This window comes from Danio rerio, chromosome 7 (genome assembly GCF_049306965.1).
Source record: "Danio rerio strain Tuebingen ecotype United States chromosome 7, GRCz12tu, whole genome shotgun sequence".
Classification (NCBI taxonomy): domain Eukaryota; kingdom Metazoa; phylum Chordata; class Actinopteri; order Cypriniformes; family Danionidae; genus Danio; species Danio rerio.
This window is the reverse complement of record NC_133182.1, coordinates 56105989-56178077: the sequence shown is the minus strand read 5'-3', so window position 1 is coordinate 56178077 and position 72089 is coordinate 56105989. Positions and strand designations below refer to the sequence as shown.

The following is a 72089-nucleotide window of genomic DNA, read 5'->3' as shown; positions in this document are numbered from 1 at the left end:
ATTCTTATTTTAGCAAGGTAAAGCGTGTCACAATCATTGTCCAATCTGAAATGTAGTGGCCCGGAATGAAATGGGTTTGAGTTCTGCGTTGGTCTGCAGCATGAAAGTGACTCAAAATGACTTGAAAGAAAGGAACATTTATGAACTTGTGTAAATCCATAAATATCTTGCTGTCAGTTTCTAATCATTTAGAAAGTGTAATGTGTAATCACTTAGAGTGATCATTCCTGTATGGTTTTCTTAAAAGCCATAGATGATTTTGTACTGATTTCTTTAAGACTAACACTGTGTCCTAAAGGCATGATGAAATGTATGTCATCTGTGCAAATATTAACAGACTGGATTCTATTGGATTTTGGCGCATAGTCAGATACTGGCCATTTTCATGGTGCTAAAAAATATTTATGGAATAACGTACATCTTGCTGGTTCTTCACACAGATTAAAGCTCAACCAGCTCTGCAGCTGTTTTATAAGTCTGAAGGTCTTTATTTTGCTAAACACCAGCTGGATGTTTATTATCCTGTTCATTACATGGCTACTTACCCCCAAAACATTAGACAAAACATTAATTAGAGTATTCCGTAATGTTATACTGCATGTTTAATTAAACATAAAACTTGCAGTGAGATAAAACGGCTGAATTCAGCTTACACTAACCTTCTTATTATTCAGTCAAGAACATTGGCATGACAGATGTGTGCTTGAATATACCGACAGCCAAGATTATTTGTAGTAACCGGATGAACCAGTTTTTTTTAGATTTAGTGGTTGTTATCTGGGAATAACATAGCTTGGAACATTGTGATTGTATTTCGACCAATCTCAAAAGGAAATGCAGCTATTATACATATTGTCAGAAAGGTGGCTAATTCGTATAATTCATACAATTTAATTTGCATCTACACAGCCATCCATAACTTAGCTTTAATTTGTATGATCTAATTCATACGTTTTAGTACGTTTTGCCAACACAATCTTACACCAGTTTGTAACTTTTTAATTTAGTGGGCAATCCGAATTAATTTGTAGGATGTCATTCATACAATTTAGTACAATTTGCTTATCGTCCAATGACGATTGGGTTTAGGGGCGGGTTTGGGTGCCACACCTCTTTTTTAAAACCGTACATTTTTGTATGACTAAACATGGGTTAATGCTGCGTTCACACGAAACGCGGATGATTTATTGATGACGTGCCAGTGATTTACATATTATTTCACTGCGAAGACATGAATAGACATTCTGCGGCTCAAGGTGGAATGGCTGACATGATTGGCACGAATGAAATGGCGCAAGTTGATCGTTTTGCGTGCGTATTGTGCAAATCGGTCTAAACTAAACTTCAGCAGACATTCAGGCCGCATTAACCAATCGTGAGCTTGCTCTTGTAGGGGTGTGATTATGACATAGCGCCTGTTGTTGGTGTCCCGAGGGGAAATCCTTTTGCCAACACCAGACAACGGTTGATCAAACTGGGCGCACCTCTAAATATAGTGCACTCAGACACCACTCAGATCAAATCTGTGCTGTTTTTTAGCCTTTCTAATGCACATAAACACAGGTATTCTCAGTAAAATCAATGTTAGCCATTTAGCAACGAATCCAGAGTCACCAGGCAAACAAAAGCCCTAGCTATGATGTGAATCCACATCTATTGTGGAGTGAATTTGATACGCAAATGAAGCAAATTTGATGTAAACTCAATGTTCATGTGTCTATTTATGCGCAACTACTGCAATTTATTTGCATGTGCCAGTGTGAACACAGCTTTAGAGGTAGGTTTAAGGGTGGGGTTTGTTATGTTTACAAGATTGAAATATATGAACTTGTATGAAGTAGCCACTTTTCTCACTATACTAAAAATAGTTATGTTTTCTTGAGAGATTGAGCTTGTCAAACTGACATCAACAAAAAAGGACCGCCACTTCAAAACACAGAAGCAAACGGTCAGATTTTGATTGAAGTATACCAAAACAAACTTTTCTTTTCTAACTTGCACAGATTGTTTTTTCATCTTAAGTGTAACAATGTGTGCTAGCAAAATAAACATTATAAATTTTTATTTCACACAGACTTAAGCTCAACGGAGAGACAAATAAGATCGCATCTCATTAGGACACAGTGTTACATGTCTTTTGATGTGCATTTGTACTGAACATAGGCCGTTTATAATTGTCTACGGCCTTCTGGGTAATGTTGGAATGTCCTTGTTGCTATTTATTAAGAGGCCCATAAAGAGGCTTATACATTTATAGTATAAGTGATCATTTATCTTTTCTTTTTGTTAGATTGTACATAAAATGGCAACACTGCCACTTTTTCTGTGGCGTATGTTGAAATTTGGATTAAGGTGTGATCACCTTTTCTGCTAAGAAGCATGTTAAATCATTGCACTTTAACTCAAATGTCTTTTGATGATTGAGTAGGAATTTTGTTCCAGTTATTTAGTGTAACTGCCACAAGAGGCGGGTGAATTTGTCATGTCATTGTTGTGTGAAAAGAAAAAACAAATGGTAGGTCGAGTTCAGATATTAGTAATTTCAGTAATTGGTCATTTGCAAAAATAAACCTTACTGAACACAAAGCAGTGAGAATTTGTCAGTAGCTGCCCAACGAGAACTGCTTACTTAACATGTGTTGACTGTATTTTGGTGGCAAAGTGTTTTTCATTGGCTTCCCTTGGGGATTTACATGGTGTCAGTATTTAATGGGCTTGCTCTGAAAAAATAACATGAAATTGAGGACTAGACGGTAGAAAAAAGACAAGAGTTTCCTGGTTTATCCCAGTGTTTTTACTTGATGTTTTTTTTAAGTGTCTAAATATATTGCTCAACAAAATTCATGTGCACAGCTGTAGCATAGTATGTTTCTCTCTCTCTCTCTCTTTTTTTTTTAAGTGAAACTTTTGATATTGTACAACACAGCTCTCCAGTTCTGATACCTTTGAGAATGACCTTAAAGTGTATATTTTTCACTCTTTTTGTATTGTAACATAAATGCATACCGTCACAGATTAAACATACAGAACATACTCCTGCATTTGCTGTGTTGGTTGATGGCCATCCACCAGAACATCATGCGTGATGGACTGCTCTCCGTGTAAAGGAGAAAAGACTCAGTGGAATCCTTTGAGACCATAAGCATTGGACGCTTGAGTGAGAATCTCACTGGACTCGTTATGGACTTTTGGATTCACAAATCCACTCTGCAGCAGGAAAAAAACTGTCCTGAAAGCTGCAGACAGAGGGCGCCACTGTAGGACCTGCGTTTGTGTGTTTCCTAAGTGTGATGTAAGCATTCACAACTTTGAATAATAATGAGATAACAGTAATAATGCTGATGTTAATGATGGTGTGCATTTTTGAAGCTGTAATACTGACTGAGGTTTAATAAGATACTTACACAGTGTATTTGTAGCAGTTTCCCCCTTAATAAAAACTCAGATGCACCCATCTTTATTGGTTTCTTCCTTTGGCGAAAACCTTTTTACACAAATAATATGTAAATTAGGGCTGCAATATTTGTTTTTTCACAATATATATTGCCATATGAATATAATTTCACCAGATGAGATGATTTCAATAGCTTTATTTGAAAAGATTTTATTCATTTATATCACATGGGATGATCAAGTCTTTTTCTATGCAGTGCATCTGCATTGACTATAATAAACTACAAGCAAAAATAAATGAATAAAAAGTGCTTTAGGTTTTCTGGGGAGTCTAACAGTATTCAGGTACAGAAATTGAACGATCAAATGTAAAATATCATAATAATCGCATCAATAAAAAAAAAATAACTTTATGTTTTAGTCTTTAATAAATCTAATCCTGCCGTGTTGCAGATACACATATTGCAATATTGATGCTTTAACGATATATTGTTTGGCCCTAATGTTAATAAATAAAATTTGGGAGTCTTGTTTTAAAAAATCATCCTGAATAGATAATAACCAGGTTCTGGTTCAACCCCCCTAAAAGACATCAAAACAAGATGTCAACCCTTTTGTCGTGAGAAATAGTTTTCTCTCACCTGTTTGTAGAAAAATAATATGAATAACTTATATATTATATTAAATAAATATAATTAACAAATAATAGATCATATAAATATAAATTTGACCACTCCTTTATGTCATACCATTGTGAATACATAATTGAGCCTATCTGTCTATTTGAGAAAAAAATCCTTCAACAACCTAAAACCGGCAGATCTAGACCATAGATAGACCTTGTTTAAAGTAAAATAGAATTAGGCCCATTGACCTACACCAATTGTAAAAGCTATGTTGGTCACTAAATACACTAAATACAAATCCCAATTCTACCCCTTAGCTTTTACCCCTACCCCTTCTTTTGCGCGTTCCCCTGAAGGAGTAGGAGTGTCCCAATTTTCTTTAGCTTGAAGGCATCGGGCTAAGAGGAAGAGGTAGATAGCCCTTCAAACAAAGATTTTTCAGGACCACACCAGAAACCTAGGGCTAAGAAAATTTCTGAGAATAGACCTGCCAAAACGGCTGTATAGCTTCACCCAGAAGTCAGGAGATACCCAAATTAGTATTTTTGTCATTATTACGAATATTTAAAAAAAACACTAAAATAAAAGCCACAAAAAAATCGCTGTCTATAATCTATAATCATAACTCCTGTATAGCAGGAAAGTCTTGTCAGAAAAGTTTTGTGGCTGGGAATGAGCTTTTTACAGTATCAGGTATAATGTTAATGCTGTTTTTAGTGTGTTTACATAGATGAATATGGCCACTGTGTAAACACACATTACAGTTATGATCTTATTGCCACATTATATCGTTATGATAACATAATATATGCCTTCAGTGATTTCCTGAAGAAAAAATCCAAAAAATAACTAAACTGGAATAACTACAGTAGTCACCATCGTCTGATCTCATATAAAGCAAGAGATCGCGATGACGTGTGCAGGTGTTGTAGTGCTGCCCCAATTCTTAGGGGTAATGAAGTCCTTCCCCTTTACAATCTGTTTTAAGGGCCAAGAGGAAGGGGTAGGGGTATAAAAGAATCAGGATTGGGCCTTAAATATCCCTCAAAACACTTAACTTAATAATGTTTTATTAATGATAAGCGAGCACTTTAAAATGATCAGTGTCACTGTAGTTATTTAATGTTTACATTGGTAAATAATTATTGGTAAAATCTGTTTTATTCTACAAAGGTCTGGGAAAGTTTCTTCCAAATTTCAAACAAAAATATAATTTGTTTAATTTTTATTTATTTGTTAATTTATTTGAAAATGACAATTAGTTCACTTTTTCACCCTCTACAGCATGGTGTTTTTTGCCCTCTTTTAAATTTGAAAAGTAAAATATATATTAAAAAAAAGTCGAATAATAAGTTGGTGAGCAATGAAATTTGAGGTGGGTGTGGATTTGACCTTTCTTCGGGGGGCAAAAGTGTCATTTCCATAGTCTGCTTGAGCACACTGTTAGCAGAATGCAAAATAGATTTTACATTAAGTAACTTTATATTAAACATATGTGTCATGTGAATAATAAACATTGGTAGATAAGTACATTCAATTGATATCCCACAGGGACACACAATACTCATTTATGGGTAGTTTTTAATGAAGCATTACTTGTTACTCTTTTTGTTAAATTAAAACTTTTTCTAATGTATTTATGGCTTGTTTGTTCCTCATTTCACATAATGGACCCTTTTCACAAACCTTTTATGATGCATTAAATGGTCATCAGCATCTAAAATCCTTGAAAGTGTTTAATATTTAAATTTTTTTTTTCAAACATATGAACATTTATGTATGTATTATATCATATTTGCTTTAAATTACAAAAAAAAAAAAAAAAAAAAAATTCTGAGGCGTTTCTAATGGGACAGGAAAGTAAATTTGACGTTATTCTCACCTCTGGCTGCCGTCACCAGACTAACACAATTTTTTGCCTTTTTCTGAACTTCTTTATAACATTATCGTTGACTTTTTAGTTTATTAGTTGGGCAAATAAATTTTTAAAAAATATTATTTGTTGTACTCTCCCATTCATTGCGCTCTTAAGTTTTTACAATTATGACGACTTCCGCTACTGAGTAACCCAGAAATGTGAAAGGGTCTATATACAGAAAACCTTGGTGTTTTAGTACCCTAATATCTTTTATCTCTGAATCAACAAACTTAAATCCGGTGGGGGGACTATGGGGAATCTCATTTTATGATTGATTTATTATAAGTGAGCCCCAAGCACCCAAAAATTAGAGGGAAATATTTTTTTCCTCCTAAAACAAAAATGCCATAGAGGGTTAAAGTAAGTGTTTGCAAACAATTTAGATGGGCTGAATTTAAACAAATTAACTTTTGTTAAAAAAATGAATTAAAAACTTTTCTTTTCAGACCATATAAATTGATTGCAACCACTTACCTTAAAATATTAAGCAAAATCCAATGAATAAATTTTTTTTGTGCATTAGTGTTAATATGTTGATTTTTTTTACTTATATTTATTTATTTATCTTAACATGTCATTTTATGCTGTAAATGACATTTAAATTGTACATTTGGAAAGGAATTATCAGTAGTTTAGAGTAAAATGTAAATGTCACACAACTTTCAATAGTATCTGCAGAAAACTGAGAATTGTCAAGTGGTCTCTTAATTATTTCCAGTTGTTTAACTGTGTGTTTTAAATTATGTATATTATCCAGTGTCCCAGCCTAATTTACATTAATAATAATAATCATTCATTTCAAAATGATTGTAAAGTTTACTTTTGGCTTGTTTAGGTAGATTTTTGTCTTGCAGATCCAGAGTTATTTATCATTTATTATGTCAGCCTCTTCCGCATAGTTTTAAACTGATTTATTTATAGTTTGAATAAATAAGTAATTTTTTTGTCTTGCATAACATTACAAATAGTCTCACTCTGCCTTATTACAGATTACATAACTTATTGTGTTAATAAATCATTCAGCATCTTTTGAGGTTGAGCATTAAGCCAAAAAACAAAGAACAGCCTAAACTAGCAAATATATTATAGCATGTGTCTTAAATATTTTCCTAATTATGAATAAAATATTAAGTAAAATGAAAAACAGTAAAAAAATAAATAAAAAATCATCAACATTAAGAGACTATCAATGGCCAAAAAATAATGTATGACAAACCAAAACTGAAAATTAATTTAATTCTTTAACTAAAATAGTACTGCAACAAAATGGCTTTCATATATTGTAACCACTATTAACAGTACTTTTAACATTTACTGAAACATTTTTTGGTGGTTGGGTGGGTAGCGATGTCTTCTCACAGCAAGAAGATTGCAGAGCATTTTGGGTAAGTGAAAGCAGAAACTAGGCAACCTTTTTTTCTGTCATCCAGTCCTCCGCAGCGCCTCTTAAAAATGCATCTGGGAAAACTGCAAATACAAAATGTGTTTTATATCCTCAAACAAATGTTTATGTTTTTATATGACCAGGTAAAATTTACCTCAAAATGAATTTTAAATGTAGAGCTTTATTTGTGAATAGCTGCCAAGCGCAACAAAATATAGGCTATATGTTATTACTTGCTCTCATGTGCTGAAACTCAACACTTTACTTAAGATAAGCGAATAATATGCAAAATCCTTAAATTATTTTCCTAAATAAAGGGGAATTACCTATTAAGTGTCATATATATGGAAAAATGTCTATGTTTTAGGTCTTCCCGGAGCATTTGGGCCAAATGTTTGACAACGTCTATCGAGGATGTTATAAAATACATTTCATACCGAGTTATTACTGGAGAATTTCTGTGGCTTTATATTATGGATTGTGCGCTCACTGTACTGGGTCCCGCCGTTAGATGCCAACAGCATCAGTGAGTGGAGAAATATAATGAAGGGAAATACACAAGCCTGTGCGTATAGACATATAATGTAATGCTGTACAGTACCGTGCCATTTGTTTGTTTCGGTTGTCTTTATTTTAATGGTTTCGTTATGATGCGATGGTGTGCTTTATCTGCCTGAGTCCTGCTGAAGTGGGCAGGTTGTGTGATGTTTGATTCGGGAGACGTTAGGGGCGGGGTTTGTGTGACACGCTGCAAGCTACTAGCCCAACAGTAGAAACCGACATGATTTTGGCCTTACTACTCAACCCCCTGGGCTATTGGCCCGGCCCGGCCTGATAAAAGCCCTGGTTCACACTGGCCTGAAAGTGGAAATGTGGCTATTGTTCACAGGTTTCTTTCTTTTGTGTTCATCAGAATAAAAACACTCATAAACATTTGGAACAAGAAAAGGGTGTGTAAATTATGACATAATTGTCATTTTTGAGTAAATTATCCCTTCAATGACCATATTTGAAATCACTGAATTTATACAGTTTAATAATGTGATATAATTTGTTTAACCGTCTGGGGTCTGAGGGTGTTTTGGGGAACTGGAGAAGTTCTGATGTGCACTGCCATTTATGTTTTTTTTTTTTTCCAGATGCTTATTGTAACCAGGAAGTAGGGTGACAACAGCTCCATGTGCAGTCTTTTTTAACAGAGGATGGCAACAGTCAAATGGGTACAAACAGTATCATGGGGTAATCCAGATGCGTAGTCAAAGTCACAGCCGAAAAGGTCAAAACAGGTGGCAAGTGATATACACAAGAAAACAAGGCAAGGATCAAGCATGGAAAGACTTAGACAAAGAAAAACTTTGTGGTGTTACAGATAAACAGTGAACAAGACTCAGCCATGTGTGTGTTTGTGAGAGGTGAATATATAGTGCATGTAATCAGTCTATAGCCACTTTTCCACTATCGTGCTGAATCGTTCTTTATGTTGAACCATTCCATTCCATGCCAAACCGTGCCAGACAGCACTGATATGGTTTCATTCTCCAATGTCATGCTGCAACAAAGCTTTTTGAAACATTACACAAAACGCATCTGTAGTTGCCTCATCAACGAATTGTAAACGGCTCCCTTTGTTTAATTGAATTTAAATAAAAACAAAAGCAACTGTGTGACTAAGCACTGTCATGCCACTCTATCATATAGGAGTGCTAAATACAGGTACATGTTACAGCACCCTTATTTATTTAGAGGTATGTTGTGCGGCTCTGGCTAAATTTTATTTAGAGGGAAAATGACCAAAATGTAATGTGTGGATTGAAAATGATTGGAGGGGAAATATAATATAATAAAATATAATATAATATAATATAATATAATATATATAAAATCTCTTTACATAACAGAAAAATAAACAATCATTATGTAACAAAAATAGTGCATTTGTATTAAAGTGGCTGAAATTTATTTTTGGACAGGCCTTGTCAAATGTGAGCGTGCACTTTCATTAATTAAAAAATATCGCACTTCATTTATTAAATTTTTGACAATCAATTAAATTATGCAGCAGTTTTATATTAAAAGTTGATAATGATATAAAATATACTACTTTTTGATGGTAAAACAACCCTTTGAGTGATGGCGGTTATTTGTTTCAGTATTCAAATACATTAAATAACAAATGCAGCAAGTGAAATAAAAAACGAATATAAAACAACACATATAGGCTAGCAGGATATAAAGCATATAAAGGACTATTATATTTAACAAAATGCTGCTCTTTTATCTTTGTATTTTTATAGTTTTACTTTTGTTATTTTAATTATTTTTTTGTTTTCATCATTAACTAACAAGCTGTAGGCAAATTCTTGCTTGACGTTTTAGAAAATATTTGCATAGCTACCTAGTATATAGCCTATTAAAGATAAAAAAAAGAAAAAACACAGAAACATAAATGTCAAACTTATGTATGACATAATTATTTCATGGCCTATAGTTGAAATGATGAAAATTGCTCATTTTATTTTTATAAAACATTTATCAAAACGTATTGTTATTTTTTAGTAAAAGCAATACCGACATTTAAGAATCCATATGTATTTAATATATTCATTTATTTGACTTGTTTATTGGTGCATATATAGGAACAGACAGTGCCACTACGTAAAGCTTTCAAAGTTCATAAAAATTATAGAAAGAGTTGACTTTCTACCGTAGACTTATGGATGGTCGACATTACAACATAACCTTCCATTAGGTTGTCTCGTCAGTATTAAATTAACAAGCCGTCTGGGCTTTGAATTAAAAAGTGCAATTATTTCCTCGTTGTTAAAAGAGTCTGCAAGTTTGTGTTCCATGGATATTATGATGTTGTTGTGGACACCGATGATGTTAGCGTGTCTTTATCCGTTTATTCGATGTGCAGCAGGGGAAAAAAAGTCTTTCAGCAGTGCAAATAGTCATTGGTAAAGTTCTCTCCCTGATCAGCGCGAGTTTTTGTGCCACCAAATGCAGCGCTGCATGCAAACTCGCATTCAGTCAGGTGAATTAAAGATCTCATTGCCTAGGATTTCAATCAAATTAATCAAACTTTAGCTATGATTAAAACAATAGGCTATTTTATTATTTTAAGATTTTAGATGACGGATTAGTAATTATATCATACATGGTTAATTGTATTCATGTCAATAAAACAATAACTTTAATAAAATATCTTCGTAAGAATGTAATGACTTATTCATTTCTCTGCTAGAGACTGCGCTATGGGTATAAAACCCTTTTTAAACTGTACGGTTTAGACCTGGATAATTTTTTTATAATAAATATAGTGTAGGCTAGTTCACTTGTGGATGTCTGATGACTAGCGCACTTCCGCAGAGCCAGCTGTGGTAGCTTGGCAACAGAGCCACGACGTCAACACAAAATCTGTTGGCACAGTTCAGCACGGTTGTCTAACCGTGTCAAGAATTCCAGGCTGAGAACGGTTTGTAATCATGCCACGCCGTTCCAGGCTCAGTGGAGAAACAACCGGAACTGTACTGAAGTGTTCCTAGAATGATTCGGCACGATAGTGGAAAAGCGGCTTATGATTTGTTTCTAGTTGTGTGTGTAATCAGGGAGACAACTGGAACTGGTATGTGTGTGTGTGTGGAGTGCAAAATATTATTTGAAGTCTAGTTCCATGACAGATGTTTAGTTCTCCAGCAATCTGCAACTGCTAGGAAGCTGGAGATTGTGACACTTATAAACATATAAGTGGCTCAAGTCTAATACCACCGTTAACAGCACAAACTGGGCTACAATTATACGTTGGAAACATTTATGTACAATATTGAGTTTATGAGTAAGAAATATGTATGCGTAGTTAGTGAAAACTACAATTCTGAAGTCACTCCATAAAAAACAAAGAATATTTTGTTAAGACTTTTGAGAACTGGATCTTGTAGCCTAGAGTTTTTGCTTCAAAAAAAAAAAATCAAATTTTTGTGAAAATCATCTTGTTTACCTGCTTACAGAAAAAACATATTAATTAAAATATTATAGGACACTGAAAAGCTCAATGGCTCATAAGCAAGGAGGTGTAAGCTATGATTACTAATGAAATAAAATAGCCCAGGCTCATTCTGAAAATGTAGCCCTATATACATTTCTCGAGAGCGCCAAATACAACCCAAGAGCTATATATATATATTTTTTTTGCTGCTTTGTTTTCACAAATCCCCCAGAGATCGCTGTGTATGCTTTTTGAGATCTCAATTTCTTTTGCGAGTGCCATTCATGCCTGCTGTTCTAGTGTAAATCCACTAGAGGCCACTGTCAATGACTAACTGACTGACTGACTGTCCGATCGACTGACTCACCTCTTCCTTCTCTAAACCCAACCAACAGTGTTTTCAAAATGGTCAGAAAGGAAAGCCGTCCACACGGAGGTAAGCGGCCATCGTCATACTATCCCGTAGCATTCATGTTAAAGACAAATTGCAGCCATACATACTTCTGGTTACATAATTTGTGACCTCCAGAAATGTATATAGGGCTACATTTTCAGACTGAACCTATGTTGAAATAAAATGCTACAAAGTACAATTTGAAATTGCTATCAGCATTTAGTGTTAGGCTAGATGAGGCATCGTGTGCATGGTCAACACCAGAGAAATTATGTCACAACTTGACCTCAGAGGTTATAAAGTGAGTCAGTATAAACAAAGTGGTCAACATTCGCAACAAAACATCCAGATGGCAGAATGGCAGGAATAAGCCTTTAAATGTTACCATGCTGCACCTGTTCAGAGGAAGCGATTTTCCACAACTATAGCCAGAGCAGAAGAGCCATGCAAACAAGTGCAACACATTACTGTCTCACACTGTGTGTCAACTGACTAGAAACCTGATATTTATATACACCCAGGCCTCAGTGTGGAAAATATTCTGTAAATCTCAGCGGCTGTAAGGCTTCTCCGAGATCCCCTGTAAAAATATCTGCCTGGTATTTGGTTGACAGACTAAATATAGATGCATTTTGCCTTAACACTGGGCAAAATTAACTCCTGGAAATGTTATAGTGTGTCACTACATGAAGCTAAGCTGTTGTAAGCTAACTATTAAAAAAGATTTCCTCCTGTATATGCCAGAAGAGTTGGTGTACTGTAACGTGCTCATGACATCACACAATACTGCAAGTGCAACTGTAAAATCACAAAAGAAAATAAAATAAATATCCACACTATAACAAGTACCTTTAACTGCACTCAAGAGCTGCCACTGCAGTGGTACCTTTTCAAAAGACATACATTTGTACCTAAAGGGTCTATATTAATACATCAAGGGTACATATTAGTACCTAAAAAGAACAAAAGTGTTCCTTTAAAAAAAAAAATGTGACAGCTCTCGTATCTTTAGTGTATTGTAAATACATTTTTAAAAATACAATGCATTTATGTGTAATAACCAACTTAAAAGGATAGTACATTTAAAAAAAAAGAGATTCTGTCATTGTTAACTCAACCATTACTTTTTCAGACTTTTTTTGAGATCTTTTTTTTTCTGTTTAATGCTGTCTGATCTAAATCAAGTTCCTATTGTGACGCTCAATGTAAACTTAATTACTATGTCATTACTTTGCTATTACATTGTAATTACATCCATGATGATATTTATAAACATGTTTCTTTTTATGTTTCAAGTACAGTATTTGTGCATTTATATGTAACTATACACAGTATATATGTAATTACAAACTTTTATTTTGGATGTAACGACAATGTAATTACACTGTTATTACATTGTAATTACATATGAGATTTAATATCTAATTACAAACTTTTACCTTGTGTGCAGTTACAGTGTCATAACATTGTATTTGCATTGTAGTTACACCAAAAATAATATTTATAAATGTAAATCTTTCTTTGTATATTACATGTACAGTACTTGGCTATTTATAGTTGTATACGTAAATATACACAATACACATGTATTTACAAACTTAATTACTATATCAATACATTGTAATTAAATTCAATATAATATTTATATATGTAAACGTGTTTTTGTTTAATTCATGTACAGTATTTGTAAATTTTAGTTATATACATAAGTATACACAGTACACATTAATTAACTAATTCATTCATTCATTAATTTTCTTATCGGCTTAGTCCCTTTATTAATCTGGGGTCGCCACAGCGGAATGAACTGCCAACTTATCCAGCACAATTTTACGCAGCAGATGCCCTTCCAGCCGCAACCCATCTCTGGGAAACATCCACAAACACTCATTCACACACACACTCATACACTATGGACAATTAAGCCTACCCAATTTACCTGTACCGCATGTCTTTGGACTGTGGGAGAAACCAGAGCACCCGGAGCTAAGCAACTGAGCCGAGGATCGAACCAGCGACCCAGCGACCTTCTTGCTGTGAGGCAACAGCACTACCTACTGCGCCACTGCCTCGCACAGTTTTTATGTGATTACATTGTCTTTACATTATAATTACTATGTAATGACATTGTAATTACATTGTTTTAATTTTTGTGATGACATCTTTGACAGTTTTGTGAGTGTCTTTTTGTATATTTCATGTACAGTATTTGTGCTAGTTATATACATATACACAGTAGACATGTGATTACAAACTTTTATCTTGGATGTAATTACTATGTTGCTACATTGTGATTACATTTTAATTACATCCATGATTTACAAACGTGTTTGTATATTTCATGTACAGTGTGTATTTATAGTTATATATATGCACAATACACATGTATGTAATATGTAATTACAAACTTTTATCTTAGATGTAATTAATATGTCTTTACATTGTAATTACAATGTTATGGTATTTTTATATGTACATTTTTTATTTTTGTTTTATATATTACATTTTTATATGTCAATATACACAGAACATAAGCAATTACAAACTTTTATTTTGGATGTAGTGATATTGTAATTGCATTGTTATAATATTGTAATTACATCTATGATAGTTTTGTAAATGTCTTTTTGTATATTTTATGTACAGTATTTGTGTGTCATAGTTATATACCATTATACAACTTTTATCTTGGCTGTAATTACTATGTCTTTTTACAAGCATGTTAGTATATTTCATGTACAGTGTACATTTATAGTTATACACCCAAATATATACAGCACACATGCATGTAATATTTGTATATATATACATATATGCAGTGCTCATGAAGGCACACGCTATATATACTGATACTTACTACATTGTAATTACCTACAAGATAATATTTTTAAATGCAAATGTTTCTTTTCTACATTATTTGGTTATTTATAGTTGAATATGTAAATATACACAATACACATGTATTTACAAACCTAATTACTATGTCATACCATTGTAATTACATTATATAAACCAAGATAATCTTTAAAAACAAATGTTTCTGTTTATTTCATGTATAGTATTTGTGTAGTTATGCGTAAATATACACAGTACATATAAAATTACAAACTTTTATTTTTGAATGTAAATACATTGTCATTACATTATAATTACTATGTAACAATATTGTAATTACATTGTCACAACGTTATAATAATGAAAGTATTGTAAATGTCTTTCTGTACATTTTATGCACAGAACATTGTTTTATATTGTGTACTAAAGAGTACAATTGCAAAAAATATATAGAAATGACTAAAACTGGAGACTTTAGTAATTTTCCGAAATCGTGATTTTACGCTGAGTATTGACAATTTCAATTACAAATAATTTGAAATATAAGACTTTTAAGAGATGGTGGCAATTTTCACCATTAAGAAATATAGTATAATATTCCAACTCATTATCTGCATTCAAGGATGTTTACAGTGGTTAAAGGGATCATCTTTAAGACAATACTTTCTGTATGAAATGTGTACAAAATCTATACTAATATCAAAGAGAAACACGTGACATTTTTAATATTTAGTAGAAGTGAATGAGTTGACACAGAAGCTGACTTAAACTTGCTCAGAGAAACGCTGTTGCTGTCAAACATTGTTTACTTTCCTAAGCCAGTTTAATGGTAAAGGGATTGACCTGTGAGGGAATTACCAACCTACATCACACATGATGTCACATGGGTTCAACTGCGCATACCGATTGCAAAAGACAAACAGCAAACATGTTGTGTTGTGCCGTAGGATGCCAAAATAGAAAGTCCAAAAATAGACACTTAAATTTTACCGTACACCTAACTGCTTTTAATGCCAACCACAGACGTCATTGGCTAACAGCCATCATAAGAGCTGAATGGAGTGTGGACCTAATTAAAAATGCTTGACTCAGTTCTCATGTTATATCAGGTAAGTTCACGCTATGCTGAATCATACACATTACTTGTTTTTGATTGCAGTAATGATTTCAGCAAAAACAGTTAAATATGGTGAATTAAACTGCGGACACTATATGCTTAGAATGAAATGTAAAAAAGTAATTTCACATACCCTGCCTTACAGATGCAGTTCGCTGTCAGAATGCAATTGTTTTGCTTGTTGATGATTACCCAGGCCTTGAACAGTTCCGTCTTATTTCCTTGTCTTTGGCTTGTCTTTAGGAGAAGCAAAACTTAACAGTTCTCAAAGTTAAAACTCTATTCATTTTATTCCACTGGGAAATGAACTTTTAATTATAAAGATTATACAAACATTATAAAGACAGGCATAATAAAACACAGTCTGGCTTCAAATGTTGGGATTATGCTTAGTTGGTTGGCCTAATATATTTATCAAAATAGTAAAAACGTTTTTATTAAAAATCTCATGTGAAAAATGAATGGAATCAAATTGCTCCAGAAAAAAAAAAAAAAAAAAAAAGGTGGGTGGAAACTAATGCACTGTTTAGGGGCCAAGACCCTGTTGTATCCCTACTGTATTAACTTTTTTTCTTCTTTGTACTAAAGTAAGTAAAAGAAGAAAAGGAGAAATAAAGATATAAAAGCTGTCATTGAGTGTTACTTTATTCTAAAATGTAGTAGCTTTAAGCTACCAATAAGGACACTTTAGGTACATGTACACTTTTGTAAATACTGTCACTCCTATTTCTTGCACATGACCACACAGAACAAAATTGTAGGCATCTAAAGACTTGTTGGCATTTAACTTCTTATATATATACAATTGAAGTCCGAATAATTAGCCTGTGTTTTTTTTTCCCCACTTTCTATTCAATGGAGAGAAGATTATGGTAATCAGGCAAGTTATTGTATAACGATAGTTTGTTCTATGGACTATCACAAAAAAAAAAAAAAAAAAAAGCTTAAAGGGGCAAAAAATGTTAACCTTAAAATAGATTTTAAAAAAATTAAAACTGCTTTTATTCCTGCCAAAATAAACAAATATGACATTCTCCAGAAGGAAAAATATTATCAGACATATTTTGAAAATTTTAACACAATTTGGAAAATATTTAAAAAAGAAAAAAAAATCAAGAGGGGCTAATAATTCTGACTTTAACTGTATCTATATCAGTTCAGTACTCATGAAGGCACACATTATATATACTAATACTGTGAAGAAGAAACTGTTAAATAAAGTTGCCTAAACTGAATCTGAATTTGGTTCAGATTCTAATATTTATGTGGCAAAAACGTAAAATAAAATTCTGAGAACTTTTTATTTTTGTTTGTTATTCGCATCAGTTCAATCAATGAGATGTAAAAATATACAGCAGTAAAGTCTATAGCTTTATTATCTATTACAGTCTATAGGTTGGGCGACGTGGTGGCGCAGTGGGTAGCACGATCGCCTCACAACAAGAAGGTCACTGGTTAGAGCCCCGGCTGGGCCAGTTGGTATTTCCGTGTGGAGTTTGCATGTTCTCATCATTTTGGCATGGCTTTCAAAAACATGTGCTATAGGTGAATTGGATGAACTTGATTTGCTGTAGTGTATGAGTGTGTGAATGCGAGTGTGTATTGGGTTAGCACTGGGTTGTACTGGGTTGTGTCTGGAAGGGCATCCGCTGCATAAAACATAAGTTGGAATAGTTGGTGATATATTTCGCTGTGGCAAACCCTGATAAATAAAGGAATGTCGAAGGAAATGATTGAATAAATGAAAAAAAAATCCAGATGGTTTATATATATATATATATATACTGTAGCAATAAATATTATACTGTTTATTCCAGGGATGACATGTTTTAAAAAATCATTGTTTACACATTGCATTATTGCAATAAATCATATTACATTATGATGGATCATTTAATCATGATGAAGAAAGAAATATCCTAGAAATAAATGTACAAAACTGGTTATTGGCAGCACGGTGGTGCAGTGGGTAACACAATCGCCTCACAGCAAGAAGATCGCTGTTTCAGGTCAGTTGGCATTTCTGTGTGGAGTTTGCATGTTCTCCCTTTATTGGCATTCTACCGGTGCTCCGGTTTCCCCTACAGTCAAGACGTGGTATAAGGTGAATTGAATAGGCTAAATTGGCTGTAGTGTATGTTAGTGTGTGTAAGTATTTCGCAATGTTGGGTTGCAGCTGGAAGGGCATCCGCTGCGTAAAACGTGCTGGATAAGTTTGCAGTTCATTACACTGTGGAGACCCTTGATTAATAAAGGGACTAAGCAAAAAGAAAATGAAATGAAAAAAGTGGGTGTCAGTATTTACAAAAGTGTACTTGTACCTAAAGTGTCCTTATTGGTAGCTTAAAGCTACTACATTTTAGAATAAAGTACCACTCAATGACAGCTTTTATATCTTTATTTCTCCTTTCCTCCTTCTACTTACTTTAAAACAAAAAGACAAAAGTTAATACCATAGGGATACATTGGGGTCTTGGCCCCTAAACAGTGCATTAGTTTCCACCCACATTTTCCTCTTTTTCTGGAGAAATTTGATTCCATTCATTTTTCACATGAGATTTTTAATAAAAACGTGTTTACTATTTTGATAAATATATATTAGGCCAACCAACTAAGCATAATCACAACATCTGAAGCCAGACTGTGTTTTATTATGCTTGTCTTTATAATGTTTGTATGAAAAAATTCATTTCCCAGTGGAATAAAATGAAAAGAGTTTTAACTTCCAGAACTGTTAAGTTTTGCTTCTCCTGAAATTAAATTTAGGTCCAAGAGAGGGCTGCTGTCGTAAGACAACAAACCCTGAATAAAAAAATGTAAACAACAACAATTTTTAAAAATTAACACCGTGTATTAAAGTGAATGTAAAGTTGAGTAAACAGTGTTGTTATTCCCTTTAGTTCTTTATGCATCACTAGAATATCAAAGGTCTGCTAATATTTAAATATATTTTCATTATATATAATATTTTGATCAGTTGAACCTATAGCAAAACACACTTGCAGCCAATCAGTATAATTGGATGTGTCTCTATAATTAATAAACAGAATGTACTTAGGACACACCCACGCCAAGTGTTGGGGGGAGTTCAGCCCACTTCATTGACCTCTATTGCAGGAAACTGCATCCCTGTCATTCCTGACTTGTGATGTTTCATAAACAAATTTGGGGAGGAGCACGATCAGTCCTTGACGAGGCTAATTAATCACAGACAATCATTCTATTATCCAATGAGCTCTAGACCAAACTCCTATAAATAGTTAAACAAGTCAAACCCTCATTTCTCTTGACTTTAGCATCCCTCCACCACCCGAACTCCACACCATTAAAATCGATGCTAACTCAAATCTGAGGGAGAGCATTCTGGAGCCGGGCTAGACACTGCATGTGGACCCTATATTTCTCTAACCTGACAAGGGGAATAACACATGTTAGGGTGTCTTTCCGAGCTCAGAGCCCTCTCCCTGGACAGCATGCCAAATATGCATATTCTATTCAGTCAAATATCTGTGAGTGAGAACTCTTAAAAAAAAAAAAAAAAAAAAAAAACAGAACGATGAATTGATGTAAAACAGTGTTTCTCAACCATGTTCCTGTAGGGCCACCAACTCAGCACATTTTCCATTCCCCCCCAACTAAATACACCTGATTAAGATCATCAACTCATTAGCTGAGACTGAATGACCTGTGTGACAGACAAAAGGGACATCCAGATCATGCAGTGCTGGTGGTCCTTCAGGAACATGGTTGAGAAACAGTGAATAAGAAATAAAATCAGAAAATAATGTGAATGAAGCAGAAAGCTGTGCAGTAATGTTATTTGTTACATTATATACACATCGAGCTCTTCAGGTGAATCATTTCTAGAACAAAAAACCCAAGTAAAGAAAAGGGCTGATATAGACCAATACAGTTTAGTTTCTTCTTGTATCAGGTTCACATGTGGTGAAATAATTCTTATTCCATTGTTAAAAATAATGTGTCCTGTTGTCAATTACGTTTCATTTCAGCTGGTGTAACGGTAGTTCTCTTACTTTTCAAGCTGCACCCTATTTTAGTGTCCTGCTCATTATTTGGCAGATTGTCAGCTTATAAAAACATAGTTCTAGGTTTTTTTTTAGCTTGTTTTCTGTTTATCTTATCGCACAGCATTTTTCAGACATTGTTATGTTCAGTCATTCATTGGAATATGACAAGGAAGCAGCTTCTTGCAAAAGTCAATAGAGTGGGTTGTTTTTCCCCAGTGGGCGTGGCCATCAGATTTAGATTTGTTGGGTGTGTATTGGGACATATGTTTGTTTTGGTGCTTTCAAATTTGGCAAAATTCCTTTTTAAAGGGGATCTATTATGCAAAAATCACCTTTTTAAAAGTGGTTGAAACTCAATTGTGTGGTAACAGTTAAGCTATTATCATTATTATTTTAAAATAATTTATTAATGCCATTATTTTTTAAAATCACATTTGATAAAGACTGCAGAAACACTTTTAATTGACATTCTCCCTTTGTATGTGTCATCAGAAAGGGAAAGCCCCGTCCATTAGTGATGATCTCTCCCTCATTAGCATATACAGTCCTGCGTGAGAAGCAGCCATTGGCCTTTAGAGTTTTCATCAAACCTGCTGAAGATAATTTTAGTGACTGATGCTGCGTTCACAAGACGCAGATGAAGTGTCAAAGCTAGGTGCATCTCTGAAATGATCTAGTGCACTTGGACATGGCGCCAAACGAATTTATGCTATTTCTTAGCATACCTAAACCACATAAACACAGCTATTCTTTCAATGAAATCCATGTTAGCCATTTAGCAATGAAGCTAGAGTCATCGGGCAGATAGAAGCCCAGCTCATGATGCAAATCCGCATCTATTGTGAAGTGAATTTGATACGGGATTGAAGCGAGTAAACAAAATGTTGACGTGCCTATTTATGTAAGAATAGCATTTATTGGTGCATTCTGTGTCTGGTGTGAACACAGCATAAAAGGTATTATAAATGTTGTGTTTTCGGATGCACAAATGAACACTGTAGTCTCCACTAACTGCCTTTTCTAAGTCACTTCTTTTGACAATTTCAGTTTTTCACAGAGAAAACATTAGTTCTGTTTTGAATCTGCCCCTATGCTGACATACAGGCATTTGTAGCTCCACCCTCATTTGCAAAGAATAACAATCTCATTTGAATTTAAAGCAACTATCACTAAAATAGCACAGTTTGGACCAAAACCTAAAAGTTGCCGTTTCAAGTTATACAATTATTTGTTTGGTATTTTGAGCTTCATATACTCTTGGGACATCATAGGCTTATTTTACATTTGTAAAAAGGGGCATAATAGGTCCCCTCTAAGTAAAAATGTATATAAAATTGTCACATATTTGGGACTTGTAAACATCCTCAATGCCTTTGAACACTGTATGTTATTGACACTAGGCTGCTGACATTCTCTGAGTTGAAACCCTCAGAGCATTACAGAAAGACTTGATGTTGTGTTTAAAGCAGGATTTACATTTTGAATTGAATTGAATTTAATTGAATTGAACATTTAATCCTCTTCTCTTCCATACAAATCTGCCAGCTTCTTGAAGCGTGGGCCCCACTCATTGAGGAAGTCATAGTCTTGGTCATTTTCTGAGCTGGAAGAGTTGAGGGAGCTGAGTGAACCTGCATCTGAACCTACTCCTTCATAGTCAAACACCAGCAGAGAGTCGTAGGGAGGAGCTGTGGGGTCATTATCTGCAGTCTTCAGGTTCTACAGTGCAAACAATCACATGGTCATTTATGAAGAAGGCAATCAAAGTATTTTATGTAATTGTGATAAATGGGGGTGCCAATTGACTGCTATCAAAGGTGCATCACATTTTTCTAGTGATGGAAGCGTTTATGGATATGCTCAATTGAACTGATTATAATTGTTGATGCACAGGGGTCTTTTATTTGCTATGGACCCCCAAAATATTACCTTTAAAAAAAAAGTCTTATACCATAGATACTTTGTTAATCTAAATCTAAATTAAGTATATTTTAGTTTATTTTTACTGTAAGAGTGTATTACTTACATGATCAACAAATGTGCTGATGTCCTCAGAACTGGCTGGTCGAGGTCTATACTGAGGTGCTGACAAAAAAATAGGACAAATGTCGTTCCTGTACACATTTGGTCTGTTGTCCAGGCCTCGATGCAGCACACTCAAATCAAAGTCCTGTGCAGAAAGTGCATTTGATATGAAACATAAGATATATTTAAAGAATTACTCTCTTGTTTCTATTGTATTATCAGAAAAATTAATACGCACCCTAGATGGTGATGCGTCTATGACCTTGAGTGTGCATTAGAGTCAAATAATTTAACTGTGGCCGACGTGTGTTCAGGGACGGTGCGTGCATGGAGGCGACCTAGGAGGCTGCCTTGGGCAGCAGAATAGTGAGCGAACCCACCGGTCCTAACTTTCATCTGTGAACCAGTCACTTTCGGGTTGAGGGCGGTGTGATTGCTGTTTGCCTAGAGCACCAGTTCAGCTTGCTCTGGTCCTGCGTATGTTTAACATGCAAATAAATATGGATAAGACCAAGGACGCGCTTTTAGAAGGAAAGTTTCAGTTTAAAACAATTAATGTCGCATCACCAGGTTATCTTGGGTTTCCTCCAGAGTTTCATGCCAATTCTGGGTGTTTCATTTTTAATGTTTAGACTTTAACTGCAGTTCAGCAGTTCACGCTCATTCAGCATTTTTCATTTAGGATGTTTAATGAAATTTGATACAGCATGGCGAATGGAAAGAAAAACCTCTGCATTTCGGGACTCGCATGATCCTTTAAGGTAATCAAATCACTGCTTACATGGGAGACTCTCATTCAGTTTTATCTTAATCATAAAAGCTGAGTATTGGTGTCCATGTAAATGTACTGTAGTAAAAGTGGCAGATGAAGTCGCAAGCTGTCAAAGACAGTCACAACCCTATTCCTTTAAGCTGCATCCATGAGCCCTCACATTTCATAAGTTTGACTTGTGTCCCCCCTTTTGTAAAGCTTTAAGTTCCTCTGTCAGAATCTTTGCTTGTAAAATACAGCCATACTTTAGCGTTCTTAGTTTAAGCAAATTTGATGAACGCGATCATGTGTGTTGATGAATCTGAAGGGATCTCTCCCTAGCTCACCGGTTTTGCTGTACTGCGCGCGTTGTCTGTGTGTGTGTGTGTGTGTGTTTGTAGGCCACTTAAAATCCAACATAGAAATCATTTTTGTTTGTTATTGGCATTGAATGTTTTGAAATTCAAACAGCACTTAAATACCTGTCTCTTTATTTCTGTACTTCTGTAATAAATATGACGTTTCGTGATTAATCATGTTTAATTACAAAAAAGTGTGATTAGTTATGTTAATTTTTTTATCATTTGACAGCCCTAATATATATATATATATATATATATATATATATATATATATATATATATATATATATATATATATATATATATATATTTATATATATACTGTATATATATATATATATATTATACTGCCCAAAAAAAAAAAGTTTAGCTGGTCGACCAGGGGTTAGTTTCCCAAACAACATCGTAACTCGCGGCTGAACTATTATAGTATAATGCATCAAATGGGAAAAGAACGATGTAGTGGTGAGTGTTTCCCAAAACCCATAGTTTCTCTGCCGCAGAGCCCTCGTTTGACCGTTAACATACGGTAAACATAACATAACATAAAACGCCCATTTTGATGCTCTAAAGGGGGTGGACTCCTTTACAAATATTATTGAGAATATTCCATAGTCTATTCTAAAAGATTAAATCACTAAAACGCTAACAAGTATTCTAATAGCATTCATTCATACATTTTCTTTTCGGCTTAGTCCATTTATTAATCCGAGGTCGCAGCAGCAGTATGAACCACCAACTAATCCAGCACGTTTTTACGCAGCGGATGCCCTTCCAACCACAACCCATCTCTGGGAAACATCCACACACTCTCATACACTACGGACAATTTAGCCTACCCAGTTCACCTGTACCACATATCTTTGGACTGTAGGGGAAACCGGAGCACCCAGAGGAAACTCACGCGAACGCAGGGGGAACATGCAAACTCCACACAGAAACGCCAACTGACCCAGCCGAGGCTGAAACGACCTTCTTGCTATGAGGCGACACCTACTGCACCACTGCGTCGCCTCTAATATTATTTATCAATAAATATATTAGTTAATTTATTGAGAAATTACATTTTATATTTATTAGAAAAATAAAAAAATGCTACTTTAATAATAATATTAATAATGATGATTGTTGTCTACTTTTACAATTTGACACATGCAAACCGCTGCAGAAATGTTCTAACCAACAAGCCCATGTCATGTACAGTACAGCTACTTAATAAATGTCCCACCACAAATTAAAAGCACTAGCGTATGCTATGTTTTTAGTTTCCACAAGCTTTGAAGACGTAACATAAATTCCGCTTTTAAATAATAGGTCACCTATAGCTTTCGTCATGAGCCAAGGCTGTATTCAGCATGACATCTATGTTTTCAAAGTGCACTGCGAAGGGAGCACAATTGTAAACATGTAGGTCACTAAAACAGAACTGTAAAAATACTTAGAAAGCAAAAAACACCTTAAAAAGATGACTTTAATGCTTTTTAAAAAATAATTCCAAAATTACATTTCAGAATGTTTTAAATGAATAGGGCATGGGTGGATAACTGGGAATAGAACACAGCCAATTTCTAACAACAGCTCTAAGAGTGTAGTCACAAGCATACAAATTTGCGACTCAGTTTACAAATGTTTGTTGGAACTCAACTTGCGACTATAGTTGGCTAACCATGGTTTTTGGAAACACACCCCTGCCTGGTATTAGAGGGGTTTTGGCCATTTCCAGGCTGGTTTCCTGCCATTTCAAGCTTGGAATGGCTGGAAAATGACCAGCTAAAACCAGCTTGACCAGCCTGGAAACGGTTTAAGCTGGACATGGCTGGTTTAAGCTGGGCTCTCAGCTTGGCTAGGCCGGTCAAGCTGATTTTAGCTGGTCATCTCCCAGCCAGACCAGCTAAGACCAGGCTGGGAATGGCCAAAACCCCTCTAAAACTGACCAGATAATACCAGCCAACTAGGGTGTTGGTCTACACAAAAAAAGATATTTTGAAGAAATGCTGAAAATCTGTAACAATGTATATCTGTGTTTAATCTTACAATGAGGGTAAATAAACAGTAAATTTTCAGTTTTGGGTGAACTATCACTTTAAGGCTCATGCTTTCTCTCATGAGCTTTCACACATGTTTATTGTCAGCATTTTTTAACCTTTTTTTGTATGTCAGCATTTATACTCTGAATACAACTGCTATATCGATTCACTAGTTTTTAAAATGGTACGTCAAACCAAAAATAAATTAATACAAATACAAGCCCACAGTGTTTTTAAATGATGCTTTATGCCTGCTAATTTTCATGTTAGTGCACGCTCACCTTAGTACACTTTGTTTAGTCACAACACAAGACATTAAACATTGGCAAGTGTACCCAGCAGGCACACACATCATAAGACATTAATATTAGTTTAGATTTAGGTCACCAGCATCTAAAGAAAATGTTATTTTGACATCCAATAACAGCGTGAAATAGCGTTGACATTTGGTTGATTTTAGGTTGTGTTGGCATTTGACCAAAATCCAACGTTGAGCCAACATCTTAAACCAACGTCATATTGATGTCAAAAACTGACTTTTATTTGTCAGGTATGGCAACCAAAATCCAACATCTGATAGATGTTGTAGTTGTAACATCCACGCAGCGTTAAGCTGTAACATCATTAGATGTTGATATTTAGTTGTTTTTAGGTTGAGTTGGAAAGTGTAAAAAATTCAACATCTGTCAAACGTTGGACATTGACGTCGGCTTGACAATGGCTTTTGACATCAATACGATTTTCATTTGCAAACAAAATGCTAAATGCAACATCAATCTGACATCATGCATGACATCATCATCCTGTGCCTGCTGGGTACATGGACTTTTAGAATGTTCATCAGCCAATCAGAATCAAGCAATAAAAAGCACCCTAGTGTAAATATGAATAAGGACACTCTACACTGTTTACTACACCGAGGACAATCACTGTTGGTATTCTTAGAAAAACGAGTGTAAACCAGTGGAAATTCCATGTGGTCCAGGCTAGTTTATGCTGATTCGAGTCAGTGTGTAAAACAAACAGTCAAGTTATTACAAATATTCATACCCCTGGAAAACTCTGAATTCTTATAATCTTTAAGAAGAAGCCTGTGTTATTTGTGGTCAAAAACACTGTACCTCATCATGGTAGTGAGGTCAGAACGGTATGCAAGAGGTAAATTTAATACATCTTAAACTGTATTTTCAAAAAATAAATAAAGAAATAAAGAAATAATAATTATATTTAAATTACCTAAACATTAAAACTAACCTGATCGTCTTCTCCACCGCCTTCCTCATCATAACAGTAGATGTTGTCTCTTATTTCATAATCTTCAGGAATGAGTGGCTCCTTTATGCTTCTGTGTTTTCTCCTCATGAACAGTAGAACCAGCAGAAGGAGTACTGGGATTGAATAAGAATAATCTTGATTACAAGTAGCATAAATTACACAAAACTGTTATGTAATGTTTAAAGGGTCAAACTGAGCAAATGCAAGCCTTTCCACCCATTTATAAGACACTATTTTATATTCAATAACTGTAAAATAATTCTAAACTCTGAGAAGCCATCATATTCTTCAGCTCTCATTTATTTAAGAGAATGTTTAATCAATTTATCTCCATAAAGGGCAGATGAGAGTGTTGGGAAGACTCCCTGTGCTGTGAACAGCATGATAAAAGTCTAGAATTGCCTGCAGGCCATGACATGCATTATTTCGACACTGATTATAATCATATAAACAACACATATAGCAGCACTACATCACTGTTTGTTCCTAGATTCTGTGGAATTACACGGCTGGTTTATGGTAGGTCCTGTTCACCTGGCTGAGAAAAGACTAATAACAGATAACAATTTCACCAAAACAATACCTGGCCTATTTAGTTTTTTCTTTTTATGTGTGTCATGACATATTTTAAAAAAATAAATAAAAATGTTTGTCCCATATTTATTTTTTCTAAAATCTTTTCAAGAGATCCCACTTAGGTATTATGCTTATATAGCAGGTCAGGCATGCTGTCTCGGGAAAGAACCCTGAGTTCAGAGACACTTGAGTGCAAGGCTCCTGCCTGGTCATTAAGCATATATGGGGATCCGAGATCAGGTAGGGCTCGAGAGCTCCCCTTTAGAGAAGGGAGGAAAAGGACGAAATGAGGTGGAAGGGGGGATTCTTCCAAAACGAAGATAGAGCTGTAGGGAGAAAACAATCCATTTATAGAAAGCTTGGATAACTCTGATTGGATTATTACTGATCACAGATGAGAAGCCAGTCGTGCTCAATCATATCCCGTGCTCCTCTCGAAATTAGTTTGTGAAACTTCATTTAATTGCTAAGTCATGGAAGTAGGTTTTTGTCAGACAAAGCCATTCAATATTAAAAATGTATTAGTTAGCAATAAAAGGTAACCTTTTATTTTGGGTAACACATACTCAAAAGTATTTAAAAAAAAACTTGTTTTAACTAATGTTACTGCTTATTGACAGTTAGAAAGGATGTTGTAGTTACGTTTAAGTATGGCTTCATGTTTAACAGTTAAAGAATATGTAAATAACATTATCAAGATTTACATTTGCTCAGATAATTGTTGGGTTCTATTAGCATAAATGTGATTAGTTTTATAAAAAGGACATACAGTACAGTGTAAAATGTTAGTGCCAAATCGGCCAGCAAGGTAGCCCAGGCACACATTATCTACTTCATTAGATTTAAATCTGTTTGCAATGTAACCAAAGCACGCAATCTAGTATAGTAGCATTAAATGATTTGGCAAGGTATCCCAGGTACAGGTGATGCAGTGACGCAGTAGGTGGTGCTGTCGCCTTGCCTCACAGCAAGAAGGTCACTGGTTCGAGCCTTGGCTGGGTCAGTTGGCTTTTATGTGTGGAGTTTGCATGTTCTCCCTGCGTTTGCGTGGGTTTCCTCCGGGTGCTCTGGTTTCCCCCACAAAAAAAAGACATGCAGTATAGGTGCATTGGGTAGGCTAAATTGTCCGTAGTGTATGAGTGTGAATGAGTGTGTGTGTGGATGTTTCCCAGGGATGGGATGCGGCTGGCATCCGTTGCATAACAAAAAAACATGCTTCCCTGAAAAAAGTGTTGCTTGCAGAACTGTTGCAAACAATTTATTTGTGTTGAATTTAAACAAACAAATTAAGTTTAATAATGTTCAACTTAATTTGTTTGTTTAAATTTAACATAAATAAATTGTTTACAGCCACTTGACGTAAAAAAATTAAGTTAATCCAAGGAATCAACTTTGAATAATTTTTCAGTCTGGATAAATTGGCGGTTCATTTCGCTGTGGCAACCCTGGATTAATAAAGGGATTATGCCGAAAAGAAATTTAATCAATTAATAAATCCCAGGTACACATAATCTTGTTCAACAGTTTTAAGTATGTATGCAAAGTAAAATTGGCACACTATATTGAACTCTAGTGTGGGTAGGTACCCCAGGCACACATAGCATAGTACATTAGTGTTAGGCCTGTCAGCAAAGTGGCCAAGGCACATATAGGTTTCTCGAATCCAAGAACGCAAAGAATGGACTTGCATTCTTGTGAATACTGGTACTGCCAGGTCACCTCGAGAGAACGAACTTGGGAGACCGCGAGAACATAGAACATGTACTGTGAGAAACAAGATTGTGCATTCTTTCTGATGGTCACATGACCTTCACGCGTTTTTAACCGAAAATGATTTAAACATTACAGCATTCATACAACGATTTATAGTTTTTCCCCTTTTCACAATATATACTATGCATGAAGATATTATAATTATACGTTGTACAATCGAAATAAAACAGATTTTAATAGGAATTTCAACACATAAACACCCTTAAAGTGTTTATGCCTCTATTGAGATTTTTATGGTAAATTTTACTTTCACTGTTTCATTTAGAGAAACTCCTGACTGGTAAATAAGTTATATCTCAGAACTGTAATAATAAATCTATATAAAATGCTATGATTTTCACCTCCAGACGCAATGATTTCTGGGACTTCTCGAATGAGTTTGGTGCTTAAGTCTGCATCAGTGCATCCTCGATATCAAGAAGACATCTGGGAACATTTACGTGTCTTCCATTCTTGTGGTCTTGAGTTTTAGAACTGAACTTTGGCAGTTGGTGATGATGTTACATGAGGACTAAGATCACCAAAGAACGCATATTGAGAAACAGCCATAGTCTCTGAGTCCACTTTGAGAAATCTGGTCACCCTTAGCAGTGCCAGAGCATGCTCCTATATTGGTGGAAATGGACTAAAGGTGGTTCTTGAGCCACACATACTAATATTTCAGACACAAACATATTCTATTGCCTCCATTTTCGCAGTCAAGGAAAAAAAAAAGAAAGAGGCAATTAACTACAGTAGACATGACAGAGACTTGTAACTAAGTACCATTTTTTTGTTTTGTAAACAAAAGATACATCTTTTATGTTTGTGTGTGTATTTGTGTATTAATGTTCAATGATCCTAAACAATTACACTTTGTCTTATTAGGAAAGGTGAATTGCACATGGTTTTGATGAAGAAACCTTGATAAAAAGGATAATTTTGAACATTTGAAGTCTTTTAACACATTAGAATAATTTTTTTGGAATGTTGGTAATTATTGATTCTCCAGAGCCAAATAAGGAAAAACTAGAAGATATCTACAAGTTTTCCACAGCCTTTAAAATATCTTCTGTTTTGAATTTAAAAGAAAAGGGAAACAGGTAAACTAAACTAAACTAAACTAAACTAAATGTTTATATTGCCCATGTTCAGTGTACATCATGCTGTGTGTGTGTCTGTGAGAGCATGTCAGTGGGGAGCTCATTAGTATTCACGACTGATCTAAATATGGTCAATATATAACTTCTGCTTTTAGTGTTTTTTATGGATTAATAAATGAGCTGTCATGTTCACCAGCGATAAAACCACCAGAGGTCGCTGCTAAACACTCACATCCACATGAACTACAAATCTGCTTCTAAATGGACTACATAACCAGTCATGCTCCACACACACAACCTGTTCCAGATCCTGAATGATTGCATACACACAGCTGATGCTGCTCATGTACTGATTACACAACCATATATACAGCTCACTGTGAAACCTGTTATTAGGCTATATATATTAGCTCACTGTGAAGACTCATTGCTGAGTCTTGTTATCTGTCACAGTGACATTACAACCCGTTTCCTTTGTCTGCCTTTGCCGTGTTTTGATCCTTGCCGTTTATTTATTTAATTCTGTTTGCTGCCTGCCTCTGACCATCTGCCTGTTGTTTTGACTTCGACTCTGGATTGCCCTCATACATCTGTTTGCCGTATTGACCATTGCTTGTCTGACGATTCTAATAAACCTGCACGTGGATCCAAACGTCTGTTGTTGGTGTCACTCCCCGTGGTTAAATGAGCATTTAAACTGGTTTCTTGAGATTTTTTTTTACCATATACCTACTAAGGAGATATCACAAAAACTTTGGCTGTTTCTCAATTGCAAGAACGCAGAGAATGGACTTGCGTTCTCGTGGAGAGCGTTCTTGCCAGGCCACCTCAGAAGAATGAACTCGGGAGACCTTTGAGAAATGAGATGCTGTGTACTTCCCGATGGTCACATGACCTTCATGCATTTTTATGTAAAATAATTTAAACATTACAGCCTTCATACAAATATTTATTTTTCCCCCTGTTTTAAATATATGTAGCATGCACAAAAACCTTACAAATATACTTTGTACAAAAAAAAAAAAAAACGATTTTAATACAAACTTCAGCAAATAAACACCCTTAATGTGTTTACACCTTTATTAAGATTTTCTTTTAATGTTTACTTTTACTGCCTTAATTAGTGAAACTCCTGAGAAGTTTTATCTCTGAACTTTAAAATTAAACATGTATAAAATGCTGAGCTTCCCTTTGGAACTGAACTTTTGCAGTTGATGATGACGTTACACGAGAACAAGAGGACACAAGATTGCTGAAGAACGTATATTGAGAAACAGCCAATTTAACTTATTGAACCAATGCAGTATATGGCACCTTTAAGTGCACAAATTACTTACATAGCAGGACCAAGAAGCCTCCCAGAATTCCCAAAGCTCCATGGAGTGGCATTACTGCAATTCTTCCACACACAATATCATTGCCTTTGCAGTCACATACACTTGCTTGAATGGAGCTGTTTTTATGGTTTTCGTTGTTATCATAAACCATTAGGACTAAATTGTAAACATCTGGTTCCAACACAGTATTAAGCGTCAACAGAATCCCAGTTTCTACAACAGTGAAATAAATAGGTTAGTATGCATTCCCAAACATGAAATATATATATATATATATATATATATATATATATATATATATATATATATATATATATATATATATATATATATATATAATAAGTATTTATTTCAAACCCTGTTAATAACTGCTTACTGTTTTCGTTCATTTCCGCAGTCCAGTTTTTCTTGGTGTCTCCTAGGAGGCTAATGCTAAAAGGAGCAGCATAAGGAGGTCCATCTGTGTCCGTTATAGAGAGAAGGACTGTGGCCTCCCGATTGCAAATTTGTATATGTTCTTCATTAATAACAGGAGCATTGTCATTTACATCCTCCACTTTAATTACCAGGGTTCCTGTACCAGTTGCTGGATTGTCATCTGCATAAATGTACAAACTTCAATCAACATTATTTAGGGTTATGCTAACAAGAATAATTTTTCTTAAAATAAACAGATATTACCATCATTATCCAGGGCCAAAATAGTAGTTCTGTATTTGCCATCTCTGACATAGGAAGACTCTCTATCCATAGAGTTTCTAATTTTAATCAGTCCAGTCTCCCGATTCACAGTTAGCCAGCCAGCAGGATCATTGCTAATTTTATACCTGGAACCAAACAGTAAAAAATATAATTTTTGTGAAGCAATTATTTAATTATAGACCTGTATTCTATTTGAACATGTTATAAAATGAAATTTACTTCAGTGATGGGAATCCAGTTGTTTTCAGCAATTACTACTCTAGTCTTCAGAGTCACAAGTGATCATTCTCATATGCTAATTTGTTGTCTAAATTTATCTTAATTACAATTAGAGCTCCATTATCAACAAATTGTTACTGGAAATTGATATTTGCGATCACAGAACTCAATTAAAATACTTAAAAATGAATTCTAATAAAAATACACCCACCAGGTACAACTGTTCAACAGCTTAATGAAAATATATAATCATGCAATAACATAGCACCAACCCTATGCATTCTGGCATGTAGACATATTTAAGCCAACCTGCTGAAGTTCAAACCGTGCATCAGAATAGGCAATTTAAATTTACAATTAGTCATTTAGCAGATGATTTTATTAAAATGAGTGATGCATCATGCAGTTAATTGAAAAGAGTCAATATTAACAGTGCAACTAATGCAAATTTACAGTCAGGACTTAGATTTAGGTATTTGTTTGATTTCTGACACTACACACTAGCCAATAATGGAAAGAGTGGATGCTTTGTTATTTTCCGCAATAGAATTTCAAGGTGCCATGTTGAAACACCACAAGAGAAGCAACGTTTAATCCCAGTCCATGGATACTTTGAATGCCCAGGTCACAAACTTACATAGCCCATCATTCGTCATCTCCGCCATTCACTGGTTTGTTTAGTGTTTGGAAAAAGACGGCTTGGCTGTTTATTGACTCTAATACAAGGCAGGAGTTCCGTGGCAGATTTTGCAGTGGAGTGTCAAATATTAGCTGCAACTCCAAAGGTTAAGAATGAAATTTATGCATGAGCTGCTTCTGACAAACTGAATGAAGTCATCAGCCTGGCCTATTTACTTGACAATAAGATGAAGTTGCATTAATGTGTGTGTGGATTGTCGATGCAGAAAAAAATTCAAACCTTTGTTTCCACCTCTATCCCTCCTACTATGGATACTGTAAATGATGTAGAGGAGAGATGGGCAAACTTGATCTGGTGTCCAACCGAATTTAAATTTCCAACCCTAATTAAACATTAATCTGCTTAGGGTTGGGGTTATTGTAAGTTGACATGTACTTGCAAAGTTTCTTGTGGTCAGTTAAATGTCTGTTGAAGAAGCAGTATCAACAGATATTAAGCAGACAGTCAAATATTCAATTGAATTATCAAAATAAAGTGTTACTAAAATGTTTTACCAAGTTGGATTGCCACAATGCTAACCATCTTGACAACCTTCGCAGACAACCTTCAATACACTTACTGGACATGTTTAGTTTTTCAGTAGCTGCTGAGACTGCCTTTAAAATAAAACAGTTTGTGGTAGAGGTTCCTGCCTTTTGCCTGTTCTTTGGCTTCACATTGTCATATGAGCTGGGCTCTAAAATCACCAAACCTTATGCCTTACATTTTTTGTTCTTGGTTCTTCAGCAGATTCCTACCATTTTTCCACCATTGACCCTTTTAAGTCCCCCCCCCCCCATTCCTTCCTGTTTACATATTGTCAAGGATTTTGTCATAGGACTCCCTCCAGTGCCAATACTGTGTTCCTGTGGTATATTTGAGGTGCCATCAAGCTGGAGAAGTAGTGTCTGCTGCCATAGATATTATGCCCCGTTTCCACTGAGTGGTACGGTACGGTACGGTTTGGAACACTTTTATAACGTTTCCACTGTCAAAAGGCTGACCTAACCGAACCGTATCGTACCACTTTTTCAGCACCCTTTCGAAAGGGTACCAAACCTGAGAAAGGGTACCAAAAGGTGAAGCTACATGCGCAGCTAAATGCTGATTGGTTACAGAGATACGTCACAAGCTCATGTGGAGCTAGCCAGAATGAAAACAAAGCAACCTCCATGTTCTAATACACAGCCGAGACATTACATTATAAAACTATATGCATATAATAACGAGACATGGATGACACGAGCTCTAACAAACCTTGACTTTGTCTTGATGTACAGACACAAAGCTAAGAAGGACAAAATCTGCCATGTCCTGTTGTTGTTTTACGAGTCTGTCTAAAAGTGCAAACGGTTTTCACTTTTTTTCCAGGAGCTCGCGATCGTGCCTACATTTGATATAACTAACTTCTTGAGCTGATGATAATAATGTATGTGTGATTATTGAAGTGTCTCTGTCATCTGATCCATTAAAAATGAAAATAACAAACGAGAGAGTGAAGTGCGAACAAAGGAGAAGCACAACAACCCACAGGAGCAAATTGTTTCAGCAACCTGATTCACGAACAAACTGCCAAGTTTATAATCGCCTTTTAGCTATTATGAACTATTATTAACTCAGAATGACAGAATTACTCTCTAACAGAGCTTATATGTGATGGTGAAGATTACAGACACAGATGAGAGGTTTGCACTGACTGTAAGCTATTTTGCGTGTTGTTTATAAATAAGGACTAAATGTTTGTTGTGTGTAGTTTTTCTGTAGTTGGTAACATATTTGTGTTTATATATGTTGCAATTATTTATTTATTTTACATAATTGCAGATGTTACAGTAGGCTATTTTACACTGCCATTGATCTGCAGTTGATCTGCATGAGTGTGAGAAGTGCTTCTCATATGAAATGTGAATGACCTGTACAGCTTTACTGTAGACATATATTCGAGTGAGAATGACGTCGACTGAAACTGAAACCAGTGGAAACGGGCCTAGAACTAGAAGAGCTTGTCCACCGCAACATGGAGGGGAGGGGAGTGGAGTCATCACTGATCACTAGAGGCCAAGCCCTTCTGTCATCTACTGTGATGGGGATAAACAGGTAGAGCATGGGATTGGGGGTGTCACCTGCCAGCCAGGGAGTTCATGACCATCCACTTAGGGGAAGCCAGTGCTCTCAGCTGGTAGAAGACTAAGCAGCAGTTTCTTTGGGAGGGACTTGACCCTCTAGCTTCTGTCTTACTTCATTCTTCTATCACCTCATCTGTTTGTTCTTCAGCTCTCAAAGCTGCCGCGATATCAGAAATAAAGCAATGCGGAAATTATGTTGGCCCACTGCCCTTTATTCTATTGGTGCAGATGTTTTCTGTTTTTTCAACTTAAAGTCAGTTAAACTGCTGAAGAACGGTGTTGTCACACGCGTTCTGATCAGCTGTGCGCGTACTGTAAAGCGGGGGAGGGGGGGGTTGAGCGCGCATACTCAAGAGCAGTGTTGTCACGCGCCTACTCCAGGGCAGGAATGGAGGGTGTGTCGCATCGCGGGGGCACTTTTGATCATTTCGGAAGGCCACTTTCTATCCAAGACTAAAAAGGGCATGTGCACTGCACAGGTTGAGCCCTATGTGTGCACGTGCCTGCTTCCACTAGTAGCTTCATGATTAGTTTTTATGTTTCAAACATCTAAACTGGCCCCTTCTCTCCCATACAGTACCTTCTAACCAGTCTAACCAGTCTTTTCTAACTTACATGACAGTTTCAACATAGGTTTTATAAATTTCAGGTTTTCCCCGCTGTACTTACACAGATGATTCTCATTACTCTGCATTGTATCCCCAAGTCCTCTCTCGAGCGCTCTCATGACCCTTTGCCCTAACATACCACCTGTTTTCAAAGACATATAATGGCAGATTCATATAGCCCTCCACTCACCCAATTAAATGTGTTTTTACACAGTTTTAGAAAATGAAATTTTTTTTCGTTCACTATAGTCAACTGCTCTCCACAGTCACCAGATCTCAATCAAATACACCACCTCTGAGATGAAATCCTAAGTGATTTATAGATGTACAACTGACAAATCCACAGCAAATATGTGATGCTCTCATGACAGAATGAACAAAAATTTCATACAAATGGTAGCACTTTTTTGAATCTATGCCACAGGGCATTAGGGCATCTCTGAAAGCAAATGGGAATGGCACTCCTTTAAGTGTGCCAAAAATGTGGCTGGTGAGTGTATATTCAGTATTGAATTCACAAACAATATAGTAAATGTAATATAGAAAATGCCACAGCCATATCACCCAGTAGTCCAAGACTGGTTACTTACTGAAGCTAAGCTGGGCTGAGCCTCGTTAGTACCTCGACGGGATACCACATGAGAAAACTAGGTTACTGTTGGAAGTGGTATTAGTGAGGCCAGACAACCTGCAGTCTGTGTGGCTTGTAATGCCAGAGTAAAGTGAAGGGGGCACTATACTGTCAGTGAGCGCCAACTTTTGGATGAGACGTTAAACCAAGGTACTGACTCTCAGTGGTCATTTAAAATTCCATGGCACTTCTTGTAAAGAGTAGGGGTGTAACCCCGGTGTCCTGGCCAAATTCCCTCCATTGGTCCTTACCCATCATGGCCTTCCAATCATCCCCATCCACTGAATTGGCTCTATTACTCTCTCTCTCCACTCCACCTATAGCTGGTGTGTGGTGAGCGCACAGGTGCCACTGTCCTGTGGCTGCTGTCACATGATCTAAGTGTATGCTACACTCTGATGGTGGTGTGGATTGTGAATCGCTTTGGTCTAAGGTCATACACAATGCACTATATAAATGCACATTACATTACAAATAATTTTGCGGGCAATGCTCATTTAGTGCAACAGAACTTTGCTGTGATATCTACTATTTTCTCATAATATATAAATATCAACTTTACCAATCTCAAACTTTTAAACTGTAGTATATGTATACATGTAAAATGGTGTATTTGTTCTTACGTTATCTTCTGCAGTCTCCCAGTGTCTGGATCAGTGGCTGTGTAAACAACCACATCACTACCAACTGGTAAATCTTCAGGTTTGGAAATAATCTGCTCCTTTGGAATAAACTCAGGCGGTTCATTCACATCTTCTACATTTACAGTGACTGTGGCAGTTGAAGTAGGCAAAGGACCAACAAATTTATCATCGTTCTCAACAATCACAGACAGAATGCACTGCTTGGTCTTCTCATAGTCCAAAGGCTAAATAGAAAAAGAAACAGCCTTTTACTAAGATGTGTCACCACAAATAATTGCCTGAGCATAAGTAAGAGTAACACACAGTACCTTTACAGTCATTATGACGCCCTCTAGACGGCTGGGTCCAGTGCTGACATTGAAAAACCCACCCTTGTCACCACTAATGATCCGATACTTGGTGGACCAGGCTGGTGATCCAAGTTCATCTGCATCAATAACTGGAAGTTTGGCCACTATAGCCGCTACTTGATTCTCTGAGACAGATACGATGTGCTAAAACATAAAATTAAGTATTTATACAGAAAAAATTACTCAATAAAAATATGATATCTTCAATAAAATTAGTCAGATTTTAAACGTTTATAATGTATGCAATACCGTGGTTTCGTCAAACTGAGGTGCGTTATCATTGCTGTCAGTAACAGTAATAACTGCTGTGCCAGTGGTCATCATACCATCTCCTTGAAGATCTGCAGCTTGAATTACCAAAGTATATCTGGACAATTGCTGAAAGGTAAGGCATTGTTAGGTGAGAGTGATTACATGAAATCATTCTATACAACTGTAAAGTAATTTAATCCGAGTCCTCACCTCTCTGTCTAGACCTAAGAATTTTACATAAATTCCTCCAGTAACCAAGTTGATTTCAAACATGTTTGGATTTGGTAATAATGGATCTTGGCTAACAATTTTGTATCTGACATCAGCGTTAAAAGTATCTGGGTCATCAGCATCAGTGGCTGTGACTGCCATAAACTCATGACCTTTAGTGAGAGAAGAATAAAAACAACATCATGAGGGATCATTGAAATGTATAATATTGTTCTATTGGTCTGTTTACTTACCTATTGTAGCAGATTCAGAAACGTGTCCATTAAAAGGATTTTCAACAAACACAGGCCTATTATCGTTCTGGTCAGCTACAATGATAGTAAGGTTGGTCGGTTTCTCTTTTATTCCTTTAACTGAATTAGCATGAGCCATGAGCTGAAAACACAAGATGCAACATGGATATAAAGTGAAGCATTCCACAATTCCAGTAAAACATATAGTAAAATACTCTATTAAACAATTAAGTGTAAACATTTAAATACAAACTTAAAGGGCCCCTATTTTCCCCCTTGTTTAAGATTTAATATTAATATTATGGTTTTTCTGAATGTGCCATTTTAGGTTCAGTTCAAAACAATTCAGATTTTTTTTATTAAAATGTGTTAAAAAGAGTCATTTTAGGAACTTTCACAGTTTTTTAGATGCACAAAAGTGTTTTTGGGGCTTCATATAATTACAGTTGAACCACAGAAGTCACACAGAATGTTTTGAAAATGTTTTAGGTTCCTTTTCTGGACTTGTGATCATTGCTGTCTATGGAGGATGAGAAAGCTCCTGGATTTCATCTAAAATATTCAACCCAGGCTTATTCTGAAAACATACCGTTATATACATATTTGGAGAGCACCAAATACGTCCCAGGAGCTACAGTTTTTTTGCAGTTTTAGTTTTCACAAAACCACCAGAGGCACGTTTGCTTTTTTAGAGATCTCAAAGTTCTCTCGCGAGTGCCATTCGCACCTGCTGTTTTCGCGTGAACCCATTAGAGGCTGCTGTCGACTGACTGACTGACTAACTGATTGACTAACTGGCGGATCGACTGACCCACCCTCCTCCTTCCTTAAACCCAACCATTAGTGTTTTCAAAAAACAATCCAGAAAAAAAGCCCTCGCCTAATTTTTACCACGTTTTCAGATTTTACCACATTCTCACGCTTTTATTTACTTTATTTTTTGGCTGCTGTTTTCGTCTTACCCGCTTTCTGGAACCATTTTTTGACGGACCCAAACTTTGTCGTTGTGGTCAACTCTCTGCTTCTCAAGTTCGCCAAGGTACATGGCGAGCTAATGGGACAAACTGGTAACAGCGAGAAAGCCGTCCAAGCCAAAGTAAGTGCTGGTAAGCGCAAAAAGGAACGACATCATACCGCCCCGTAGTGTTTGTTTTAAAGATGAAATTCAGCCATACGTACTTCTGGCTACATAATTCACAATCTCCAGAAATGTATATAGGGTTCCATTTTCAGAATAAGCCCATGTTCAAATTATCTTAATTTGTGTTCTGTAGACAAATAAAAATCTCAGGATTTTGGGGCAACATGAGGTTGAGTAATTAATATCAGAATTTTTACTTTGACTTTTTAAGGCTGCAAAATGTAAAGTTTTTGTTCCAAATTATGTAATGGTATTTCAAGAGTTCACACTTAGCTGATGATTGATTATGAAGCGTGTTTGGCATGCTGTCCTGGGAGAAAGCCCTGAGCTTGCAAAATCCTTGAGCCTGGGACTCCCTACCATTTATAAGGCGAGAGGGGAGTTCAATCTCAGGCAGGTCTCGAGAACGCCGCTTACATATTGCTAATGACAATTAGGAATTGCAGATTAAGAGCTCATCAATGGTGATAATTTGCTTTGGTCAATTTACCTATGTCACATGTCTTTTTCTGTGCAGAAAAGCGGAGAAACTGGGGGAAACCCACACGAGCACAGGGAGAACATGTAAACTCTGCACAGAAATGTGTACTGGCCAAGTAAGAATTTGAACCAATGACGTTCTTGCTGTGAGGCCACAGTGCTAACTGGGTTGCCAAACCACACTGTCAAGGAAAGGAAGGAGGAGTAGGGTGGAAAGGGGGATTCTTCAAGACAAAGATAACTTAAGTAAGAAACTGATTATTTATAATGAGTTAGGAATCATCTGATTGGTGAATCCTGCATCGCTAAAGCAGGACCAGCTGTGGTCAGTCATTATTTTATAAATAAACTTCATTTAATGATCAATGTTACGGCTCAGTATCTGTGCCTGTTTGTTTGTTTGTTTGTTTGTTTTTTCTCTCTCCCTCCTTCTCTACCTATCATTTTCTTTAGGTCCGCCCAGCTCATCTACCTATTGGCCAAGCTAGATGACAGTCATCATTACCATTTGCGATGACATCATCATTGACCAATCACAAGCAGACTTCCCCACTTTAAAAGGACGCCGGTGCAGTTGAAAGCCAACTTGCTTTTTGCTTGCTCACTGTTGTGTGTTTGCTATGTTGGTTGACTGTGTGTTTTGCTGGATGGCTGGATTATGTGACAGTTTCTTGTGCTATGTGTGTTATAATCATTTGTGCTGAAATCGATCTTTAAAAGTGTTCTAATTGTGTTTTCTCTCTGATCACCAGATATACGACATCAATGGGATTCGAGGAACAGGGTAGATGTCACGTGACCTACATGTTGAAACACGTAGGAGATACCAATGTATTATACACACTAGTTTAGAAGTGTGCGCCACTAATTGTAAGTTTTGTTTACATTTGTGTTTAGAAGTGTAGTTTAAATAGGGCGTGAAAACGCTGAAGACTTTTCTTTTTCTTTCTTTTATTAGATAGTATAGAGATTGTGGGTTCTAGTTAGAGTTGTGTTTTGTTATATTATTTTCTTTTCTTTGGCGCCACTTTTGTTCCTCCTCCCCTTATTACAATCATTTATTTATTCTTGTTTTCTTTATTTTGTATATACTTTGTTTATCATTTATCCACTTTGTAAAATAAACACTTATTTTGGCATAATTTGGTTGTTTGTCTACTCAATTGCCACCACTATTCATAAGAGTCATAATTTTTAAATGTTGCGTTAACCCTAGCGTTTCCATCTTAAATAACTGTAACATTTAATTGGGGGCTCGTCCGGGATCTCTAAATACTAATTTGACATGCTTTAGAGAATTTTAGAGACCAGAAGTTATGATTATTTGTGTTTGGTGGTGACAATTGTGCTAGAGTGAGTAGTGCGTGTTTTTCAGGCAGAGAAATATCGTAATACTAGTTTGCCTTATCTAGGTAATGGAGGTGTTTAGTGTACAAAACTTTATAAAAATCCCAACAATAGAGCAGATGCAGAAAGCAGGACTTTTTGCTGGTGGCTGACCACTACCAGATTGAAGTAAGTAAACACAGTAGTAAGGCAGAATTAAGGGATTGCATACTAGAGAATTTGTATGAAAAAAATGTGCTGCCAGTGGAAAAGGTGAGTGAGAATGTTGATAAAGTAATTCTTGATGACGTGGCGGTCGAACATCTTAGTGTGGGTGCTGAGGAGGATCTGCAGGGTCAAGCTAAGGTCGATGCAGAGGCAAAGGCTGGATTGCCACCCTTTGATTCATTCTCCCCAATGTCCTCTGTTTCAAGGAGTGATGCGAGACTGAAAGTCCGTTTGGCACGCTTGCAACTGGAAGCTCATAATAAAGAGAAAGCTCGGCAGGCTGAAGTTAATTTGCATTTAGAAATACGCAAACTTGAGATTAAGGCTGAAACACAGATCAAGCTACGGGAACTAGATCTGGAGGCGATGAAGATTTCCTCCTGTTCTGCTCCACCGTCTAACTCGACCCCTGCCACTGCCTTGCCCACCCCTGCCACTGATGTTTCAACTCCGACCGCTACTGCTCCACACGCCTTTGACATTGGTAAGCACATTGTTTTGATACCACAATTCAGAGAATCAGAAGTAGATTCATACTTTACTGCATTTGAGAGAATAGCTACTTCTTTGCACTGGCCTAAGGATGTTTGGTCATTGTTACTGCAATGTAAAGCTCAGGAGGTATGCTCAACTTTATCTTTAGAAGATAGTTTAAAGTATGATTGTGTAAAGTTTGCAATTCTAAGAGCTTATGAGCTAGTTCCAGAAGCTTACAGGCAGCGTTTTAGAGGTTGTAGAAAGAATGGTACACAGACTTTTTGTTGAATTTGCACAAGAAAAAAGGCTACTTTTTGATAAATGGTGCACACCTAGCAAAGTGGATGATATGGAGTCACTGCAAGAACTAATGTTGTTAGAGGAGTTTAAAAATTGCTTGCCCAACCGTGTTGTTGTGTACTTGAATGAACAGAAAGTTAATTCTTTCACATGCAGCTGTTTTGGCTGATGAGTTCATTTTAACACACAAAAATGTCTTTGCACCTGTACGTTCAGACAAATCACAGATTGCTCAATCTCAACCCAGTCGTTCTAAAAAGAGCACTGTTCCTGAGGAACGCGCCTGTTTTTACTGTCGAAAACAAGGTCATGTCATTTCCGATTGCTTGGTTTTAAAAAGAAAACAACAATCACAAGTTAAAAGCGTAGGGTTTTTAAACACTCACACCGCTTTTAAGATTCCTGACAATAACTAAAACAATGACATTGATGACAAGTACAAACCTTTCATTTTAGAAGGATTTATTTCCTTATCAGAAAATTGTGATGAAAGGGTTAAAGTGAAAATACTTTGGGACACTGGTGCGCTGCAGTCTTTTATTGTAGCAGACAAACTACAGTTGTCTGGCGACACTTACTGTGGATCTAATGTAATAGTTCAAGGAATTGAGATGACTTGTATTACAGCACCGCTGCATCGTATACACTTAACAAGTGATTTGTGTACAGGATTTGTTCGAGTTGCAGTACGGTCGTCACTACCTGTAAAAGGCATTGACTTCATCCTTGGCAATGATTTGGCTGGAGGAAAGGTAACGCCTGTGTTGGAGGTTCTAGATAAGCCAGATGTGAGTATCCAAATAGACTCCTGTTCAGATCCAGAAATTTTTCCCGCATACGCAGTCACACGCGCACAGTCACGCAAGATGGGAAATGTAGTTGAATTGGCTGACTCATTTTTCTCTCCTTTCTTTGCTGGTAAAAATTTCACTATTGAGGATTCATTGAAAAATCAGGCAGGAAAGGCTAATGTTGATGTGACTGACAATAATCTGTTACAGTTACCTGTGTCTCGTGAGAGAATTACTATGGCTCAAAAAGAAGACCAGTCTCTTGTGTCACTTATTAATGCTGCTGTTTCAGGTGTTGAGAACAAAAGGCAAAGAGTAAATTTTTCATGGACAAAGAGTTATTGATGCGAAAATGGTCTCCTAGTGCGGATGATGATCTGGAGTGGGATGCAGTGTATCAAATTGTTGTTCCGACTCCTTACCACCAGCATGTGTTATATCTTGCACATGATCATGAGTTTGCTGGTCATTTAGGGATCACAAAAACTTACGATAGGATTCTAAGGCACTTCTTTTGGCCTTGTTTGAAGAAAGATGTGGTGAAGTATTGTCGTGCTTGCCACACATGCCAAGTAGTAGGGAAGCCTAATCAAATAATTCCACCAGCACCCTTGATTCCTATTCCAATAGTGAGCAAAAAGTTTCAGCACATACTTGTGGATTGTGTTGGACCGTTGCCTAAGACAAGATCAGGTAATCAGTTTTTGCTTACAATAATGTGTGTTGCAACTAGATTTCCAGAGGCTATACCTCTTAGAAAAATCACAGCCCCTGTAATCATCAAAGCACTAATCAAGTTTTTCTCTACCTTTGGTTTACCTCAGGTTATCCAGACTGATTAAGGAACAAATTTTCTTGTTTTTTGAACAGACTTTACAGTCACTTGCGATCACACATCGAGTGTCAAGCGCATACCATCCTGAAAGCCAGGGTGCACTTGAACGCTTCCATCAGACGTTAAAGTCTATGTTGCGAAAATACAGTCTGAGTACAACGAAAGATTGGGATGAAGGTGTTCCTCTGTTGTTCGCTATTCGAGAAACTGTACAAGAATCTCTTGGATTCAGTCCTGCCGAACTGGTTTTTGCTCATCAGGTAAGAGGTCCTTTAAAAGTCTTGAAAGAACGAATGCAATCAGTTGATTCCAGTGCAAAAACAAACATACTAGATTACGTCAGTAAATTTCCTGAACGCTTACACACTGTGTGTACCCTTGCTAAAGATGCACTAACTACTGCACAGAAAAGCATGAAATGTAAGTATGATAAGAAAGCGGTTGTACGATCATTCACTGCGGGTGATAAAGTGTTAGTACTCCTACCGGTGTCTGGCTCTTCACTTTCGGCACGTTTTTCAGGTCCCTACATAGTTCAAAAGAAAATCAGCAAAACAGATTACATTATTCTTACGCCTGATCGGAAACGTAAAACTCGTGTGTGTGCCACATAAATATGCTTAAAGCGTATCATGTAAAAGAGACACTCGGAAAAGACTCGTTCGTGTCAAACACTGAACCTGCTGTTCCTACTATTACAGTCACGCAGTCATCTTTTGAAGAGAATCGGGATGCTGATGATGATGATGTAGTACTTCATCACACTCAACAATGTGTGAGGCTGAAAAATTCAGAGATTTTAAGTGATCTCAATTCATATCTGAAGCATCTGTCTTGTGACCAGAAAAAAGATATTATTGCTTTAATATCTTAATTCAATTGTGTGTTTCACGATGTTCCAACACAAACAAATGTGTTGAAACATGATATTGATGTGGGTACAGCCCATCCTATAAAGCAGCATGCTTATCATTCAAACATGAATAAACGATAACTGATGCGCAAGGAATTAAACTACTTGTTAGAAAATAATTTGGCAAAACCTAGTCATAGCCCGTGGAGTTCGCCATGTCTGTTAGTACTGTAATAATTACATATTTCATGCTTTGTTTATTCTCCACAAATAAACATGTAGCAAATTATAATAATAATGTAGATTAACTTGCACACATATCCACATTAATAATCTGTGACAAATTATAATGTAGATTAAAGTGCTCGCATACCTACACCATTATTACTGTAGTAAATTAGCTCAAGGTTATTCTTCCCGCACCTTTCCCGCCGTTATAATGTTGCAAGTTATGATTTAGATTTCAATGCTCGCGTACCTTCTGGAACATTATATAGCAGGCTAGCTTAGCGGGACGAAGATTCATTTGAATGGGGCTTCAAATAAATCGACTCTTTTGATCCGAACAAACGAATCGTTCAGCGATACTATCAACATAAAATTTGAGCAGGGTAGAAAGATCAAATTTCAAGACATTAGATTCATTAATATACACAGGCACCTTCCTTTATACAAAATTAAACTTTATTGACTAATCTAACACAAACTAACACCTAACACAAACACACATTCATACAAGCATAGGGAAGAGTAAGGTGAGGTAAGAGGTTGAGAAGGTGTAATGATGGGAAAACCTCTGAGTTTGTAAGCACAAACCAAGCAAACCAAACGCAATCAAATTCAATATAACCCTGCTATTGTCTCTTTAGGGTTAATTTAGTTCACACCAGTTTTGTTGGGAGAAAGGTGATACTTGCGGTCTGTTCGTGATGTCCGAGCTCCCGTTGTTGAGCACGTGGTTGGTTGGCTGATCCTTTGTCCCTCACGAGGTTGTAGTTTCAAGTTGAAGCGGCAAAAGCATTCTTGGCGGTAAAATATCCGAGCACGGTGCAATTAGCCCCTTTCTGTCTGGGCTTCTGCCTGCTTTCTTTGAGGTTTCTCAGTCTCTGAGGAAGTTGTAGAGAGTTGATGAAGGTTCAAAACAACGTGTTTCCAGAGCAGAGAGGGGGTGGGGGGGTTGGGGGTATGCCTGGAGTTGGGAGAGAGAGGGGGAGCTCCTAGGCAGCGTGTTTCAGAGAAAAGAGGGGTTTTGAAGAGAGGTCCCAAGAGAGAGAAGAGAGAGGGTGCGAAGAGAGATCCCAAGAGAGGGAGTTTGAACAGAGTCCTCAACTTTTATAGGGCGGGTTCAGATCCACCCTCCATGGAAAGTTGACCAATTAGAAGCTAACTTCCTTGAATAGTAATTTACAGCTCTTTGTCTGAGGCAGAACACTTTGCATAGGAAAATTTTATGCAAATCAGAACAGAAATGTTAAAGTTTCTTAAAACGTTAATATGTTGCACTCATATTAAAATAAAACGTCAACGATCGATTTGTACAGCGAGTAAGCTTTTCAAAAAGTCCAAACTTGAACAGTATAAGAGGATGTTTAGCCTAGGTACAGTTAAACATTATATGCAGAGGTATTAAACGCAAAAATATTAATACAAGAGAAAGGGAAACTTTGCAAAACATATGATTAAACATAAAGAGAGTAAAGTTTATATGAAAACATAAGTGTTAAACAAGCAGTTTAAAGAGTCCTTTGTAAGTCAATCCTGTGTTTAATGCCGCATGGCACATTCCTTTGGGTCGTAAATACCTTGGAATCTAGTTTCGAGTCTTCTTTGGCAAAGTTGGCTCGGTAGTGGAATAAAATGCAAAATATTTATGTGTCTGGTCGGCCATATTCGTTACAGTACCAAAACCTGATGGTACGTACAGATTTTTTACAGATTATAGAAAGGTTAACTCTGTTACTGTTGCGGATAGTTACCCGTTACCACGAATGGAAGATTGCGTAGACAATGTCGGTACAGCACGTTTTGTTACAAAATTGGACATGCTCAAAGGCTACTGGCAAATTCCTCTTACTGACAAAGCTTCAGATATTTCTGCATTTGTTACACCTGACTCGTTTGCACAATATACATCTATGGCCTTTGGACTTCGAAATGCACCCGCAACATTTCAACCTCTTGTAAAGTTAATTCTAGGTGATTTACCAAATTGTAGTGCTTACCTTGATGATGTGGTAGTCTATTCTATGACTTGGCGTGAACACATTTCATTGTTAAAAGCAGTTTTTACAAGGCTGTTAAAGGCATCTCTTACGCTGAACTTGGTCAAGTGCGAATTTGGTCAAGCCGCAGTCAACTATCTTGGAAAGGAGGTTAGACAGGGAAAAGTGCGTCCAGTAGAAGCTAAAGTGGTTGCTATATCGCAATTTCTAGTTCCTACCACTCGCCGAGAACTGCGACGGTTCTTAAGAATGGCTGGGTACTATCGAAATTTCTGCAAGAATTTCTCTACGGTAGTTAACCCTTTAACGTCTTTGCTTAGTCCCTCTACACCATACGTTTGGTCTGATGCTTGTCAAAATGCTTTTTTTACTGTGTGAAAACTCTGTTATGTAGCACACCTGTTCTTTCTGCTCCAGATTTCGCTGCACCATTTAAACTGGAAATTGATGCTAGTGCTGTTGGTACTGGTGCTGTACTGATCCAAGAGGATGGAAATGGCATAGATCATCCAATAAGTTACTTTTCACGAAAGTTCAATAAGCATCAGCTTAATTACTCTACTATTGAGAAAGAAACTCTTGCTTTTGTTGTTCGCCTTACAACATTTTGAAGTTTATGTTGGCTCCAGTAACTTGCCTGAGCTTGTATATACAGATCACAATCCCCTTGTGTACTTATCGAGGATGTACAATCACAATCAACGTTTGATGAGATGGTCTTTATTAGTGCAGAACTATAACTTGGAGATTTGTCATAAGAAAGGCATTGACAACGTCATGGCAGACGCCCTTTCTAGAGTGTTAAGTCTCACTGAACTTTACGTTACAAACGGGGTTTGTTTTTAAGTGCCAGGGTGTTACGGCTCAGTATCTGTGCCTGTTTGTTTGTTTGTTTGTTTGTTTGTTTGTTTGTTTGTTTGTTTGTTTGTTTTTCTCTCTCCCCCTCCATCTCTACCTATTATTTTCTTTAGGTCCGCCCAGCTCATCTACCTATTGGCCAAGCTAGATGCCAGTCATCATTACCATTTGCGATGACATCATCATTGACCAATCACAAGCAGACTTCCCCACTTTAAAAGGAAGCCAGTGCAGTCGAAAGCTAGCTTGCTTTTTGCTTGCTCACTGTTGTGTGTTTGCTATGTTGGTTGACTGTGTGTTTTGCTGGATGGCTGGATTATGTGACAGTTTCTTGTGCTATGTGTGTTATAATCATTTGTGCTGAAATCGATCTTTAAAAGTGTTCTAATTGTGTTTTCTCTCTGATCACCAGATATATTACATTAATGGGATTCGAGGAACAGGGTAGATGTCACGTGACCTACATGTTGAAACACGTAGGAGATACCAATGTATTATACACACTAGTTTAGAAGTCTGCACCACTAATTGTAAGTTTTGTTTACGTTTGTGTTTAGAAGTGTAGTTTAGATAGGGCGTGAAAACGCTGAAGACTTTTCTTTTTCTTTCTTTTATTAGATAGTATAGAGATTGTGGGTTCTAGTTAGAGTTGTGTTTTGTTATATTATTTTCTTTTCTTTGGCGCCACTTTTTTTCCTCCTCCCCTTTATTACAATCATTTATTTATTCTTGTTTTCTTTATTTTGTATATACTTTATCATTTATCCACTTTGTAAAATAAACACTTATTTTGGCATAATTTGGTTGTTTGTCTACTCAATTGCCACCACCATTCATAAAAGGGTCATAATTTTTAAATGTTGCGTTAACCCTAGCGTTTCCATCTTAAATAACCATAACAATCAAGTTCATCATGGAGCCATCTTTTTTTTCTTTCTTTTTTTGCACTTTAATCTTATACTAAATCTATGCACTGATACTTTTATTATTGTTATTATTTTATATGTGTTAATTCAATCTCGTGCTCAGTGATAAGCACTGTTGCCTCACAGCAAGACTGTTGGCAAGACCAGCAGACTAAGGAAGAGCTTTTTCCCCAGAGCTGTCTCCCTTCTGAACTCTGCCCCTCACTGACTCTTTTGCCCCCCAATACACCCCCCACTCTCCTCTAACTTATACTCCACGCAATCACTGCACTATTTAACATTTGCACTTTTAATTTTAATTTGTAATTATGTACACACCCCTGTACATGTACATTTGTAATTATATTTGTCTATCTGCACAAATTTCTGGAGTATGTCTGCCATTAAAATGCTAACGCAAGCACAAAGAAATGACCTCTATACCTATTGTGTTTCATCCATCATATGTGAAGTAATTGTTCTTCCTAATGCAGTTAATGTTCAGCTGCATTATTCTTTATTTTAACTATTATCTAAAACTTTATTTACATTATTAACTGATAAACATTTGATTTATATGTTGTTGTTTTTTTCTGAAGTAAATTAAATATATTCTTAAATCTGCCATCCGTACAGTATATACCATACTATACCATTTACCATACTATAGCATAATATACAGTATACCATACCATACAGTACACGCGTTCATGGAAATCTCTGGTCAGCACAAAAGAAGTTAGAAAATTTGCAACTTAAAAATAAATTATTAAAAACCACTGCAATGAAACTAACATCAACTCACCAGGTATAAAGCCTTTTTTTCTCTGTCCAGTTGCTGAGTCACCTTGACAATCCCTGACATCGAGGTAACAGTGAAAATCCCCACAGGTGGCTGATCTGCCCCTTCACCTGTGATACTGTAGCGTATATCTTCATCAGGTACACCATCTAAGTTTGCCTTTAACTAAATGCAGGAGAGAAAAAACAAACAAACAAACAAACTGGGTTGTAGACCATATAAAGCTTTGCATTAATGTAGTTAACAGCTATACTTATTATACATTATTTTCACACACCTAGAACAGTATGTTTGAGAAACCAGCTTCACTGATCATTTTAAACTATATCTTATCAATGTAGTTTACAGCTTTCGTTAAATTATTTTCACAAACCTTAAACAGAATTTTTGGGAGAGCACTTTTATCGTTTTCAAGTACAGTAAAAGGAGGAATAGCCCACTCTCTCTTTCTTCTCCTTCGACCTTCTGAAGAGCTTTGGAACTCCTCAACCAAGAGATTAGAAAACTGTGAAATAAAAAAAAATAATAATTTAAAAATACAATTAGCATTAACATTCAAATGACTAATGCTTAGTTCAGACTGCGTGATTTTAGCCCCGATTTTGGCTCGCCGACAGGTTTTGAGAAATTGCCGACAAATGCCTGAAATCACAGGCAAATCGCTGCTTGTGCACGTGAGTGACAATCACACAGTATGAACTTTCAAAGACGCAATCTGAGAGAATCGCCGATGAGTCGCCGATGCCTGCGAGATATTTGGAATGCTAAATATCTGGAGCTGTCGGCAATTCAAATCATGCTGTGTGAATTGAGTTTTGACAGAAAATAACATCAGCCATCGCCTACAGCCAATGAGAGAGCAGCTTTTACTTGTGTGTGCGTGTGTGCATACCTGCTGCAGGCCAGCGGGAGGCTGGGGGAGAAGGTAAAAGCGCTCTTTTTCGGTTTATTTGGACCCACGAAATGGAGGAAAAACTAGTGGAGGTTTAACAGGACTCTGGAGCAACCGTGTCTGTTTGACGTTTCATACAGAAAGAAATTAGTTTATTATCAACGTTGAGGAGAAATGGCTAATTCCCTTTAAACCCAGGTAAGCAAACATGTACATGTTCTACCCCATTAAAGGCTTCTTTCTCATTATGTAGTTAATAACAAAAGATATACTACGTGTTTTTGGCTGTGAGACGTAGTTTGGACTAAGTTGTAAGCGATTCTTCCTATAGTAAAGTCATGCAATCTGAAAGCCCCTGTCGCCGATCCATCTTGCAGTGTATACAAAGCAGCGACGAAACGCTAGCCCAGATAGTCATGCAGTGTGAAAACATCTGTGACACGACTACTTTGAAAATTATGCAGTCTGAACTCGGCATAAGGCCATGTCCACACCAGTGCTGTAGTCAGGGCTATATGCACGTATACTCCATATGCCACTTTTTTCCACAAGCTGTTTGGGTATTATGACTTCTGATGATCAATAATTCCGTATACCCTCGGTATACTCACTCATTTTGCTGATTTAATTTCCCTAATTTGTGTATTGGTGTCCCCTTTAACAGTACACCAAATGTTTTTTTTTTTTTTAAACTATTAATAAATTATAATAAAATATAATATAAATTTAATTTGTTGCAATTAGTGCATCTTTAACTTGCTCCATTCCCCACCCCCTGACAACCATAGCAGAGTTTTTTGAAGACGACAACAAGCCAACTGAACTATGTCTCATTGAATCATTCAGGTCAAATAATAAAACAGCCTGGTCATTGCTTTAGCGCCCCTGTATTTCTATTCAGCCCCCCTAAAACTTTTGCAATTAACTCATGATCAGTCCCCTTTAAATTTGATATAAAAATAGCAAGAGACTTTCGCCATTCTGTTTTTTTTTTTAATTCATTATTTTTTCAACCTTGTTTCAAATCGGTTTGTCTTTTTGTATTCTGTTCAACTCAAAAGAATATAATTTGAAGAAAACTAGAAAACTGTAACCATTGACTATCAAACTATTTGTTTTTTCAAGTCAAAAGTTACAGGTAACTTATTCTGAATAAATATATATTGCTAATGATAAAAAAACGGAGTTATCCACGCTGTTATTTAAAAAATATCTCTGTCCACATAAAATTGCAAAAACGCACTGTGATGCATCTTAAGGTGTTAAGACATTATCCTTCTTTCGCATGAGACGATGGGAAATTAAGTTGTTATGTGATTAAATTGCCTACAAGCCACTGCAAATGTTAGAACAGAAGAATAAGTGATACGTTTGCTGCAAACGTAAAGAATTTGCCTCATTCATGTATTGGCCAATCAGAAAGGAGAAAACATTGCACACGCTGATGCTGAGAAAACTCTATATCTCTGTATTGTCCACATGACATCACTGTACCTGGAGTTTCAGAAAACCTTCACCCTGGCCAGAGTTTTCAGAAAATTTTCTGATACTATGTTTTCAGGTGGACAAACAGTGAAACCGTGTAGAAAAAAATGTGATTTTGAAAATACTATTTTTAAGGCCTTAACTTCTAGTCCCTGTGAAAGGCAAATTGAGTAATTTTTGCCACTAGAAGGCTTACATTCACAACAAACAAAGGCATAGTTTAATGAGCGTGTAATCATGGGAGTTTTTGTCGTCATTATATCTTTTGTGACTCCTGCATCATGTTCATGGATGAGCTAAAATATAAATATGCAAATCTTATCATGGTAGCATAAAGCAGAGTAAGGTTTAAAGCCATAAAAACGAACCGAGACCACTGAAGCATCTTTTATGTACTTACATTATCCCACTTCAAACCAATTTTAAACAATAAACCAAAAATCTAGAATAATTTTAGTATTAATCATAGCTATTTTTCTTGTTTTAAAAGTTCACATTTGATATATACTGTTGAAGTCATAATTATTTTCCCCCCTTTGATTTTTTTTTCTTTTTTAAATATTTCCAAAATGATGTTTAGCAGAGCAAGTAAAATTTTACAATGTGTCTGATAATATTTTAACTTAGGGAGAAAGTCTTATTTTAAATTAAAAAAAAACTTTTTAAGGTCAAAATTATTAGCCCCTTTAAGCTATATGTTTTGGATAGACTACAGATCAAACCACTGTTGTACAATAACTTGCCTAATTACCCTAACCTGCCTAGATAAACTAATTAACGTAGTTAAGCCTTTAAATGTCACTTTAAGATGTATGAAAGTATCTTCATAAGTAATTTGCTGAAAAAGATCTGCATCACACTCCCAACTATACTTCTGGCAAACATCCAGTCTCTGAAAAATAAGATTGATGAATTACAGGCTAACATTCGTTATCTTTGAGAGTATAAAAATGCTTTTATTTTGGCTCTGACTGAGACATGGCTTACTACATAGGACACGGACTCCTCACTGGCATTAGACAGGTTTGATGCACCTGTTCGGATGGATCAGGACTGTGAGGTAACGGGTAAAAGTCGGGTCGGTGGTGTTTGCCTCTACATCAATCGAGGGTTGTGCACAAACATAACAGTGAGAGAAAGATAAAGAGAGAAAGGAAATTTCCACAGATTTTTTGCTATTTACATACCTTCGAAAGCAAACAGTAAAAAAATTGTTAGTAAAGTCTTGTCGAACTTAAAACAAATCTCACCGGATGCTCTGAACTTTGTTCTTGGGGATTTTAATAATTGTGACCTCAGGAAAATATTGTGTGACTTTTATCAGTATGTAAATTGTCATACAAGAAATGATGAGACATTGGACCTCTGTTATGGATCGATTAAAGGGGCAATGAAAGCTGTTCCTGGTCTGGCTTCTCTGACCATATGTGGTACACCTCCTTCCAGTATATAAATCTGTGTTGAGGAGGAAGAAGGTGCGGAAAAGGGTTATTAAGGTATGGTCAGCGGATAATTCACTGGCCCTTCAGGGTTGTTTCGACTGTACAGGCTGGTTTGTTTTTAAAGAGACATCTGAAAGTATTGATGAACTCACAGAAGTAGTGTGTGATTACATATCTTTTTGTACAGATATGATTATTTCTCACAAAACTGTTATTGACTTTTCTAACAACAAACCTTGGCTGTCGAGTGATATAAAATCTCTCCTGCAAAGTAAACAAAAATATTTTAAACAGGTTGATATGAGCTCAGTCATGTAGTAAATCCGTAAACATTAGTAGGACTCAGGTCAAAGGCCTCTCTCAGGGAAATAATACCAAATAAAATTTGGAAGAAATCTGTTATTGTTCCTATAGCCAAAACTAAGTTTTCCCGGAAGTTAAATGATTTCAGACCTTTTGCCCTTACTTCATTAGTTATGAAGTGTTTCAAGAGAATTATTTAAAGGGACAAGTCAAATGACAAATTTGATCCATTGCAGTTTGCATTTAGTTTGCATTTGCAGTTTGCATTTAGACAGTTGAACATGCCAATCTTACACTGTTAAATTACCTGTTTAATCCCCTGAAAAAGCCTAAGACCCATGCCAGATTGTTGTTTATTGATTTCTCTTCTACTTTTAATACTATAAAGCCACATTCTTTTTAATTTGGATTTTAATGTTTGTGGATAGATTCTGATTCTTTTTTTAGTAGTACGTCAGCACTGTGTCAGAGTCAATGGTGCACTTTCTGACTTTCAGTATTGTTCCACTGCGTCCCCTCAAGGTTGTTGCCTCTCTCCTCTTTTGTTCATCATGTATACTAATGATAGTCAGAGTATGTTCAGGAACTGTCATATCATAAAATATGCCGATGATTCGGTGATTGTGAGTCTCCTCTATGACCAGGATTTGGGGCATGGTCCTGTTGTGAAAGAATTTACTTCCTGGTGTGATAGATTTTCTCTCCAGTTGAATGTAAATAAAACAAAAGACACAGTAATAGATTACAGGAAGGCTTCTTCTATCCCCAGCATAACAAATATTAAAGGCTTGGACATTGAAATTGTGAATACACATAAATATCTAGGGGTGGTTAATGACAATATGTTGACATTTCAACCTAACACCCAGGCTGTCTGTAAAAAAGTCCAACAAGGAACTACTGCAAGGAGGAAACTTAGATAGTTTCAGGTTTGTACCTCTATGATGACACTGTTTTACAAACAGTTTATTGAATCTGTTCTATCTTTTTGCATTGTAGCTTGGTACGGTAATCTAAGTGTGTCAAACAAGAACAGGTTGAGTAGCCTGTTGAAGGTGGCAGGCAAGATCATTGGTTTTAACCAAACTGGTCCAATGGAAATTTACCATAATGGTGTTTTAAAGAGAGCGCAAGGTATCCTATGCACCCTGGATCATCCGTTGTGTGTTTCAGCTGTTGCTATCAGGACGTAGTTTTAAAGTTCCTATTTGCAGGACAAATAGAGTTAGAAATTCTTTTATAATGGTGGCCATTAGGTCGTTAAATGAGTCCAGAGGTGAAGGAGGTGCACCTGCATAGTGATGTATGGTATGTTGCGTTGTAAAATGTATTAATATACATGGAACTTCGCCTGTGTTACAGCACCTTGCTGCAATTTTAGATTCCCTAAACGGGATAATAAAGTTGAGTCTGAGTCTGTGTCTGAGTCTTGAAAAATATCTAGTAAAATATTATTTACTGTCATCATGGCAAAGATAAAATAAATCAGTTATTAGAAATGAGTTATTGAAACTATTATGTTCAGAAATGTGTTGAAAAAAATCTTCTCTCCATTAAACAGAAATTGGGGGGGGGGAATCATTTATGGGGGCTAATAATTCTAACTTCAACTGTACATGAAAATATTTCTTTCTCAGAACTTTTAACAGCTTTTGAGAAACATCTGGCCTTCACAATGCTACACTGTACCTTTTTGTTAATACACAAAGTACTTTTTTGTTTGAACAGAAAAACAAACAAAAGCATGAAATTGAATTTATTTTTTCTACATTGTCTTGATACACACAAAAAAGGATTTGTACTGCTTGTTCCAACTGCCTATTTAAAATAAGCTGGAATTATGCAATTCATGCAAGTGTGTGTGTGTGTGTTATATATATGAAAGACATTTGAAAAAAAGACATCACGTGGGGAAGGAGCAGCACTGTTTGATTTTACTAAATGCATTTCATAGTTCTGTTATAAAGCTGCTCTGTGCAGTCAAATAAAACACAAAACATATAGTTTCTTTGGTGTTTCTCTGTTTTCCGTAAAACCAAACCATTAATAATAGGTGTGTGATGTTAGTGGCATAGCCACACAGGACATGGTATGTGTCACTAGTTAAAATTGCTTTCGAAACATTTGAAATAATGTAGGTAAGTAAAATGTATAACACAGTTCTAGTGGTTTTGGAATTTTTGGAACATGTTGTCCCTTTAACATTACAATCGGTACAATTTTAAATAAATAATTTAAAAAAGAAAGAAAAAAAGAAAGAAAGAAATATACTGTATGGATTGATATGTCCAGCAGAGGTCAGGCTAATACAGTGTGTTAAACAAGATGAAGCTGCATACCTGTGGTGGTGAATTCACTATAATATCCATGTGATTGCCTTCATTACTGTAGACCTCCTCATCTCTTGCACTTCCATAACTGAAATTCACTGTCAGAAAGTCACAATAAGACAAAATAAGAAACATAACTTTAAATAACATTGAAGTATCATTCAGATACTTTTTTGGACATTTTAAAGGTTTATATTTAAAGGTAAATTAAAAAATGTACACTGCCTGACAAACGTCTTATCGCCTATCCAAGTTTTAGGAACAACAAACAATGACTTATTTTATCATTTGGTATCAGATGTGGCTTACATGAAAGGCAAAGGCCTCTAGATTACACTTATTTTACCTAAATAAAATATAATCATGCCTTGATTTTTAATTATATAGTTAGGGCTGGAAGGTCTGATTTTGCTTAGACAGAAGTCTTGTCACTTAACACAAATAATGTACAGTATAGAATATAAAGTCATAGTGCAGCGGAAAAAGAATGAATATTGTGTATGACTCCAATGAGTTTGGAGGACTGCATCCATAAATCTCTCCAATGACTCAAATAACCTATTAATAAAGTCATCTGGAATGGCAAAGAAAGTATTCCTGCAGGACTCCCAGAATTTATCAACATTCTTTGCATTCATCTTCAATGCATACTCCTCTATCTTACCCTAGACATGCTCAATAATCTGGTGACTGGGCTGGCCAATCCTGAAGCACCTGTACCTTCTTTGCTTTCAGGAACTTTGATGTGGAGGCTGAAGTATGAGAAGGAGCACTGTCCTGATGAAGAATTTGCCCTCTCCTGTGGTTTGTAATGTAAGGGGCAGCACAAATGTCTTGATACCTCAGGTTGTTGATGTTGTCATCCATTCTGCAGATCTCTCGCATGCCCCCATAAAAAAAAACCAAACCATGATTTTTCCTTCACCAAACTTGACTGATACTGTGAGAATCTTGGGTCCATGAGGTTTCCAATAATTCTACTGCAGTATTTGTGATGCAGTTCAACAGATGATTCAGTGGAAAAATGTACCTTCTGCCACTATTCCAAATGATCAACTAGAAGTCAAGTAATTATTTGATGCTCTTACAACCTTTCGTCAGGGAGTGCATGTTATGTTGTTAGTAGAGAACTATTGACAGTAATTGAGAAACTTCTGGCCTCAGAACTATACTGCAAAAAAAGTACCTTTTTATTAAATGAAATAAAAAATCTCTTTCCTACTTCATCCTGATATATATTTTTCTGCCCCACTGCCAGTAAATGCATCATCAAAGAAGATGAAAAATAATAAGAATGTAAATATATTTTTTATTGTATTACAGGATTGTTGAATGCCTGATATTTATTGGTTGATGAATATTCTAAATAATGCAAACATTTTCTAGGAAACACAAATAAAGTAAAGCAGTTACATTAGTTTCATGTCTTCACACCGAAAGGTCTCTGCAACCAACCAAAAGAACCAAAAGCCACAAAATATATTAAACAAGCAAGTAATTATAACAAATGACAGGATAAATTTCTATTTCTCACATTTCCACTGCACAAAAGCATTCCTGCATGACTGCTGAAATCACCCTATAATGACAGTCATGCCGGATTAACTTGCAACATAATTTTATTCAGTTATTATGTATTATTTTACTTGAACACACAATGCTTTGTCTTTGCACTTTTAGCAGCAACCTTTTTTTACAGCAAAATTGATCCCCTGATCTTCTTGATGTACCCAAAACGCTCCCATACTGCTGAATGAAGGCATTTTATAGAAATAAAGTTAAATTAAAATTAAATTAAAATAGTTAAAATTAACCTAGTTATGTTCAGTCCCGCATGCAATGAGAGAATGCAGGAACAGACAAAAAGCAAGATGACAGAGCCTTACATTTCTGTGATGGAAATATTCTAATTATTATTTTGAAAGAAAAGGAAATGAGGATTATCTGAATGGACAGTTATTTTATTTTTTAAAAGGACAAAAAGTACAGAAGTAGTAAACACATTGCTTTAAACTTTTATTAATCTGTATACGGCATGTAAAGCTCTGGGGTCAGAAAGTTTTCCGTAGGTAACATTATGTTTATTATTTTTTTTTTTTTTCAATAGTAAATGAAGGTTATATGGTGTGTTGTTAATTGCAGAGCTCCTCTATAAAAAAAAGAAGAAGAAGAAGAAAAAGAAGAAAGTCAGGTCAGAAAAAGATACATAAAAGTAACGTAACACATTAATTAAAAAGTAACTAAGTAATGTAACTAGTTAATTTTTTGGGGAGTAACTCAGTATTGTAATGCATTACTTTCTAAAGTAACTTTCCCTAACACTGGTCATAGCACAGAGGAAATCTAAACACACAGTATTAGCGTGTAACCTCCTTTTAGAAGTTAACTCCCTGGTCTCTTTCTCGATCTACTTCACTTGTTCCTCTTTTCCACATTTCTTCAGTCCTAAACCTCATTCTGTTATGTTGTTAATGGATAGCTCTTGTTGTTGTTAATAGAGAACAATTTCTTCATTACCATAAAGTGGCAGTAGCAATTACTTGCTGTAGAAACAATTGATAAAATTGAGCTTTCTATATTTTAAATAACAATAATAATAATGATAATAAAATATTAATAATAATAATAAATAATATAAATATTATATATATATATATATATATATATATATATATATATATATATATATATATATATATATATATATATATATATATATATATATATATATATATATATATATATATATATATATATGCTATAATGTCAAATGGACAAAAATCTCTAGTACTAGTAAGGTGTACCTATTAAGTGGCCTGTGAGGTGTATACAGTATGAATACAAGGCTAGTGTTCTATAACCACTGACTTAAAACTGTGACTGTAAGGACCATCAAAGCTGGGCCTCAAGCCAAATACACATCATGATCTACACTTTTTTAATTTAAATATCAACAGACATGCAACAGCAGTTAGTAACTGCCAAAATATTTCATTTTGGCTATTGAATGATGGTAAGTTACAAAAGAATTATGTATTATAAAATCCTATTTAATTGTATTGGGTGTTTTATATGTTTTTTGGCCACACTTTATTTTGATGGTCCATTTGTTGAACTTAAGTTACATTGCATCTACATATCAACTAATTCTCATTAGATTATAAGTAGACTGTTAGGTTAGGGTTAGAGTTAGTGTAAGTTCACAAGTACTTGCAAAGTTTTTTACAGTGAGTTAAATGTTTGTATAGCAGCAGTATTAACAGATATTAAGCAGACAGTCTACTAAGGGCGTACTCACACTATTTGCAGTTGCCTTGAACAGGGCCAAAGCATGCTTGTCCCCATACCGTCTCTCCTGACGGCCCACAATCACATTACATTCAGGCTCATCAAAATAAAGTGTAACTGTTTTTATCTCAAGTCATCAACAACATCTGCATATTTCACCTTTCATACTGTTATTGTTTGGGGTTTCTGCATGATTTAAAAAGATCAGTAAAAGCCTTTTTAAGAGCAGGTAAAATTGTTAACAAAGAAAGGAAAGCATTAAAGGGATAGCTCTCACACACACACAAAATCTGTCATCACTTACTCACTTTTCACTTGTTTCAAACCTTAAAACATAAACATTGACATTCATAGTATTTTTTTTCTTCTGTGGAAGACAATAGTTACAGGTTTTTAGCTTTCTTCAAAATATCTTTTTTTGGAATAAAGAAACGATTAAAGGATTGGAAGGGACTGCTTAAGGTTAAGTTAATAGTAGGTAATATTTTTTCTTTTTTTTTTTTTTCAAAAATTTCATTTTTGGGTGAACTATCCATTTAAGACCCTAAACATATATGCAGCAGTTCTCTAAATATATATAAAGAAGAAAAATAGTTCATAATAATTACCAAAATGTTTAAAAAAAAAGCATGTGCAGTTTTAGTAGTTTTGTGAAACTATTGAAAATTTAAATGAGATCATGTTAAAAAAAATCATACCATTAGCTCTACAAACTACATTAATATAAATGTATAACTATTTTCTTTGAAACTATCTAATAAACTCTTTTTTTCAGACCTTTATAAAGTGTGTAATTGTTAATTTAAATAGTGTAATTCTTCTTTTATGACCCTCAGAAACCTGACATTCTGACTTCGGAATTATCTATCCAACTTGTGTCTAATTTTTAATAAGCTCCGAAGACAATTAGCTATACTTAAACCTATCAATATAAAATATCTAAAAGTATGTGTTCTTCTATTACATTTACATTTTTAATATTAACAAATATTTAATGCATTAGTTTTGAAAGTGCCTACCTGTGCTTTTCTCCGCATGCAAAAGTGTCTCCTCTGCAAATACGTATGAAACCCCCTGTGAAGTTAAAAGGTCAATAGTCTGCATTTTTTGACTTTATTAATGTAAAACAGCAAGTCCATATATGAAAATAATAATAATCACAACAACAAAAAGGAAATAAAATGTATAACAAACCTAAATATCATACCTGAAAGAGTACAATAAGAGTGCCAGACCACACAGCACCTATAGCCTCCATTACACGTGCAAAAAGCCTAGGGCAAAAAAAAATATATATATATATAAAAAAAATATCCAGCACCTGGCACTCGTTTATTATTTTATACTAAACACAGCTGTTCTCACAAATAAATGTCAAGAACAGCAGGTAGACTTTTCCCAAACAGGCAGCAAAGCCTCATTACTTCCTCAAAACAAGGCGAATATAATGCAAATGATCCCTAGGGCTGACTGTTGTTCATGTCGATGCTTGTTCGATTGCTGCTTTCACATGGTGAAAGCGAGAAATCATAATTCCCTGTAAAAATGTTATCTATTCACTGGAATTTTTTTTTTTTTTTTTTTTTTGTGTAATAGATGCGTTTGGGAGATTTTCACAGAAAAGATGTGATTGCAAGATGATAAATGAAAAGTAGGATATTTAAAGTTGTTATTTCAAGAAATAGCTTTATAATTACAGTATTTCTACAAATAAATTAAAAGCAAATGTAAAAAAGGGAATCTTTTTAAAAATATTTATTATTTGAGAAAATGGCATATGCAAGCAAGCAGCTTTAAGATCTTATGTCTGTATTGGTTTTGACAGGTGAATTGAACTTTTTTCCTTTTATTATGACTCAATTTAATGACATTAAACAGACATCGGTTACAGCCTGTTTTGCGTGTTCAGTTTTATGATGTTTTTCTTTTAGTTTATATCTTTGGCTTCTCTACCTGTTTACAATGTATTTGAAGAAAGAAACCAGTCTCACTAGTCACTAGCTATATTAAAACTGCCAAAGGGTGTGCTGAAGTTAAATGCTGATTCACACACATTCATTTGTGTGAAGATGGGTTCATATCTGCTACAGTGCATATTCAGTGCACTCAGCATTAACACCACTAGGGATAAGTTTTTGATAAATACTTTGTGGGGTGCATATATTTTACAGCTTCTGCAAAACACTGCTATCAAAATCTTAAATTGGTAGCAAGCCAGACAACAGCTTTCCTAGTATTCCTCAATCTTAACTTTAGATCACATATAAAGAAAATTATATAAATAAATATATATTTAAATATATATATATATAAACATTTTATTTAACCCAATAGTTGAGTTATATTTGGTGCTTTGTTGGGTTATTTCTAACATTTTTTGGTTGTTTAATAATAGCTCAACCAGTTAGGTCAAATATATATTTTATATATTTAACTAACACATAACAGCTGTTATAATAGGCGTGCATTATGTTGTTTTTGCAGTGTAGCGGTTATTTAAGCTTTAACGCAATAATGTTGTTATTATATATTTTTTTTTATCAAATTATCTCTTCCTATTGAGTTTTTATAACCGTTTCACCAGCACTCTTAATTACTGATGATACAAACGCGAGTTTCATAGCCGATCTATATTTAACGGATAAACACGCTAAAGGTCTGGAACTTAAAATGTAATTAAAAATAAAGCATTTTCAATATTTTTTAAAAACTGCATGTTATTTAATCACACAGCCATAATTATAAAATTAATAGTAGTACTGGTAATAGCAACAGTAATACTAGAATGGGATGAAAATGCATTTAATCAAAATAACCCAATGCATTGGGTTAAATTATATGTCATTGGGTTAAAACCCATTGTTGGGAAGGAGCTATAATAACCTATAGTTGGGTTATATGTTGGGGTATTTTTAACTCAAGCATTTTAACTGAGTATAAATATATATAAGATAGAAATATATACGATGGCAGTGGTAAGATGGAGGTGGAGACCATTTTAAACAAGGTTGAAAAACTTGTTTCACCCACCTGGATCTAATCAACAAAAAAGTTTATTCAGCCTGAATGGATTCACAAAGACAAAAGCACACCTGATCTTTGAACATTTATATTAGTTTAGAATCCGCCAATACTCAGGAAGGCATAATGTTTGATGTCTCTCACACCTGGGCTGCTAGAGTTTTGAATTAAGTTAGATTTTTAAAACACAAAGAAGGGATTAACATGGTGGCTCAGTGGTTAACACTGTCACCTCACAGCAAGATGGTTGCTGGTTCGAGTCCTGGCTGAACCAGTTGGCATTTCTGTGTGGAGTCTGCGTATTTTTCTGTGAATGTAAGAGTGTATGGATGTTTCGCAGTACTGGGTTGCAGCTGGAAGGGCATCTGCTGTATCAAAACATATGCTGCATAGGTTCGTGTTTCATCTCACTGTGGCGACCACTGATAAATAAAGTGACTAAACTGAAGGAAACTGAATGAATGAATGAATGAATGAATGAATGAATGAATGAATGAATGAAAATGTGTAATGTCATTTTCTCAAAGAAAATGTAAAACTTATAATAAGCGATATGAAGGCAAAACAAGGTTTACAAGGTTTCCTCTGGGTGCTCCAGTTTCCCCAGCAATCCAAAGACATGCATTATAAGTGAACTGAACAAACTAAAGTGGCCACAATGAATGAGTGTGTATGGGTGTCTCGCAGTAGTGAGTTGTGGCTGGATAATCATCCGCTGCATAAACCATATGCTGGAAAAGTTGGTGGTTTATTCTGCTGGGGCGACCTCTGAAATACAGATTAAGCCAAAGGAAAATGAATGACTAAAAACACAAGAAAAGGATCTAAGAAAGGATCTAGTCCTTTAAGAGCAAAGATGGGCAGAGGTTTGCTAGTTTGCCAACAAGTACGTGAGAAAATTACTGGAATGTTTAAAAACAATGTTCTTCAAAGAAAGATAGGAAGACATTTTGATATTTCACCTTCAACAGTGCATAACTTAAATAAAAGATTCAAGGAATCTGGAGGAATTTCAGTGCATAAAAGACAAGGGCGAAAGCCTAAGCTGAACTACTGAGATCTTTGATCGCTCAGGTGCCACTGCATCAACAATCCTCATTCATATATAAGCAATATCACCACATGGGATCAGGACTAGTTTGGCAAACCTTTGTCTAATACCACAATACATAGTTACATCCACAATTGGCAGTTAAAATTGTACAGTGACAAAAAGAAGCCCTATGTTAGCAGTGTTCAGAAGGGTCATTGACTTCTCTGGGCTCAGAGGCATCTGGGATGGACCACCACACAGAGGAAATGTGTACTGTGGTCAGATGAATCAGTATTTCAGGTAGTTTTGGGGAGAAATGAACACTGTGTGCTCCTGACCAAAGAAGAGAAGGATCATCCAAACTATTTCCAGCAACACGTATAAAAGCCAGGGTCTGTCATGGTATTGGGTTGTGTTAATGCCCTTGGCAAAGCTAACTTGCACTTCCGTGATGACACAATTATTGCTGAAAAGTACATAAAGATTTTGGAGCACATATGCTGCTGTCATTTCTAGGAACGCCAAGAATAGGATACAGGTACTTCAGTCTCCAGTAGAGAATGTGTTACATATTTTGAAGCACAAAATGCAACAACAGAAAAAAGCAATGACAACATTACAAAGTGGTAATGCTTTACTATTCCAACTTTTTTGAACTGTGTTGCGCAAGAAACAAAATTGGAACAAGTTAATAATAAAAAATAAATAAATAAAAAACTGATGAGGTTTCACAATAAACAATGTGCTTCTGTATTGTTTGCAATGAAATACAAGTCAAAGTAAAAAAAATGACTTCTTTCTTTTTATCAGCATTTTTCTTACTGTCCCAACTTTTTTTCTGATTTGGGTTTGTAAATTTGTAAAATAAATAATAAATAAATAAAATAATAATAATAATAATAATAATAATAAAAAATATCGATTCAACGGCTTCTGTTTGATAACATAGGCCCAATTTTCCAGTCAAGTAACTTCAAAAAGTTACACACACATTTAACTTATTCTGTGTTATTTTCTATATGTACTCAGATGTAAATGTAGATTTCAAAACTGTTAACATGTTCATGACAATTGATGGTAATGTCATAAATCCTACATGATGACACAAAAAATCAATTAGTCAACTTGCAGAGGAACTGAAAAACCATGGCTTATGAATAGCGTGCTGTATCTTGTGAGGTCTGTTTACTGGTGATTCCTCTCTAGCAGAGTCAATCTGATGAATCCCTGTCATGCATGGATCTCTGTAGTGATGCTCTGGAAGAGAGTGGTTCTTGAGAAGACGTTCTGGTATGTGTATACCTGCCCACAAGAAAACAAAGAAACAGCAGACCAGCAGTATTCATGCATAAACTTGTATGATCATATACTGGTTATATATTAATTTGGTGACTGTATAATATTGTGTATTTTCTGTCTCATAATATTTAAAGTTATGACAACTTTAAAACAGTGAGGTAATTATGGACTAATGAAAGGTTGTCAGTTATCGTTCTTTGACAAAATCTATTTTTATATCAGCAACCCCTGATTCATAAGTTTACACTTAGCTTATGATTGTCTATAAAGCTTGTTTGGCATGCTGTCCCGGGAGAAAGCCCTAAGCTCATAAGATCCTCGACCCTGGGGCTCCCTCCCATTTGCAAGATGAAAGGGGAATTTGAGCTCAGGTAGATCTCGAGATCTTCCCTGCTGTAGTAGCTAATGAACAGATAGTGATTGCTCTTAAGAGATAACTATTCACTAGAAGCATGTCTATGATGCTGATTTGGATTAGTCAATTAACTTAGGTTGCATGTTTTTTGATGGTGGGAGAAAACCGAAGAACCCGGGGGAAACCCACGTGAACACAGGGAGAATGTGTAAACTCCGCACAGAAACGTCGGCTGGCTTGGTAAGGACTAGAACCACCCATATAGGAAAGGAGGAGAAGTAGGGGCGGAAGGGGGGATTCCTCAAAACGAAAATGGCTGTTAAATGGATCTTGGGGTACTTATAGTGGCTTAGGAATCGTCTGATTGGTGAATCATAATTTAAATAATGTGGGGCTGGCTGCAAGCAATCATAATGATCCTCTCGAAAGTAGTTTATAAATAAACTTCACTTAATAAAGAGACTAAGCTGAAAAGAAAATGAATGAATGCATTGGTATACAGTAGTTCACGGTGGCTCAGGGTTAGCATTCTCACCTCACGGCAAGAAGGTAAGTGATTGTAGTCCCGGCTGAGCCAGTTGATGTTTTTGTGTGGAGTTTGCATGTTCTCCCAGTGTTTGCGGGGGTTTCCTCCAAGTGCTCCAGCTTACCCCAAAATCCAAAGCCATGCACTTAGGTGAATTGGATGAACTAAAAATTGCCCATGTATGAGTGTGTGTGTAAATGAGAGATTGTATGGGTGTTTCCCAGCACAGTGCTAGTTTGCGTCAGGGAGGGCATCTGCTGTGTAGTTGACATATGCCAGAGTAGTTGGTGATTTATAAAATAAATCAGGAACTAAGTCAAAGAAAAAATAATCATTCATTTTCTTTTTGCTTATGTGATAGGGTGCAGGAGGTAAGTGAAGGTGATTGACATTTGCATGTGCGTGTGCGTGTGTGCTGGCAATGGCTTCCAGGTAAGGTGCAGTTAGCGGTTTGCTAATTGTTTAGTGGCTGGGGTTATTGGTGACCTTGTGTTGCATTCCAGCCTGCCTGGTGTACTGTATGTGTGTTTCCATCAGTGTTTGGACTGATTGGACGACTGACTGCCCCACTGTCAGTTTGTGAGGTTGAAGACTTTTTATATCTATCGGCGAATTTGGTATAAGAGCACCTCATTCATGGTTGGTAAGTGTTTGCATGTGATTGTAAGAGTGTTATCCAATGCAATTATTTGTAACCGTGTGTGGGTGTGTTTGTTTGTTATAGGATTCTCCTTCTCGTTCGGATCGTAAATGTGCCCACATTTGTCGCTGCTGTTAAAGAACATTCATGCTACAATCCAGAAGCATTTAATGCTATCTTCTGGGTGATGCTACTGTCTGAGTATTGACGGAGCTCTGTCAAGACCTCTTTTTATTGTATTTTAAAGAAAATAGAAGGTTCAGTTGCGTTGACAGACCTGGGGCCGTCAACGTTGAACAAACTGTCATCAATGCGATGAAATTGTGTCCATGTTCAATTGCACCAAAGTGTATTCTGTGAATCTTCCTTTCCTGTGACCTGTCTAGTTCATTAATCCATTTCAAGAGGCCCTCATTATTACTCTGTAAGTAAATAGCTCTATTTGGGATCATTGATTTGGAGAGGATAATATTGAGTATTTTCTGTGTGCAGGTTGAATGATAATCACTTTCAGTGCCTTTTGTGAGTAAGCCCTCCAGAGCGGACTGGTCATCAGGACCTATTTTAGTGTTGGCCTTTTTAAAGAATTGTGAATAAAGTTTTTGTATTTTTGTATTTACTCATGTCTACTGTCTGCTCCTTAAACTAAAAAAAGAGACGAATCTGTGTGACCCTTTTAATATTTGTCCTGGGTTTGAATCCCAGGTGGCGTAGTCGGTATAAAATTTTAAATTGAGATAAGGCGTTGGGTTTGGTGGTTCAAAGGGAGCTAACCCTTTAGCAACCTTAACCATCACATTGGCTGTTTCTCAATATGCGTTCTTCAGCGGTCTTGCGTCCTCGTGTTCTCGTGCAACGTCATCATCAGCTTCCTAAGTTCAGTTCCAATACTCAAGACCGCAAGTACGGAGGATTTGTGAAACTTCCCGGATGTGTTCTTGATATCGAGGACGCACTGATGCAGACTTGAGCACCGAACTAGCTCTGGAAGTCCCAGAAGTCATTACGACTGGAGATGGGAAGCGCAGCATTTTATTTAGATTTATTATTAAAGTTCAAAGATATAATTAATTTACCTCAGGACTTTCCCTAAATGAAACGGTGAAAGTAAACATTAACATGAACATCTTAAAAAAGGAATAAACACATTAAGGGTGTTTGTTTGCTGAAATTCGTATTAAAATTTGTTTTATTTATATTGTGCAGGGTATATTTATAATGCTTTTATGCAAAGTATATATTTTGAAGAAGGGAAAAACAATAAATCGTTGTATGAATGCTGTAATGTTTAATTAATTTCCATTTAAAACGCGTGAAGGTCACGTGACCATCAGGAAGAACGCTGCATCTCATTTCTCAAAGGACATGTTCTCTGCCCTCGCGGTCTCCTGAGTTTGTTCTTCCAAGGACACCTGGCAAGACCGGTCTCCACAAGAACGCAAGTCCATTCTCTGCGTTCTTGGAATTGAGAAACAGCCTTAGTCTCAGCACCCCAACTGTAGCTTCGTTGTGCGCTCCGCTACACTTAGTATCTTTATTAATCTGGGGTCACCGCAGCAGAATAAACCGCCAACTTATCCAGCACATGTTTTATGCAGCAGATGCCCTTCCAGCTGCAACCCATCTCTGGGAAACACCCATACACTCTCATTAACATACATACACTATGGACAATTTAGCTTACCCAATTTCCCTATAGCGCATGATCTTTGGACTGGGAAAAATCGGAGCACCCAGAGGAAACCCATGCAAACACTGGGAGAACATGCAAACTCCACACAAATGCTGACACAACTGAGGCTCGAACCAGTGACCTTCTTGTTAGAAGGTAAAAGTGCTACCCACTGCGCCATCGTAACGCCAGAAAAAAATTATCAGTTTTTAATTTAATTCTTTAAAATTTTTTTTTTAAAATCTGTTACTTTTTATTAAGATTTTTTTGTATATGTTGTTAATTATAGTTCTATGAAAATGTACATTTTTATGTTATACAATAGTAATTATACTTACTTAGAAAATCTAAACAGCATAAATTGATATCATTTGTTCGTACAAAAAAAATCTGAATCAACAAAGAAAATTACAATTGGTGCTGTCACAATTACCAGCAACCGTATTTCATAAGATCGCTGGATTCACTAACAATAACTTATGGACTACAAATGCGCCATTTCTGGACTACATATTCATACATGCACTCCTGTCACACTCACACATGCTTCCTCATCTAGACTGATTACTCGCACCACCTGAGGATTGTCAGAGACTGATTGCACACACTATTTAAGCAGCACACTCACTCACTCCCAGGGCAGAGTCTTGTTTATCTGTAGATGACATTACAACGCATTATTCCTTGTCTTGTTTACCCGTGTTTTGACCTAGCCTTGTATTCTTTCCCTGCCTGCCGCCTGCCTTTTGACCTCTCCCCTTTTACTGATTACGATTCTGGACTGCCTATATATACCTGTTTGAACCTGTGTTGACCATTGCTAGCCTGACGTTGAATAAACCTGCTTTTTGATCCAAACTCCAGTTGTATGTATCTAATGAAAACATACTAAACTGCTAGCCAATAGTTGACAATGCCACTTTGTACAGAGACACAATGGACCTATGTTCACACCTGTAGTTCACCAGTGTGGTTTTGGCTGTGAAGTATTTGCACATGCCTAGACCAAGCACAAAATTCACTCTTAGAAATAAAGGTACAGGAGCTGTCACCTTTAAAAAAAATACATATTTGTACCCAAATAGTCCACAATGGTACCTAAAAGGTGCATATTAGTACCCCAATGGACCAAAAAAAGGTCCTTTGAGGTACCATTTTGGACCCTTCATGTACAAACATGTGCCTTTTAAAAGGTACTGCCCCAGTGACAGCTCCTGTAGGTTTTTCTAAAAGTGTAAACATGCATAATGTCACAAATGTATAATTTTCAGAAACTTGTTTATTGAAAAACATTTTCAAAAATTAAATTTTTTAGGTCCTCAAAACTGTTGTTGCACAAAAGAATGTTTAAAACACATAAAAAGTGTTTTGTGTAAGTTGAAGTAGGCAAGCAGCCCCCAGAGATTCTCAACTGTTGAGGTTCACTTTCTTGCAGTTTAGATCTCATTAAGTCTAGATCATAATGATCAAGTTCAGAGCTCAAATGCTGGTGATCACTTGTGTAAATAATGGTAAAGTATATACTGTTTAAAGAGTAAATACATTACTTGTGCCAAGGTTTAGTTATCTGAGCAATGATGTGCAACTCTGGAGGACCAGGAGTGCCAGCTAGAAATAAAACATAGAATCATACCATCAATTTAATATCTAAAGCATAAAAGTGCATATACTAAATCACTTTATTATAAATCAACAAATCAATTTAAATGAATAACTAATAGACAAATTAAAAGACATATTTAAAAAAAAATTAAATTGTGTTTTTTAAATGTCATTTAATAAAGCAATAAAACAACGGCTTTAATTTTTTTTATGTATAAAAAAATAGACAATTTTATGACTGTTTATTTTATGAATGTTTTAAGCAGTTGTTAAATTGATCAATTCATTTATTTTTAACCAGAACTCCTGGTCCTCCATAGATTTATTGTGTGCAAATAAAAGATTACCCAAGTTCAAAGCCTGAAGCAGGATGACTGGCAGCTTACTGTACACTCTCAGAAATAAATGTACGCGAGTTGTTACTGAGGTGGTACCTTTTCAAAAGGTACACATTTGTACTTAAATGGTACACATTGGTACCTCAAAAGTATATATTAGTACCTAAAATTTTAAAGAGGAACACTTTTTAGGTACTAATATATACCCTTGAGATATTAAAATGGACCTTTTAGGTACAAATGTGTACCCACCAAAGTAACAGCTCGCGTACCTTTATTTCTAAGAGTGTAGTTTACTTTAAAACCTGATCTTCGAAATACATACTTAGAGCAGTGGGTAATTGCTATGCAAGTTAGTTTGTAAATAACAAAGATACAGTCAGCAAAAGTGACACACCAATAAAGAAAGCTTCTGTAGGCACACTGTTTGCGTATTAGAGTTGTTTGAACCTTTTTTATGTAATTTATTTTTTTTAATTTTGATTTTAACACAATTCTAATGATTTCAAAGATTAAACGTATTTACTTTCCTACAAAAATAAAGCACAACACTTTTACTCATTCATGGCACATGATCAAAAGTAATTAAAGCATCATTTGCATAAAAGAGTTTGTCAAACTTTTTCTATCTGAGAAGATGAGGCATGCATTTTTCAGATTTACAACTTATCCACTTGAATCTTTAAAAAACTAACTTCAAGCATTAAAGTCAGTCAGGTTTTTGATCGACTTGTGGTTTTATAAAATCCCTCAAAAAATGTTAATATATTAAGTTATAGGTTGTAGATTAATGTATTACACTTGTAGACATGTAACATGGCTCTTTATAAACAAAGCTGTGGTTTGGCCATAGGCTACACTGCCTAAATGACTGAAATAATCGCTGCAATAAAAAAGAAAATATCAATAAAAACCATGAGTCATTTTAAACATCTCAAACTAAAGTGTAAAAAAATTACCAAATGAGGCCTTGTTAGTCTAATACTCTTCTTAAAAGTGAAACTTTTTGCAATATTTTTGATATTTTTAACAGTCTCGGGTATTGGTGTCAGTTTGATAATTTAAGTGTCATTAAAGAGCCCTATTATGAGTTTTTGAAAATGGCCATGTAGCACAGCCCTAAGTGAAGTGAAATATCCAGCAAAGGCATAAATCTGAAAGTGCACAGTGTTTAAAACTATAGATTCATCTATAAAAGAGTCGACTCATAATGGTTCGGATGAATCGTCTCGATAACGAGACTTTAGCCTTTTCCGCATGACGTGGGTACGAAATATAAGCCCAGCCCAATTGTTGAGACTTTGTAAGAGCTCAACAGGAACTTTATCAGTACACAGATCATGGATTAGTTTCTTCCCCCATTTCACAAGTGCAAGTAAATGGCTGCCTCCTTGTTTTCTCTACCTTGCAAATTATATTTAAATGTGTTTTGCTACTTATAACCGTGTGTACTGTATCTGGTTAACTCTATATATTCTCATATTGTGTCTAATGCCACGTTGAAAAGTGACGCGTTCTGCTTTGTTTATGGATTTAAATGCGTTTGTGAGCAAATGATCTACTGCCGTTTGTAGTTGCTATGGCCGCCGTCAGCTGATCCTACACACGTGCAGCATTCAAGTTTTAGAATAGTTTATCTTTTGCCGCTGTGTGGATTAATACTGAATGTTTGTCATGGTTAAGAATAGAGCAATATGCTGGTGTTTAACTGCACTGCTTTAATGCACTCCTGCACACACAAAAAATCCAGGAGACTGGGAGGGTTCGATTCGGGGGTAAGGTGTCTGAATGAGACTGTTATTCAGAACCGGGTACTGTGATGTTAGGAATTTAACTACTATTAAGCGTGTTTCGGGAATCCGCTGCAATCGGATCCTATACCAATGGGTTAGGGTTAGGAGATGGGTCAAAAACAGGCACGTGCACACGTAGGGGTCAACCTGTGCAGTGCACATGCCCTTTTTAGTCTTGGATAGAAAGTGCCCTTCCAAAATGATCAAAAGTGCCCCCACGACACATACCGCCCTTCAGTAGGCACACGACAACACCGCTCTTGAGTACGCGCGCTCCCCCCCCCCCACGCTCTACAGCACACGAGTGACAACACCGCTGATCAGAACGCGCGCGACAACACAGCTCTTCAGTGCACGCACGACGACAACAACAACAACACCCCCCCTTCCCCCCGCTCTTCAAAAATTTGTCCTGTACATGCCCTTTGGAGAGTCTCTGCACGGGCCTGGTCAAAAATATGTCGTGAAAAACAGGAGTGTTGCCAGATATGCTCACACATACACTGTGCACTCTGACTACTTCAATATTGTTAATAATTGTTGAGCGCTAAACGCTGTCAACCAATCTCAGCAGGCTGTCATTGGTCCAATCAGTGCAGTTTAGCTTCGAACTGAGAAGGGGTTTGGGAACAAATGAAAAGCTGAACGATTCATATGGGAGAAGCTGGGATAATTAGGTAAAAATAAATGCTTATTATAAGACAATGAAAGTGTTTTTTGATCTTGCATGCATATGAGTATGTTGTTGGAGACCCATAAAACCAAAATATGACCCTTTTTAATGTATAATAGGGGCTCTTTAAAGATGTTCTGTACATCAGAACCCGAGTTGAAGCTGCAGCACACAGCAAACCATTATATGGGTAAATTAACCTGATGACTATACAATTTAATATGCCCCGATTATCTTATAACCTATTCATAAAACACAAAACAAACTCTACAATTTATAAATAAATATATTATAAAGACTTCTTATTAATTGGTACAGTATTGCATGGTTTAGATGATATTTAATATTTTATAATTTGTATAAATATTTCCAATCAGTAATTAAAGAGTAGCTTTCATTGCATGCTTGTCCTGTGTATTTAATTGCATAAAGTTCTAACCAACATGTGTCAACATTTGTGTGCATGCATTTACATCAGTTTGTTTTTTTTCTAGGTCTTGTGCAAATATGGTAGGGTTGAATGTCTGTATAGACCATTGTAATGCAATATAAACAAAAACATTGTCCCAACGCATTTGGATAATTTTTCAGCTACGGGCACTTATATGTCCTTTGA

General features: G+C 35.9%; 2 protein-coding genes across 6 annotated transcripts in view; one reads left to right on the top strand and one right to left on the bottom strand.

Moving 5' to 3' along the window:
• Positions 1–3456, top strand: part of rnf166 (ring finger protein 166) — a 76588-nt gene extending 73132 nt beyond the window's left edge. For all 4 annotated transcript variants that reach the window (XR_012382704.1, XR_012382706.1, XR_012382705.1 and 1 more), the window contains one exon: positions 1–3456. This exon is cut by the window's left edge. The gene's annotated coding sequence lies outside the window, so the exon portion shown is untranslated.
• Positions 3457–18033: 14577 nt separating this feature from the next.
• On the bottom strand, positions 18034–59961 carry cdh31 (cadherin 31). 2 transcript variants are annotated; one of them, XM_073907342.1, is made up of 17 exons: positions 59887–59961; positions 59729–59795; positions 59541–59595; positions 55243–55331; positions 49155–49286; positions 48785–48946; positions 37564–37705; positions 37310–37482; positions 37097–37225; positions 36806–36991; positions 36477–36721; positions 31570–31715; positions 31265–31486; positions 30889–31101; positions 26100–26233; positions 21707–21850; positions 18034–21399 (listed from the first exon to the last, which is right to left on the bottom strand). In XM_073907342.1, the coding sequence occupies exons 1-17, from the start codon at positions 59940–59942 to the stop codon at positions 21193–21195; spliced, it is 2502 nt and encodes an 833-aa protein (XP_073763443.1). In that variant the 5' UTR covers positions 59943–59961; the 3' UTR covers positions 18034–21192. The 2 variants fall into 2 exon arrangements, with proteins under 2 accessions (XP_073763443.1, XP_017212590.1); XM_017357101.4 differs by lacking the exon at positions 59887–59961 and having other exon boundaries at positions 59729–59872.
• Between the last annotated feature and the right edge of the window lie 12128 nt (positions 59962–72089).

Bases quoted from the DNA above. Each gene is read 5' to 3' on its own strand.
- cdh31 (XM_073907342.1), bottom strand. From the start codon at position 59,942: ATGAGGCTTTGCTGCCTGTTTGGGAAAAGTCTACCTGCTGTTCTTGAC. The intron at 36,992-37,096 runs GTATTGCATACA...TTTATGTTTTAG, and splicing joins CTCAGTTTGACGAAACCACG to CACATCGTATCTGTCTCAGA. The intron at 21,851-26,099 runs GTTAGTTTTAAT...CTTTCTGCACAG, and splicing joins GCGGTGGAGAAGACGATCAG to GACTTTGATTTGAGTGTGCT.